Source organism: Phoca vitulina, unplaced genomic scaffold, assembly GCF_004348235.1.
Source record: "Phoca vitulina isolate PV1807 unplaced genomic scaffold, GSC_HSeal_1.0 scaffold47, whole genome shotgun sequence".
NCBI lineage: Eukaryota > Metazoa > Chordata > Mammalia > Carnivora > Phocidae > Phoca > Phoca vitulina.
The window spans coordinates 10,563,193-10,633,551 of NW_022589750.1; the positions used below are offsets into that span (position 1 = coordinate 10,563,193).

The 70,359-nt window shown below is 48.7% G+C and overlaps 2 protein-coding genes and 1 pseudogene across 3 annotated transcripts; 2 read left to right on the top strand and 1 right to left on the bottom strand.

Annotated features, from left to right (window-relative positions):
• Positions 1-12,022: 12,022 nt before the first annotated feature.
• LOC116649157 lies at positions 12,023-12,559 on the top strand (annotated as a pseudogene).
• An 18,524-nt stretch (positions 12,560-31,083) lies between these two features.
• Positions 31,084-37,071, bottom strand: RNF112 (ring finger protein 112). Of its 2 annotated transcripts, none has more exons than XM_032432071.1 (14): positions 36,899-37,071; positions 36,663-36,703; positions 35,624-35,909; positions 35,234-35,440; positions 34,997-35,125; positions 34,658-34,762; positions 34,155-34,205; positions 33,780-33,836; positions 33,625-33,699; positions 33,366-33,483; positions 33,043-33,203; positions 32,904-32,957; positions 32,716-32,790; positions 31,084-32,634 (listed from the first exon to the last, which is right to left on the bottom strand). In XM_032432071.1, the coding sequence occupies exons 1-14, from the start codon at positions 36,950-36,952 to the stop codon at positions 32,164-32,166; spliced, it is 1,884 nt and encodes a 627-aa protein (XP_032287962.1). In that variant the 5' UTR covers positions 36,953-37,071; the 3' UTR covers positions 31,084-32,163. The 2 variants fall into 2 exon arrangements, with proteins under 2 accessions (XP_032287962.1, XP_032287961.1); XM_032432070.1 differs by having other exon boundaries at positions 33,043-33,209.
• Positions 37,072-67,133: 30,062 nt separating this feature from the next.
• Positions 67,134-70,267, top strand: MFAP4 (microfibril associated protein 4). The gene is made up of 6 exons (XM_032432102.1): positions 67,134-67,188; positions 67,462-67,540; positions 67,802-67,956; positions 68,428-68,524; positions 68,612-68,794; positions 69,185-70,267. The coding sequence occupies exons 1-6, from the start codon at positions 67,183-67,185 to the stop codon at positions 69,430-69,432; spliced, it is 768 nt and encodes a 255-aa protein (XP_032287993.1). The 5' UTR covers positions 67,134-67,182; the 3' UTR covers positions 69,433-70,267.
• The last annotated feature ends 92 nt before the right edge of the window (positions 70,268-70,359 follow it).

Here is a 70,359-nt window from a genome sequence, read left to right on the forward strand (position 1 = left end):
AGAAAGTACTATGAACAATTATACACCAACAAATTGGACAACCTACAAGAAATAGACATATCCATAGAAATGCATAACCTTTCTATTTCATGAAGAAATAGAAAATCTGAAGAGATCTGTAACTAGTAAAAAGACTGATTGAGTAATCAAAAACCTCCCAACAAAGAAAAGCACAGGACAAGATGGTTCACTGGTGAGTTCTGCCAAACATTTATTTTTTAAAATTAATTAATTTTAAAAAAAGATTTTATTTATTTGACAGAGAGAGAGACAGCGAGAGCAGGAACACAAGCAGGGGGAGTGGGAGAGGGAGAAGCAGGCTCCCTGACGAGCAGGGAGCCCAATGTGGGGCTCGATCCCAGGTCCCCGGGATCATGACCTGAGCCAAAGGCAGACGCTTAACGACTGAGCCACCAAGGCGCCCCTATTTTTTTATGTAAATTCAATGAATTAACATATAGTGTATTATTAGTTTCAGAGGTAGAGTTCAATGATTCATCAGTTGTATATAACACCAAGTGCCCACTACATCATGTGCCCTCCTGATTAAGAGTCTCTTATGGTTTGTCTCTCTCTCTGGTTTTGTCTTGTTTTATTTTTTCCTCTCTTCCCCTATGATCCTCTCTTTTTTTCTTTAATTCCACATATGAGTGAAATCATATGATAATTGTCTTTCTCTGATTGACTTATTTCGCTTAGCATAATACTATCTAGTTCCAGCCATGTCGTTGCAAATGGTAAGATTTCTTTTTTTGATGGCTGAATAATATTCCATTGTGTATATATACCACATCTTCTTTTTTTTAAATTAACATATAATGTATTATTTATTTGAGTGGTCGAGGTCTGTGATTCATCAATCTTACACAATTCACAGCACTCACCATAGCACATACCCTCCCTAATGTCCATCACCCAGCCACCCCCTTCCACTCCAGCAACCCTCAGTTTGTTTCCTGAGATTAAGAGTCTCTTATGGTTTGTCTCCCTCTCTGGTTTCATCTTGTTTCATTTTTCCCTCCCTTCCCCCATGATCCTCTGTCTTGTTTCTCAAATTCCTCATATCAGTGAGATCATATAATAACTGTCTTTCTCTGATTGACTTATTCCACTTAGCATAATCCCCTCTAGTTCCATCCACCTCATTGCAAATGGCAGGATTTCATTTTTTGGATGGCTGCATAATATTCCATTGTGTATATATACCACATCTTCTTTATTTATTTATTTATTTATTTATTTATTTATTTATTTATTTGACAGAGAGAGACACAGCAAGAGAGGGAACACAAGCAGGGGGAGTGGGAGAGGGAGAAGCAGGCTTCCCGCCGAGCAGGAGCCCAATGCGGGGCTCGATCCCAGGACCCTGGGATCATGACCTGAGCCGAAGGCAGACGCTTAATGACTGAGCCACCCAGGCGCCCCTACCACATCTTCTTTATCCATTCATCTGTTGATGGACATCTGGGTTCTTTCCATAGTTTGACTATTGTGGACATTGCTGGTATAAACATTGGGCTACAGTTGCCCCTTCGGATCACTACATTTGTACCTTTCGGGTAAATATCTAGTAATGCCATTGCTGGGTCATAGGGTAGCTCTATTTTTAACTTTTTGAGGACCCACCATACTGTTTTCCAGAGTGGCTGCACCAGCTTGCATTCTCACCAACAGTGTAAGAGGGTTCCCCTTTCTCCACATCTTCACCAACATCTGTCGTTTCCTGCCTTGTTAATTTTAGCCATTCTGATTGGTGTGAGGTGGTTTCTCATTGTGGTTTTGATTTGGATTTCCCTGATGCCAAGTGAGGTTGAACACTTTTTCATGTGTCTGTTGTCCATTTGGATGTCTTCTTTGGAAAAATATCGTTCATGTCTTCTGCCCATTTCTTGACTGAATTATTTGTTCTTTGGATGTTGAGTTTGATAAGTTTCTTTAGAGATTTTGGATAATAGCCCTTAATCTGATAAGACATTTGCAAATATCTTCTTCCATTCTGTAGGTTGTCTTTTGGTTTCATCAACTGTTTCCTTTGCTGTACAAAAGCTTTTTAGTTTGATGAAGTCCCAATAGTTCGTTTTTGCCTTTGTTACCCTTGCCTTTGGAGACGTGTCTAGCAAGAAGTTGCTGCAGCCAAGGTCGAAGAGGTTGCTGCCTGTGTTCTCCTCTAAGGTTTTGATGGATTCCTGCCTCACATTTAGGTCTTTCATCCATTTAGAGTCTATTTTTGTGTATGGTGTAAGGAAATGGTCCAGTTTCATTCTTCTGCATGTGGCTGTCCAATTTTCCCAACACCATTTGTTGAAGAGACTGTCTTTTTTCCATTGGATATTCTTTCCTGCTTTGTCAAAGATTAGTTAACCATAGAATTGAGGCTCCATTTCTGGGTTTTCTGTTCTGTTCCATTGATCTATGTGTCTGTTTTTGTGCCAGTACCATGCTGTCTTGATGATTTCAGCTTTTTTTTTTTTAAAGATTTTATTTATTTATTTGACAGCGAGAGAAGGAACACAAGCAGGGGGAGTGGGAGAAGGAGAAGCAGGCCTCCTGCGGAGTAAGGAGCCCAGGACCCTGGGATCGTGACCTGAGCCGAAGGCAGACACTCAACTACTGAGCCACCCAGGTGCCCCTACAGCTTTGTAATAGAGCTTGAAGTCCAGAATTGTGCCACCAGGATTGGTTTTCTTTTTCAACATTCCTTTGGCTATTCGGGGTCTTTTCTGGTTCCATGCAAATTTGGAGATTATTTGTTCCAGCTCTGTGAAAAATGTTGATGGTATTTTGATAGGGATTGCATTGAACGTATAGATTGCTCTAGGTATCATAGACAATTAACAATATTTTTTCTTCCAATCCATGAATTCTGCCAAACATTTATTTATTTAGGATTTTATTTATTTATTTGACAGAGAGATAGCAAGAGCAGGAACACAAGCAGGGGGAGTGGGAGAGGGAGAAGCAGGCTTCCCGCCTGAGCAGGGAGCCTGATATGGGGCTTGATCCCAGGACTCTGGGACCATGACCTGAGCTGAAGGCAGACGCTTAACGAGTGAGCCACCCAAGTGCCCCTCTGCCAAACATTTAAACAAGAATTAATACCCAATCCTCAAACTCTTCCAAAAGCTGAAGAGGAGGAAATACTCCCTAACTCATTTTTGAGGCCAGTATTATTCTGATACCAATGACAGAGAAAGAAACTATAAGAAAATGAAACTACAGACCAATATCCTTGATGAATATTGATGTAAAAATCCTCAACAAATACTAGTGAATGGAATCCAACAGCATATTAAAAGGATGATACATCATGACCAAATGGGATTTATTTCTGGAATGCAAGGAAGATTCAACATATAGAAATTATTCAATGTAATACATCACATTAATGGAATGAAGGAAAAAATATATGACCATCAAAATGAGGCAGAAAATGTATTTGACAAGATTCAGCACCCATTCATGATAAAAATACTCAACATACTAGGAATAGAAGGATAATTTCTCAAGTAACTAAAGCCATATATTCAATGGTGAAAACTTGAAAGTCTTTTACTTAAGGTTGGGAATAAGACAAGGATGCCTAATTTCACCACTTCTATTCGACATAGTATCAGAAGTGCTAGTCAGAGTGATTAGGTAATTTTAAAAAATGAAAAGCACCAAATTGGAAAGGAAGAAATATAATGATTTCTGTTCTCAGATGATATGGTCTTATATGTTTAAAAAAAAAAACAAAAAACGCTGACTTTTCTAAAGATAAAAAAAAGACACTGTTAGAATTAATACACAAAGTCAACAAAATTGAGGACACAAAATAACACATAAAATCAGTTGCATTTCTGCACACTGACAGTGAACAATCTGAAATGGGAATTAAGAAAACAATTTCATTTACAATAGCATAAAGAAGAATAACATACTTAGGAATAAACTTAACAAAAGAAGAAAAAGAGTTGTATACTGAAAACTACAAAAAAAAAAAAAAAAACAAACCTGCTAAAAGATACCAAGAAGACAAAAATAAATGGAAAGACATCCTATGTTCATGGATTGCAAGAGTTAATATAAAGATGTCAATACTACCCAAAGCAATCTACAGATTCAGTGCAATCACTATCAAAATCTGAATGATATTTTTTGTGAAAATATAAAAAGCCATCCTAAAATTTATATGGGAATCTCAAGGAACCCCAAATAAGCAAAATAATATTGAAAGAAAAGAACAAAGTTGGAGACTCACACTTCTTGATTTCAAAACTTACTTCAAAGCTACAGGAACTAAACAGCATGACACTGCATAAAGACATATACACAAATAGAATAGAATAGAAAGCCCGGAAACAAACTTTCATCAGTCAAATTGATTTTCAGTCAAATTGATTTTCAGTCAAATTGATTTTGAACAAGGGTGCCAGGACGAGTCAATGGGGAATGGGCAATGTTTTCAACAAATGGTGGGACAACTGCATATCCACATGCACAAGAATGAAGTTGAATATTTATACTATATAGAAAAATTAACTCAAAATGGGTCAAAAACCTAAATATAATAACAAAATCATAAAACGCTTAGAAGAAAATATAAAGAGAAAACTTCACAACATTGGATTTGGCAATAATTTATTGGATTTAATACCAAAACACAAGCAACAAAAGAAAAAAAAGTAAGTTTGATTTCATCAAAATGTAAAGCTTTTGTGCATCAAAGGACACCATCAACAGAGTGAAAAATCAACCCACAGAATGGGAAAAAAATATTTGCAAATCATATATCTGATAAGAGGCTAATAGCCAGAATAAATAAAGAACTACTAAAATTCAACAACAAAAAACAAAATTTAAAAATGAGCAAAAAATTTTGAATAGATATTTCTCCAGAGAAGATGTACAAAATAGCCAATAAGCTTGTGAAAAGATACTCAACCTCATTAACTATTAGGGAAATTCAAATCAAAACCACTTCATATCCACTAGGATGGCTATTATAAAAACAAAACTAAAACTAAAACAAAGAAATGAAAAGCCATTCCATGCTCATGGATTGGGAGAACAAATATTGTTAAAATGTCTATACTACCCAAAGCAAACTACCCATTTAAAGCAATCCCTATCAAAATACCAATAGCATTTTTCACAGAACTGGAACAAACAATCCTAAAATTTGTATGGAACCACAAAAGACCCCAAATAGCTAAAGCAGTCTTGTAAAAGAAAAACAAAACTGGAGGTATCACAATTCCAAACTTCAAGTTATACTACAAAGCTGTAGGAATCAAGCCAGCATGGTACTGGCGCAAAAATATACACATATGTCAATGGAACAAAATAGAAAACCCAGAAATAAAACCACAATTATATGGTCAATTAATCTTTGACAAAGGAGGAAAGAATATGCAATGGGAAAAATAGAGTCTCTTCAACAAATGGTGTTGGGAAAACTGGACAGCAACATGCAGAAGAGTGAAACTGGGCCACTTTTTTACAGCATACACAAAAATAAATTAGAAATGGATTAAAGACCTAAATTTGGGACCTGAAATCATAAAAATCCTAGAAGAGAGCACAGGCAGTAATTTCTATGACATGGACCCTAGCAAATAAAATAAAAGCAAAGCAAAGCAAAGCAAAGCAAAAATAAACTATAGGACCACATCAAATTAGAAAGCTTCTGCACAGTGAAGGAAACAATCAATAAACCTTAAAGGCAATCTACTTTTGCAAATGACATATCCAATATAGTGCTAGTACCCAAAATATATAAAGAACTGATACAACTCAACACCCAAAAAATAAATAATCCAATTAAAAATGGACAGAAGACATGAACAGACATTTCTCCAAAGACATCCAGATGGCCAACAGACACATGAAAAGATGCTCAACATCACTCATCATTAGGGAAATGCAAATTAAAACTACAATGAGATATCACCTCACATCTGTCAAATGGCTAAAATCAACAACACAAGAAACAACAAATGTTGGCAAAGATATGGAGAAAAAGGGACCCTCTTGCATTGTTGGAGGGAATGCAAACTGGTGTGGCCACTCTGGAAAACAGTATGGAGGTTCCTCAAAAAGTTAAAAATAGAACTACCCTACGATCCATTAATCACACTACTATTTACCCCCAAAATACAAAAACACTAATTCAAAGGGATACATGCACCCCTATGTTTATTGCAGCATTATTTACAATAGCCAAATTATGCAAGCATCCCAAGTATCCATTGATAGCTGAATGGATAAAGAAAAGGTGGTATGTATATATATATACGCACACACACAATGGAATGTTATTTGGCCATAAAAAATAATGAAATGTTGACATTTACAGCAACATGAATGGAGCTAGAGAGTATTATGCTAAGCAAAATAAGTCAGTCAGAGAAAGACAAATACCATGTGATCTCACTCATCTGTGGAACTTAAGAAACAAAGCAAAGGAGCAAAAAGGAAAAAAAAAGAGACAAACCATAAAACAGACTCTTAACTATAGAGAACAAACTGATGGTTACTAGAGGGGAGGTGGGTGGGAGGATGGGGGGAAATAGGTGATGGGGAATAAAGAATACTCTTGTGGTGATGAGCCCTGTGATGTATGGAAGTGTTGAATTACTGTATTGTACACCTGAAACTAATATAACACTGTATATTAATTATACTGGAATTAAAATAAAAACTTTAAAAAAATAACAAGTGTTGGTAAGGATGTGGAAAAATTAAAACCCTTATGCATTGCTGCTGGAGTGTAAAATAGTGTATCTGATGTGGAAAACAGTATAGCAGTTCCTTGAAAATTTAAACATAGGATTACCATATGATCAGCTGTTCCATCTCTAAGTATGTATCCCAAAGAATTGAAAGCAGGAGCTTGAACAGATATTTGTAGACCAGCTTTCCTTCTTTTTTTTTTAAAGATTTTTATTTATTTATTTAACAGAGATAGAGAGAGAGCACAAGTAGGCAGAGCGGCAGACAGAGGGAGAGGTAGAAGCAGGCTCCCTGCCGAGCAGGGAGCCCGATGTGGGGCTCGATCCCAGGACCCTGGGATCATGACCTGAGCCGAAGGCAGATGCTTAATGACTGAGCCACCCAGGCGCCCCGTAGACCAGCTTTCCTAACAGCATTATTCACAATAGCCAAAATGTGGAAACAACCCAAATGTCTATGGACAAATGAATGGATAAACAAAATGAGGTATATATCCACAATGGAATATTAATCAGCTTTAAAAAGGAATAAAATTTTCATACATGCTACAATATGAATGAATGTTGAAAATGTTATGCTAAGTGAAAAGGACCAATACTGTATGACTCCACTTACATGAGGTAAATAGAATAGACAAATTCATATAAACAGAAAATGCAATTATTTTTACCAGGGACAGGGGGAAGGTGCGATAGGAAGTTATTATTTACAGAGGAGAGAGTTTTAGTTTGGGATGATGAAACGTTCTGGAGATGGGTGGTGAGGATGATTGTACAACAATGTGAATGTACTTAATGCCATTGAAATGTATACTAAACAATAGTTAAAATGGAAAATTTTATGTTATGTATATTCTACCACAATAAAAAAAGAAAATCCTCTAGGGGCGCCTGGGTGGCTCAGCTGGTTAAGCGACTGCCTTCAGCTCAGGTCATGATCTCAGGGTCCTGGGATCGAGCCCCGCATCGGGCTCCCTGTTCGGCGGGAAGCCTGCTTCTCCCTCTCCCACTCCCCTTGCTTGTGTTCCCTCTCTCGCTGTGTCTCTCTCTGTCAAATAAATAAATAAATAAAATCTTAAAAAAAAAAAAAAAGAAAGAAAATCCCCTAGAATTCAGAGCAAACAACAAGAGTCTGTGGCATATGAGCCGCAAATGGTTTCTTCTCCTTTCCCCTTCATATCTTACCTTGATCAAAATTCCGCTCCAGGTATGTGGCCAAGAACACAGGGCTTCCTCTCTCCTCAGCTCCTAATCAAGGGTTATTTTATCTCACCAGGAGTGTTCGGCCACAAGTATTGCTCATCTCTCTAACTTCAAACTGAAGTGGCTAAATTCCTGATGAGTATGATCAAGAAGTCAGGGGTTCTTTTCCACCCAGTCCTCGCCAACAGGATGAAGGCTCTAACCCAGGCACAGCAAGCCAAGAGAACTAGGGTCCTGATCAGCTCTGTCCAGCTTGCTTATAGCGCAAAGGTTCCACACTGAGAGAGGCAAACAGAGAACACAATAACCTACCACCTACCCAAAATCCAGAGTAGTAATTCAGAGACCTTTTTCTTTTTTAAAGATTTTTTATTTATTTATTTGAGAGAGAGAGCACAAACGGGGGAGGGACAGAGGGAGAGGGAGAAGCAGACTCCCAACATGGGGCTGGATCCCAGGTCCCTGGGATCATGACCTGAGCCAAAGGCAGACGCTTAACCAACTGAGTCACCCAGGTGTCCCTAATCCAGAGACCTTACCCAAGGGAAGAGGCAGATCATAAGAAAAGAGAGTTCCAGAGCTAACTCCTAAAGGAATTGACTTTATTTGAAATAGAGTATGGGAAAGTGCAATCATAAAACACTCTCAAAAACAATAGCTCCGGGGCACCTGGGTGGCTCAGTCGTTAAGCGTCTGTCTGCCTTTGGCTCAGGTCATGATCCTAGGGTCCTGGGATTGAGCCCCGCATGGGGCTCCCTGCTCAGCGGGGAGTCTGCTTCTCCCTCTCCCACTCCCCTGGCTTGTGTTCCCTCTCTCGCTGTGTCTCTCTCTGACAAATAAATAAATAAATAAAACCTTCAAAAACAAACAAGCAAACAAAAAACCAAAACAATAGCTCCTCTTCATTTAGGGCAACAATCTAAACCCATAGACCAGCTGGTTAACCAGAGAGAACTATGTAAAGAAACAACTATGAAGAGCCCTCCTGGGGTCAGAACAAGCCTTAGAGACCAACCTCAGAAACTATCCCACCAGAATTTTATTAGATCGGACTGCTGAGCAATTTGTGCGCCACGACATTGTCAAAAACAATAGAGCAATCACCTGATAATTAGTGCAGCCTAAGGGCTGGGTATAATACAAAATGAGTCACATAGATAAACAGAAAGATCAAGGACATAGATAATGACCAAGAGCACAGCCATTCCAGGGTGATTACATAGACCCTCAACACTGAGCCTTCTGAGGAGTGACACGAAAAGCTATGCACTGCAGGGGCAGGAGGGAGGGAATAGACTTCATTAAAATAGACTAGCCAAGTCACAAAACAAATAAACAAGCAAAAAATAAAAAGAAGCCCTGGAGAAGACGGAGGGTAATCAGCATGCAGAATTAATACAATGTATTACCTTAAATGTCCAATTTTCTTTCTTTTTCTTTTTTTAAAAAAGATTTTATTTATTTATTTGACAGAGAGAGGACAAGCAGGGGAGTGGCAGGCAGAGGGAGAGGGAGAAGCAGGCTCCCTGCTGAGCAGGGAGCCCTACGTGGGGCTCCATCCCAGCACCCTGGGATCACGATCTGAACCAAAGGCAGACACCCAACAGACTGAGCCACCCAGGCACCCCTTAAATGTCTAATTTTCATTAAATTTGTTTTATTAACAAGATATGCAAATAAGAAAGTGACATCCTTACATAGAAAAAAAGGCAGGCAACAGAAATGGTCTGTGAAAGGGACCAGATATCATATTAAGCAAACAAGACTTAAAAGTAGCCATTACAAATATTTTTAATAGAAACCATACTTAAAGAAGTAAAGGGAAGGGGTCCCTGGGTGGCTCAGTTGGTTAAGCATCTGCCTTCAGCTTGTGCCCTCTCACTCTCTCTGTCAAATAAATAAATAAAATCTTAAAAAAAAAAAAAAAAAGAAGCATAGGGAAGATCAACTTCTGGCATGAGAGAATGACCCACTCCCCAGTGAAATTGGTGAAAATTATTTAACAATAAAAAACCAACAATTCAGGGGCGTCTGGGTGGCTCAGTCGTTAGGCGTCTGCCTTCAGCTCAGGTCATGATCCCAGGGTCCTGGGATTGGGTTCCGCATCAGGCTCCCTCCTCGGTGGGAAGCCTGCTTCTCCCTCTCCCACTCCCCCTGCTTGTGTTCCTGCTCTTGCTATCTCTCTCTGTGTCAAATAAATAAATAAAATCTTAAAAAAAAAACAACAAAAACCAACAATTCAAAGCCTATGAAAATGATCCTAAGGGCAAATGGCAAATGAAGAAATACATATTCAAGAAAATCTATGAACATATGGTAAGAAATGTGATTCTGTGGTGTTTGAACCAAGACCACACCCTTTCTTTCCCTCCCAGCTCACTCTATCACAGACAGATGCAGCCAAGAATACAGGGCTCTTTCCCCTTGGACCAAGAACACAGGGTCCCTCTACCCCTAACTCCCAGCTAGCGGGCCCTCTTCCCAAGGGGTGCAAGACTTCAGTTTTTCTCATCCTGCCCCCAGCTACCTGTTCCTGATGCTAAGTCTCATGTGAATGTAGTCAAGGGTTGGAGGCTCCCTTCTTCTGCCCAGATTCTGCCCATAGAATGAAGGCTCTACCTTGGGCATAGTATGTTGAAAATAATGGAGCCCTAAACACCCTATTCTCAGCTCATGAAGCAGTGGTTTCATTTCAGGAGAGGGAAACTAAAAGGATTTAAGTTTCTTGCCCTCCCAAACAGCTCCTCGAGTGGGAGTGTCTCTCAGAGAGAAAGGTACCATTGTGCCTACCCTTACTTCCAGAGCCCTAGTCAACAGATTTGGGAGGGCAGATCATAAAACTGATAGCTCCTATTCTACTCTCAAATGAGCTTGAGACAGGGAAACTAAAGGGACCCCATGAAAGACTACTTTTTTTTTTTTGCTCCTTTTCCTTTGCTTCTATTCTTGCTAGGATACACCTCCACCCCTGCCTTACACATGTCTTCTAGAACAGATAATGTATGTCCTCCTTGTAAAATTCAAGGAGTTAATGATTTCTTTGGAGTCTTCCAGCACAATAGATAACATCTAAGTAGTGATGAATGGTTCATCATGAATGTTTTCTAAGACCACTGATTCAACAAAACCCCTGGTTCCAGGATATAAGTGACTTACGGAGGACACCTAAACACTCCTCTTTGTTCCTAAATGCCTGAGAAGACACGTGTACTGGACCACAATCCTCAAAAATAACAAAACAAAACAAAACAAAAAACCCAGACTCTATGCAAAGGCAAGACTCATCCTTCTTTCCTTTCCAAGTCTCCCAGACGTTCTGTCTGTATCTGCACTCTCTCTATGTCTTCAATAAACTCTGCTCTCACTTCTCAGCTCGACTTTGATTTCTATCCTGTGTGAAGCCAAGGATCCTCTTGACTAGTCCTGTGGGACCCTCTTTGGGTCCTTGAACCCAGCCAGCTTGCATCAATCTGACTTCATTTGCAACAAAGCATAGAGAAGTTCAAGCCTAAGCATGCTCTCAAGAACAGTGGAAGTTGTGAGGGAAGACAATTGGATGGAGGTTCATGAATTTAATGAAGATTCAGGCTAAACTGTAGGCTAGCTAGTTTGTAAGCAAGAACTGGGGAATAGTCCATGTAGGAGGATCCCTCCCAAGGTCAGAACAAATATCAAACACTGACATAGGAAACGATTCTTTCAGTGGAGCCCAGATTTGATTGAATTAGTTTGTAGAACAATGTATGCCCCAAGATATTGTTGAAAACAATAGAGCAATCAGCCAAAAATTAATAAATTTAACAGCTGGATGTGATTGGAAAAAGAAGGGAAGAGAGCCCTACCTATTCCACTGTTATCCCAGGGTGATTGTGAGCTCATACAAAGCTGCATCTTTCTGAGGAGCAAGAGAAGAGGCTTAACACTGTGTGTGGTGAGGAGGACACAATACACTTTTGTAAAATAATCCAGCTAGTAACTAAAAAATAAACAAGCATATGATAAGAACAAGCCTTAGAGGAGGGGAGAGTCATACCTGGAATTGTTCCAATATATTATCTAAAATTTCTAGCTTCCAACAAAAACATTATGAGCCAAGGAAACAAAGTATGACCCAAGCAGCAGAAAAAGAAAGCAAGAAAAACTGCTGGTGAGAGTGACAAGATGCTGGATTTAACAGGAAAAGACTTCAAAGTAATCATTATAAATATGTTCATAGGGCCATGGTGGCCTCTATTCAGTCCCCCCAACAGGCAGCTCTTTGTCTGTACCCAGGAGCTACACACCCTCAAGGTGACCAGCCAGGAGATGGTCACCCAGATCAAGGCTCATGTAACCTTGCTCAAGAGCATCGCTCCAGAAGATCAAATCACGCTCCTGGCAGGAATGCCCCTAGTGGACAAGACTACCTTAGGTCAGTGTGGAGTGGAGGCTCTGACCACCCTGGAAGTAGCCAACTGTGTGCTTGGAGGTAAAGTCCATGGTTCCCTGGCCTATGCTGGGAAAGTAAGAGGGTAGACTCCCAAGGTAGCCAAACAGGAGAAAATGGAGACAGGCTGAGCCAGGTGGGAATGCAGTACAACCAGTACTTTGTCAATGTTGTGCCCACCTTTGGCAAGAAGAAGCGCCCCAATGCCAACTCTTAAGTCCATTGTAATCTTGGCTTTCTGAAATAAAGCCACTTAGTTCAGTAAAAAGGAAAAAAAAATGTGTTCATAGAACTAAAAAATTAATGATTAAAGAAGTAAAGGAAGGAACGATGACAATGTTGCATCAAATAAAAAATATCAGTGAAGAGAGAAATTTCAAAAAAATTCTTGCTCTCAATAATTTCTACTTTTAGTGATTTTTTCCAGTTTTATTGAGATATAATTGATAAGTTTAAGGTGTACAGCAGAATGGCCTGACTGCCACATCCAAATGGCCAACAGACACATGAAAAAGTGCTCAACATCGCTCAGCATCAGGGAAATCCAAATCAAAACCTCAATGAGATACCACCTCACACCAGTCAGAATGGCTAAAATTAACAAGTCAGGAAATGACAGATGTTGGCGGGCATGCGGAGAAAGGGGAACCCTCCTACACTGTTGGTGGGAATGCAAGCTGGTGCAGCCACTCTGGAAAACAGTATGGAGGTTCCTCAAAAAGTTGAAAATAGAGCTACCATACGATCCAGCAATTGCACTACTGGGTATTTACCCCAAAGATACAAATGTAGGGATCCGAAGGGGTACGTGCACCCCGATGTTTACAGCAGCAATGTCCACAATAGCCAAACTGTGGAAAGAGCCAAGATGTCCATCGACAGATGAATGGATAAAGAAGAAGTGGTATATATATACAATGGAATATTATGCAGCCATCAAAAGGAATGAGATCTTGCCATTTGCAACAACGTAGATGGAACTGGAGGGTATTATGCTGAGCGAAATAAGTCAAACAGAGAAAGACATGTATCATATGACCTCACTGATATGAGGAATTCTTAATCTCAGGAAACAAACTGAGGGTTGCTGGAGTGGGGGGTGGGGTGGGAGGGATGGGGTGACTGGGTGATAGACACTGGGGAGGGTATGTGCTCTGGTAAGCACTGTGAATTGTGCAAGACTGTTGAATCTCAGATCTGTACCTCTGAAACAAATAATGTAATATATGTTAAGAAAAAAAAAAAAAGAAGATAGCAGGAGGGGAAGAATGAAGGGGGGAAATCGGAGGGGGAGACAAACCATGAGAGACGATGGACTCTGAAAAACAAACTGAGGGATCTAGAGGGGAGGGGGGTGGGAGGATGGGTTAGCTTGGTGACAGGTATTAAAGAGGGCACGTTCTGCATGGAGCACTGGGTGTTATGCACAAACAATGAATCATGGAACACTACATCTAAAACTAATGATGTAATGTATGGTGATTAACATAACAATAAAAAATTTTAAAAAAAGAAGAAGAAGAAAAAAAAAAAAAAGAATGGCCTGACTTCCATATATTGTGAAATGATTAAGATAGAAATCATTTTCAAAGAACCAAATAGAGATTCTAGAGTTGAAAATACAATAAGTGAAATTAAAGGGTGCGAGTGCCTCAGTTAGTTAAGTGTCCAACTCTTGATTTTGGCTCAGATCATGATCTCAGGGTTGTGAGATCGAGCCCCATGTTGGGCTCCACACTGGGCATGAAGCATGCTTAAGATTCTCTCTTCCTCCTCCTCTGCCCCTCCCCACTGCTCGTGCTCTCTCTCTAAAGAAAAAAAAATTCACTTAGATGGACTCAACAGTATATTTGAACCCATATAAGAAAGAGTTAATGATCTTGAGGATAGATTGAGAGAAATTTGGAAGCTGAAGAAAAGAGAGAAAAAAAGAATGAAAAAAGATGAACAAAACCTCAAAGAACTTTGGAACAACATGAAATGCAGAGTTGAGAAAGGAGCAAAAAAATATTTGAAAAAATAGTGGCCGAAAACTTCCAAAAGTTTTGAAAAAAACAATGAACTGACTTCCAGGAAGCTCAAAGAAGTAAAGAAAGATATGGAGAAGTGGCTCATCGAATAGAAAATAATAGTAAAGAGACAGAAATTATATATATGAATCAAATGGGAAATTCTGGAGTTAAAAAGCACAATGAGAGGGGTGCCTGGGTGGCACAGTCAGTTGAGCGGCTGACTCTTGGTTTTGGCTCGGGTCATGATCTCAGGGCCCTGGGATTGAGCCCCACATCCAGCTCCGTGCTCAGCGTGGCGTCTGCTTTGGGATTCTTTCTCTCCCTCTGCCCCTCCTCCACGAGCTCGTGCACTCTCTCTCTCTAAAATAAATAAATAAATCTTTAAAAAAAAGTACGATGAACAAGATGAAAATTTGATTAGAGGGGCTCAACAGCTGATATGAACTAGCAGAAGAAAGAACCAGCAAGCTTGAAGATAGAGCAATAGAGATTATGCAACTGAAGAACAGAGAAAAAATAGAATGGATTGAAATAAAAAGAACCTCCAAGAAGTATGAGCTATTTTTAAGTATACCAACATACATATAATGGGAGTGCCAGAGGAGAGGAGAAAGAGAAAGGAACAGAAAAAATAATGACTAAAAAAAATGTCCCTAATTTGCAGGAAAGCATTAATCTACATGTCTAAGAAGCTCAATGAACTCCAAATAAGATAAATACAAAGAGCTCCACACCCAGACACACCAGTAAAAATGCTGAAAGACCAAGAGAAAACCTGGAAAAACAGTCAGAGAATGACTCATCACATACAAGGGAACCTTATATGATTTCTCATCAGAAATAATGGAGGCCAGAAGCCAGTGAGATGACATATTCAAAATGCTGAAAGAAAAAAAAGAATTGTCAACCAAGATCCTTATATCCAGAAAAATTAAAAGCTATCTTTCTTTTTTTTTTAAAGGTTTATTTATTTTAGAGTGAGAGTGCACACTAGTGGGGGGAGGGGCAGAGGGAGAGAGAGAGAATCTTAAGCCCAGCGTGGAGCCTGACTTGGGGCTCAATCTTATGACCCTGAGATCATGAGCTGAGCTGAAATCAAAGTTGGACATCCAACTGACTGAGCCACCCAGGTGCCCCTAAAAACTATCTTTCAAGAAGGAAGACAAAGTAAAGATACTCCCAGAAATTTAAAAAAAATTAAGAATCATTACTAAAAGACCCACCTTAAAGACATACTAAAGAGTGTTCTTCTTGCCATCCATCACTGGGTCACGGGTAAAGGATATGGGGCTGGGTTGGAAGGAGACATCTGGTGCACCCCCCTCTCTTCTGCTGAGGGAAGATGGGTTGCAGACAGGGTTCAGCCCCTGGTAGAAGGTGGGGTCTGCCCACCTGTTCCTTTAAACAAAGTTGTCCCCTTGTAGAATTAGAGGATAATCTGTAGATCCCAGAAGGAGTTGATCATATAGACATTAAAGCTAATGACAATACTTTCATCCATGGTAGGTGTGAGGGGCAAGATAGGCGGGCTGACTGAGTTCCATAGGAGATGGAGAGGGAATGGGTCTGTGAGCCCCTCTCCTACACCTGGCAGGTGCCTGAGCTAACCTGGCCCACTTAGGTGGCCTAAGGAGCCCCAGTTGTGGCTGTGGCACATGGGGCCCTGCCTGGCAAGGAGCTGTGCCTACACCCTTAAGGGCTGTGGCCAGCACAGCCTGCCCTATGCCCACTGCCTGGACCGAGCTGCCAACTGACCCACTCTACCCAGCTCATGCCAGGGAAGAAGTAGTAAGGACCAGAGGCAGTGGGCGGGGCTGAGTGCAGACAGTGGTGCTCCTGGCCAGCCACAGTCCCCTTACAGGGCTTGAATTAATTTGGTCCCCTGGGAAGATTTGCATTTCTGGAGCCCAAATCTTGAGTTGTGGTTGGGATGATTTATGATAGTAAGGAGTAAGAATGGTAACAATCACTGTGTGTTATCTGGTTATTTTTCAGCCTCTTTTCATCACTCTTCATACCAGCCCCCTTTGAAACAGAATGCTCCTGTTTTGCATATGGGGAAACTGAGACGTGGGGAGCAACAGTGTACAGAACAAGGGTGCACAGCAGGTAAGTGGCACAGCCAGAACCCTGGCCAAGTCCACTCCACAGCCCCTGTGCTCATGGCTACATTCAATTTCTCAGTGCCCTTCAGCCAGCTTACGAGGAACATATGTGTAATATGTGTAATTGACCAAGTTGGGTTTTTTAACTGGATAGAGGGAAGGAGAATGCACATCATGGGAACCTATTAGGGGATTTGGGCACTAGGTGGGTGATTTGGTGAAGGGTCCAATCCAAGGAAGCCAGGGATTTGCTCCACATCCAATGCTATTAGAAAGCAGGGAACAATCTTACAATTGGGCACTTTGTGGATGGCACAGTGACCTTATTTGAATCTGTTCTTAGATGAAATTATGAAGCAGCTTTTTTTCATTTTACCCTGGTCTCAGAGTAACCTCTGAGGTTGATAGTCTATGAAGGTTCGTATGTCCAACAGAACAAAATGGCCTGGCTGTGAGCCTCAGACAGCGTCATGATCACACTGAGATCTAGCTATGAATATTAGATCAATTCCAGATGTCAGGGGCTGCTTTTTTTCCCTCTCAGTTTCTCTTTGGCCAAGGACAGATGACGTCAGGCTGCGGGACATTAATTCATGATGTCTAGATTTTTACTCTCGTTAAGATGTTGTTAAGAACAGAAGCACCTGCATTACACGTACTCTGTAGCTGACCCAAGTTAATCTCTGCTTTTCTTTCTGTTGTAGTTTGAGTTGTGGGATCACCTGATGTGACAATGACTGCAGTAGCTTTTAAAACTCTGGACCAGATATATAAATCAACCGTGAAATAGGCAAGTAACACAAACAAAATGACTATCGATGCTTGTGATAGGTCTCCAAACTAATAGGTCCCACAGTCTAGTGGGTCTGTTTTGGAGAGTCAGGTCCTTCTTCTTTAGCTTAGTCACAGACTGTTCCATATGCCCTGTAGCACTTATGTATGTGTAACAAGATGTGCTATAGCATTAGGACCCCTCCCTCCTTGGCTGGCTAAGAGCAAGTCAAAGGCTATATGATTGCCATGACTACTTTAGCTAATACATTTAGATTAGTTTTGGGGCCTTCAGAATAGAAGTATCATCTCTGACGACTTTTTTGAAGGTTAGGGAAAAGTTTGAACACCTTTTCTAGTTGTTTGATTCCCTTTGTGGGAGATGTATTTTGTGGAGTATGAATGAAAAGGGAACCAATTATCCCTTCTGGAAGTTTTTAAGAGTAATCTGTGTTTCGTTTGTTTTACGAGCTTCTGGATGTCTTTTTTTTAAAAAAAAGATTTTATTTAGAGAGTGTATGAGCAGGGGGAGGAGCAGAGGGGCAGAGAGAGGGAGAGGAAAGAATTTCAAGCACTGAGTGCAGAGCCCCACGTGTGGCTTGATCTCATGACCCTGAGATCATGACCTGAGCTGAAACCAAGAGTTGGACACTTAACTGATTGAGCCTCCCAGGCACCCCTGGATGTCCTTTTTAAGACACATGATTGACTGGAGTGGTGGTAGTTTTAAATATCTGAATAACTCTAACAATTATTCAGGTTACACAGGATAAGTTAGAATACGGTAGACAAGTACAATCCTGATATCTATATGAGGAGTAATATCTTAGTGAAGTCTACATTATATTGGGAGCAAAAATATCATTTATTATAATAAGAATGAGTGAATTTGTGTTTCTTTTTTTTAAGATTGTATTTATTTATTTGAGAGAGAGAGAGAGAGAGACAGCGAGAGAGAGAACACAAGCAGGGGGGAGCTGGAGAGGGAGAAGCAGGCTCCCCAGTGAGCAGGGAGCCCGACGCGGGGCTTGATCCCAGGATGCTGGGATCATGACCTGAGCTGAAGGCAGATGCTTAATGACTGAGCCACCCAGGCGCCCCTAGACTGTGTTTCTTGAGTCTTCACTGATACCAATACAGTATTTCAAGTTGGCCTTTGCTTAGTGCACCTAAGGAGGTTTTGTGGGGTTTTTTTAACCCAAAAATCTGATTTGGAATTTGTAGACTGAACAATTACTGGCACTCATGCAGGGCTGGGAAGAGATCCAGCATGGAAAGGGCTTATAATACATGGGACTAGACATTGTCTTCCTTGAAAGGCTGTTGTACTTTGTTCTGGAGCATGGCTAAGCTACTGGGGATCCATTTGATCCTTTCAAGCTGTTTGTCAGCAGAAAATCCCACACTCTTTAAAGGAATTCAACAACATTTGGGACCCGACAATGTAAAAGTCACAATGTCTAGCATTCAATTAAAAATCAGTAAGCCATGGGTGCCTGGATGGCTCAGTTGATTAAGTGCCTGACTTTGGCTTGGGTTGTGATCTCAGGGTCCTGGGATCGAGCCTGGTGTCAGGCTCCATGCTCAGCAGGGAGTCTGTCCCTCTCCCCTCAACCCACACCCTGCTTGTGCTCTCTCTCTCTCTCTCAAATAAATAAATAAAAATCTTTAAAAAAAATCAGTAGGCTTGACTCAAAAAGGGGAAAAATCCTGTCACAGGCTACAACGTAGATAAACCTTACAGATGTTATGCTAAATGAAATAAGCATGCTACAAGAGGACAAATATTGTATGATTCCGCTCATATGAGGTCCCCAGAGTAGTCAAATTCATAGAGACAGAAAGTAGAGTGGTGGTTTCCAGGGCTGGGAGGGGAGTTGTTTTTTAAGGGGGACAGAGTTTCAGCTTTGCAAGTATGGAGTTTGAATGGTGGTGATGGTTACACAATAATGTGAATGTATTCAATGCCACTGAACTGCACACTTAGAAAATGGTTACAATGGCAAATTTTGTGTTATATATATTTTCCCAGTAATTTTTTTTCAGAAAAAATCAAAAGGCATGTAAAGAAGCAGGAAGATATTACCCATAATCAAGGGGAAATCTATCAGTAGAATCAGATCTCTAAGTGACAGAGATGATGGAATTAATAGACAAAGACATAGAAACAGTTATCATAAATATGCTCTGTGTGCTCAGGAATGCAGAGGATCAGGAGCGAAATAGAAGATATTTAAAAAAGAAAGACCAGATGGAATTTACAGCAGAGTAGATATTAGAGAGTAAAGATAAGAGAGGAAAATACAGAGAAAGAATGAAAAGAGGAGGGAAAATAGAATATCAGGGACTTGTGGGACAATATCAAATAGTCCACCGTACATGTCATTGAGGTTCTAGAATGATAAGAGGCAGAAAAAACTGTAAAGAATAATGTCCTGAAATTTTCCAAATTTGATGGAAACCAACAGATGCAGGTTCAATAAACCCTAAGCGCAAGAAACATAAAGAAAACCACACCAAGGCACATCTTATTAATAATTACTTTATTTTTTTTAAGATTTTATTTATTTATTTCAGAGAGAGAGCACGCACGCGTGCTAACAGGAGGAGGGGCAGAGGGAAAGAAACTCAAGCAGATTTTGTGCGGAGTGTGGAGCCCTCTGCAGGGCTCCATCTCATGACCTGAGATCATGACCTGAGCTGAAACCAAGAGTCGGATGCCCAACGGACTGAGCCACCCAGGCACCTCATATTAATAATTACTTTAAATGTAAATGGCCTAAATAATGCAAACAAAAGACAGATATTATCAGATTGGGTAGAAAAGCAAGATCCAAAATATGCTCTCTATAAGAAACACAATTTAAATATAAAGACACAGCTGGTTAAAAGTGAAAGAATGAAAAAGATATACTAGGCAAGCACTAAATAAAACACACCTGGAGTAGCTGTATCAGTATCAGACAAAGCAGACTACAAAAGGACTTTTACCAGGGTGATAGAGAAACCTTTCATAACACTGCATTCAAGGGAAGACATGACATTCTTGAATGTGCCTACACCTAAATAACAGGACTTCAAAATACATGAAGCAAAAACTGATCGAACTTCTGGAAGAAATAGACCACCACTTATATATATATCATATCTATATTTATAAATAGTCCACCATTACCGTTAAAGATTTCAACATTCCTCTCTCAGTAGTTGATAACCAAGTAGATAAAATCAGTTCAGACACAGAAGGCTTAGCAATGCTGGAAACCATGTTGACCTAATTATCATTTTTTAAAAAGACTCCACCCAATAACAAAAGAGTTCTTTTCAACCGTTCCTCTTTCTCTGTGGTTCCCTCCCTGACTGAGGAACAGGAGTTCTTACTTTCTCCTGATTCCCCTGTAAATCCACAGGGGAGATGCCCACTCTGCTGGTGGAGACCTACCATATTCTGTGCTCTGATGGAGTGTTTATGGAGCTCCCTGGACAAAAAGCTGACTTGGTTACCCTGTGCCTCCTGAAAGAGAGAGGGAATGACAGACTGGCAGCCTTACACCGTGCTGGAAAAGCACCCGGGCTGAAACAGATCCCGGCACCACTCTGGGGCCTTGAGAATTAGGATACTGGTTTCTTTGGAGATGTAGAACTGATAAAAATAGCTTACCAAAAGGATAAGCCATGGCCATGTGTAAAACAATATCTTTTTCAAGGGCTCTATTAGAGGAAATCAAACCAGTTATTTTAAAAATTAGACAACAGGGCCGCCTGGGTGGCTCAGTCGTTAAGCGTCTGCCTTCGGCTCAGGTCATGATTCCGGGGTCCTGGGATGGAGCCCCGCATCGGGCTCCCTGCTTGGCGGGAGGCCTGCTTCTCCCTCTCCCACTCCCCCTGCTTGGGTTCCCTCTCTCGCTGTGTCTCTCTCTGTCAAATAAATAAATAAAATCTTAAAAAAAAAAATTAGACAACAAACCATCATTTTTTAAAAAGGGACACTCACCCTTTTATATTCCCATACCTCCAGCAAGCAAGGAAGGTGAATTTGAGATAAAACGTTGGCCCCTGTGGGGATTTGTACCAGATCTTAGGGAGGCGAATGAGTTTGTCCTTTCATTGAGCCCTGTGGTCTCTACACCTGCAACTTTTCTGACTTTGATTCTGTTGCTTGCAAAGTTTTTCTCTACATTCTGCTGTTTTCTTTTTTCTTTTTTTCTGTCCCTCTCACTAATGAGCTCAAATTCCCATTTGCTTTTACCTTTGAAGGAGTCCAATGTGTTTTTAGCAAAGGATTCCTCAGGAGTTTGGGGACTCCTACTATTTGTCTAGCTGTCTTCGGGAAACCTGTCTCACTGAGTGATCTATAATTATTTGGTATGTGGATGATTTGCTGGTAGCTTCAGAAACTAAAGAGTAATGCAAAACTGATACTTTGGCTTCTGACAATTCCTCACCACGCAGGGACGTAAGACCTCCCTAGACAAACTGCAGTATTGCCAAACTGGGGTCAAATATTTCGGGCATTGGTCGTGGAAGGCCACAAAGTGTTAGAATGTAGGAGTTGGCCAATTTTGCAGATGAAATAGCCTACAACAACAATGAAGCTACTTAGACAATTTGGGGGACTAGTAGGATATTTTCCACAGTGGATTCCAGCTTTTGCAGAGCAGGCAAATCCTCTGATAGACCAACTGGTTGATAATACTCTAGGCCCTTGTGTTTGATCCCTAGAATCTGGAGGAAGCTTTTCAACAACTGAAATTGGCTGTGGTCTCTCCCCAGGCAGTGAGGATTCCAAGTTTTGAAAAATCTTTCCATATGATTTGCCATGGAAACACAGGCACTGACTGCTAGCAGAATTTAACTCAAGAGTTGGCATCTGACTCTAGACCAATAGCATTATTTCTCAGCTCTTCTGGATGCCTCCAAGCTGTGGTGGTAGCAGTCACCCTTATTGAAAGGGCCAAGCCTTTCTTGGGGTCATTTGACTTCTTGGCCCATGGTCATGGGCCATCTTTCAATTGCAGAAGACCCAGCATTGCAGGTGCGCCATCAGACCAGTTCTGACCAAGCGGTATAACCCAACCCCCATGCTGTGCTTGGGAGACATGACCTCCTAAACCATGCTACTCTGTTACCTGATCAGATAGATGGCTGGGACTGTATGATGGCAACAGAGTTAGACATTAGGCCCCGATTGGATTTATCTGTCATTCCATTTCAAAATTCAGATTTGATCATGTTTCCTGCTGGGTCACGCTCAGGGACAAAATGGCCAAGACAAGACTTCCTGCACTGTGGTGGCTGCTCATCAAACCTCGGAAGCTTAAGTTTTGCCTGAAATTAAATCAGCACAAGTGGAGTTAACTGCTAGCAGTTACTAGGACCATGATTCTCAGTTGAGGACTTAGAGCAAATCTACATACTGATAGTAAATATCTGTTCAGGGTCTATCGAGCAACAGGGCAAACTTGGAAAAATAGGAGACTCTTGACCAAGATGGGAACTAAAATATCTCACGGAAAATTAAGAGCTGAGCTGTCAGAGGCTTTGCAGCTCATGTATCAGCAATCAGTTATAGACTCACGTCGGGCAAAATGTCGGCTTCTAAAGGAGCTGATTTTGCTGACAGAGCTGCTGGAGCCCCTGTTAAAACGTGGACCCCAACCTTAGATGTTCCATTTTTAATGCAAGTAATTTCTGCTCATTTTCAAAAACATGCTTCATGAAAGGAAATGGACAAATGTGTTGAGAAAGGGGCCAAAAGTAATTCGATTGGACTCTGGGAATCCACTAACAAAATCATCCCTGTACCATACTTCCCATCTGCTTGGTTAGTAATGTGCCATCAACAAAATCATCTGAGTCAATCATCTGAGAGGGATTTTAAAGGCACTAGACTCTTACCATGACTACCAAGCAGCTGACATTATCCGAAATGTATCTGAGATGCACCGTGCTGTCAGGAGAATTCTTTCCAGGCCACTGCCAAGGCAGGCATAGGAGGCACCTGGGGGCAGCTCAATTCCATAGAATCGACACCTGTGGAAGGTAAGAGATTTTTTGTGTCGTTATGGTTTGCGGGATGTGTGGTGACCTGACATCCATTGCCACTTAGGGGTCATGCAAATCATGCTGGGATACTTCCTGTCCTCTCAGCCCTTTGGACAAATAGAATGGATGAATCCAACTCTGAAAGCTTCATTCAGGAGTCTACCAAGTGAAAATGGCCTAGGGCTTTACCACCAGCCTTATTAAAAATGAGAGTGATCCATGTCTCTTGCTTTGAACTTAAGAACTTATGTTTGACAGGCCTATGAATTTGGTCTGAGACCATATTCTGTGCCCAGTTTAGCTGAATCCTCTCATAAACATGTTCAATACTTAAAAGGGCTTCTCTCCCTAGAAACTGTGAGACATAACATCATAAGGAGCTGGAAGGACCAATTGGAAGAGGTCTACCACCCCTCTCCGCTGGGGGATTTCATGTACATAAAGGTGTTCCAGTGGACAGATGCCTGTCACCACACTGGGAGGGACACTTTCAAGTGTTCTGATACAGCTATCAAAGTGAAAGAAAAATCCAATTGGACTCATGCTTCTAATGTGAAGTCAGCATCTCAGAAGGAAGGGACTGAGGTTCCCACAAGGACTTGAAACAAGTTTTCGAGAATCACTGATATTGGTACTGAGCTCAATAAAAAAGAGCTTTTTTTTTTTCTTTTTCTTTCTTTCTTTCTTTTTTTTTTTAGAAAAGAGCTTTTCTAGTGAAATTATTATTATCATAAACAGCCCTGCTGGCTTATTCACAGTAGTGATTATCTCAATTACTTTAAGACTCACAATTTGTTAGAAACAAACATGTTATTTGGAACTTTGTTACTTCCTTTGAAATGGTTCCCACAATTACATTTTTCTGGGTTTTTTTTAAAGATTATATTTATTGGGCGCCTGGGTGGCTCAGTTGGTTAAGCGACTGCCTTCGGCTCAGGTCATGATCCTGGAGTCCCAGGATCGAGTCCCGCATCGGGTTCCCTGCTCTGCAGGGAGTCTGCTTCTCCCTCTGACCCTCCCCCCTCTCATGTGCTCTCTCTCTCTCTCATTCTATCTCTCAAATAAATAAATAAAATCTTTAAAAAAAAAAAAAAGTTTGTTTAAAAAAAAAAGATATTTATTTATTTGAGAGATAGAGAGCGTGTGAGAGAGAGAGAGCACAAGGTGGGTGAGGGGCAGAGGGAGAAGAGGACTCCCCGCTGAGCAGGGAGCCCGATGCGGGGCTCAATCCTGGGACTCTGGGGTCATGACTGACTGAGCCAACCAAGAGCCTCCACAATTATGTTTCTGATCAGCTCCATATTGTACTCCCAGGAGAGACACGGTCTGGACGTACAAGTCCAACTACCTATTATTGGCAAAGTGAGGTTGGGACCATCTTCATGAGTAATTTTTGATAATGCTAAAGTAAAGGGAACTAATATGCATCTTGATACCATTCAAGAAAAAATTGTTCATGACACTTAGAGAACCATAAAGCAGACTTTATTCAGGACCATGGGATAGGTGTAGGGACCTCTGCAAAGGGGGTCTTGTAATGGGGGAAGAGATTGGGCTCAACTCCAAACACAACAAGGAACAGTGGAAATTTATAGCCAAGGAGTAGGGTGGGGGTGGAAAATCACCAAGAGGAAACATCAGGGTTCGGGGGGGATTCTGACTAAACTGACCTAATAGGAGTCGTGCTGAAGGCAAGCCAAGGTGATCAGACATCACCTGGGAGTGGTGGGGTGAAGAACCCCATCAGATATCCAAGCTGACCAGATATCAAGGGTGGGTAATTCTGGCTAAACTGACTTAGCAGGATGCTTGCTAAAAGCGAACACAAGGATAAACATGGAAGCCCAAAAGTCAGGGCCTAGGTAAGAAGCAAGTCCAGAAGATCTGGCACAGAGTTTGGTCAAGGAGAGAATTTTTGTCAATACTCAAACCCAAAATTTGACACCAAGTGTCTGAGGCTGTCTTTACAACTAGAATTGTACTCCCTGGGTCCCCTTCTTTATGGAATTTGCTTATTAAGGCGGCCATCCAAGGACAAAAAGAGACCTAATAGATACAATCCTTGGAGGAATAAAACAGGCAAGGTCTAGCTAATGCTTTTTGATATTAATACTTTGACCAATAAACTCAGTGCTTCAGGACAATTATGAAAACATGTAATATGATTGCAGTGGAAATGGGGGACACTTGGAATTGGACTGTTGGGACTAATTTAATGCTGGAGGAAAAACTCACCACAAAGTTCTCAGAGGTGCTCAGTGACAAAGCAGCTTAATGGTTAGCTACCAAGCAGCTCTGAAATATCACCGCTAGCTCAGCATGACAGACCTGCTATCATAATATATTATTGACTTGGACTGATGCCAACAATAGCCTACTGGTATTAGACTTAGAACACCTAGAGCCATGGACAGTACACCTGGCAAACTGAGTCTGTACTATTCCCAGGGTCCCTCACAAGAAGCCTTTGCTACTAGATCATGGCCATGGGCATCTTGATGTCTTGCCTCAAGAAATATTGTTTAGGATGATAGAAAAATTACTGAAGGACCTAAATTATCATGTAAGTGTGAGTTTACTCATGCAATTGATGGGAACTCAGGACAAAGGTATTGGCCTTACGAGAAAAACTCTTAAAATGTTAGATTGTCAGGCTCTGGAGTTATGCTATTCCTTCCACTAAGATGAGGTAAGACTTTATGAGCAACTACAAAATAATACTCAAATAGTTAATCCCGTGAGAGGGTAAACAATAAAATCAACACACAGTTTGTAAAATTAATGTATGTTGAAGGAGAATTTTTGCACATTGCTTATCAACGGGACTTGAGACACACTTCTCCCCCACCCCACCCCACACCCTGCAAAATGGCAGCTTGGCATATAGAGGATTTTGAAGCTCAAGGAATTTGAGAAGTGGCAGGTTCAGGAAAGGCTTTCTGACCTTCCCCTAAAACAGGTCATGAAACTCTCATGTGAGAGGCACCCTCCTTATACCCAGAGGAAAGGAGCACCCTTATCTCTGAAGATGAAGGGAGGGGGAGAGGAATTGGAATGAACAGGCCTTGCTTAGTTTCTCCTTCTATCATACTTTTCCACAACTTTCCACTCTTCATCAAACCTAGCATAAAAGCACTCAGGCATAACCACTTCCTCAGGTCTTCATTTCCTTGTGAAGACTCTCATGCAGCATGAAACTTACATTAAATAAATTTGTATGCTTTTCTCTTATTAATCTGTCTTTTGCTATAGGGGCCCTAGGTAAGAATTTAGAAGAGTATTTTTTTTTTTTAAAAAAGTCAACTGAGTAAATGTTTCAGATCTTATTGGCTTTATTCAATGACTCATAAATTGAGCAGCATCCAATCTAGCAGACAGAAAGGAGCTCCAAGGAGCCGTATGAAACGCAAGACTTTTATAAGCAGAAGGGAAGAGGAACAAGGAAGTTATACTAGGCAGAAAAGCAGGTTGCTTATTGCAAGGTCATTTTCCTTTAGGGGATTGCTAAGGGTCTATCAGGCAGATGGCCTAACTAGTTACTGATCAAGTAATTCCTGAATGGTTTAAGGTTCAATTTCTGGAAGAGCTGAAATTCTAATTAAGTCTCAGTTTGATAACATGGGCTTAGCACAAGCAACTCCATTTTGCACCTGTTGTCTTGTTTTTAATGTTTTTTTTGTTGTTGTTACTGTTTTTGTTTTTAGAGAGAGGGAGAGGGAGCATGTGCGAGTGGGGCGGGGGAAGGGCAGGCAGAGAGAGAGAGAGAGAGAATCTTAAGCAGACTCCACACTTACAGTGGAGCCCAATGTGGGGCTCGATCTCACGACCCTGAGATCATGACGTAAGTCAAAATCAAGAGTCAGACGCTTAACCAACTGAGCCACCCAGGTGCCCCTGTTGTCTTGTTTTTAACAAGTAAAAAGGAAAAGATATTTTTTCCTCCCTTACATAATCAAGAATTTGCTTTAAGTAAATATGTCTATTGTTGGTATACACATTTGAAGACTTTTCCGCAAGTCCATATCATACTAAATTTTCTAATTCATCCCAGTGTGATTCTGATAATTACTTGGCTTTGCATTTTACCACAGAATCGCTGAATATTTCAATGACTGCAAAATGCCGAGAGAAAGGTAGAAACAGCAATGGAGATCATTAGAAGTTATAATGTTACATTAAAATAGTGACAAAAGGGGAAAATTGCAAGGGTAAATTAAAATAAGATTGAATTTCCTTTCCAAAAGGAAAGAGATCTTTTCTCCCCCACCTTTTCTTGGAACTTTCCTTGAGAAAACTTGTATTTGTAAAGAATTCCTCTGTCCTAACCATGAGAGAGGATGGACTCTGAAAAACAAACTGAGGGTTCTAGAGGGGAGGGGGGTGGGAGGATGGGTTAGCCTGGTGATGGGTATTAAAGAGGGCACGTTCTGCATGGAGCACTGGGTGTTATATACAAACAATGAATCATGGAACACTACATCAAAAACGAATGATGTAATGTATGGTGATTAACATAACAATAAACATTAAAAAAAAAAAAGAATTCCTCTGTCCTTTTGGTATGCATGCAAATTTTATTAAAGGTTAAATAAGCCTCTTACCAGAATTAAAACCCAGGAAGATTTTTCAGCAGGGCCTGGGAGCCATATCTTTTCAATGTCAACATCAAGGAAGACAGCGCCCCATCTCCCTGTTATCGTGGGAATCCAGCTGAGGCATCTCAACTACCTGCTCATCATAGAGGTACAAGAATTTTCATTTTTCCTTCAGAAAGAGGTCATTAACTAGCACAGACGGCCACCCCAGTGACCACAGAGTGATCATTCAACCCAATGAATGCAGAGTGAATTTGAAAGCACGTATGGCGAGTGGGACTGTTGAGTCCTCTTGCCTGACAAGTGTTCATACCTGAGAATATGCACATAGGGTCATATCTGCTTGTCTACATGGAAGTAGTGGGATTTCTTTTCTGTCTTAATAATTTTATGTCTTAACTAGCAGATGACCTGTGACACAGCCCAGTCTGAGTTAATGCTTACTCAGTAATAGAACTATTCCTTTTCGACATTATTAGTAGGGAGGGTTTTCTGGGTGGGCAGATTTTATTTTTCAAGATGTTTTCCTTGGGACACCTGGGTGGCTCAGTCAGTTAAGCAGCTGCCTTTGGCTCAGGTCATGATCCCAGAGTCCTGGGATCGAGTCCTGCATCGGGCTCTCTGCTCGGCGGGGAGTCTGCTTCTCCCTCTCACTCTCCCTCTGTGCTCTCTCTCTCTCTTTCTCAAATAAATAAATAAAATCTTAAAAAAAAAAATTGTTTTCCTCAACAGGGCAAGAATCTGCCTTCCATGTTACTGTAGGAGACAGTTTTACCAAATGTTTTATCATGACATAAAATGGATCCAGCAGTGTGTTTCCTCACTGCCCACCAGCCAGCCAGGTTTTCACCCCATTTCAAGGAGCACATTTTCACGTTAGTTAGGGTTCGGATAGGCTATGATGCAGTAATAAATAAACCTATACATCTCATCCACTTAATGCAAGTGAAGTTTCCTCCTTGCTCAGGGCATGGTTTAGTGAATGAATGGTTTAAGGGGAGGTAGGGGGCTCCTGTTCCATGCAGTCAAGACGCTGCTACAACAAAATACCACAGACTGGGTAGCTTACAAACAACAAATATTTATTTCTCACAGTTCTGGAGGTTCAGAAGTTCAACATCATGATGCCAGCAGAGTTGGTGTGGCGGCTGGTGAGAGCCTACTTCCTGGTTCATAGATGGCTGTGCCCTCACCTGGTGCCAAGGCACTAGCGATCTCTCTGGGATTCTTCTCTAAGGGCACTAATCCCATTTATGAGGGTGCCACCCTCATGACCGGATCACCTCCCAAACGTCCCTCCTCCTAATACCATCACTTGGTGGATTAGGATTTCAGCATATGAATAGGGTTGGGGGTGGGGTTCAGTCCACGGCAGGACTTAAGGAGGCAGGTTCTTTCGTGTGGTGGTTCTGCCATCTCCAACATGAGGACTGGCCTCAGAAGCAGGAACCACAAGCCAAATCCCCAGATCTCTAACCCAGAAACTTGTTACCTGAGAATCGTGCAGTTGGTGACCTTCAACAGGTCATAGAAGAGAAATCAGTCAGGCTTCAGCATCCCGCTGGGACCTTGAGCACAGAGTCATGTGAGCTCTTGTGAATTCCAGAACTGATGCTGGAAACCCAGAAGCCCCCTAATTGGGTTTGGGACCCAGCGGCCTGGTCATGGAGTCTGGAGAGACTTGTGGGGTGAGGGCTCACCTAAGCCAGGAACCTGACATCAGAAACCTTGGGTTCAAGTCTTTTTTTTTTTTTAAAGATTTTATTTATTTGACAGAGAGAGACACAGCGAGAGCAGGAACACAAGCAGGGGGAGTGGGAGAGGGAGAAGCAGGCTTCCCGCTGAGCAGGGAGCCCGATGTGGGACTCGATCCCGGGACCCCGGGATCATGACCTGAGCCGAAGGCAGACGCCTAACGACTGAGCCACCTAGGCACCCGGGTTCAAGTCTTGGCTTACGTCTGACTAGCCATGTCTCTGAGCTTCCGTAGAAATGGGTACCCTACGGGCTGCATGAGATGGTTTCAAGACTTAAGGAAGGTGATGTTTGGGAAGATGCTTTGAAACTAAAAGGCACAAGACAAATAACTACTTAATATGACTCATCTGGCTTTTGCGGAGCCCTTCCCCTGCGTGGCCGACAACTCACTTCCATTCAAAGATCAGGGTGAAGTAGCCCACAGCAGCGCCTTCCAGAGCTGTTAGGTGGGATTTTAGCTAGACAAAACCCTCCTTCAGGGACTCTTTGGAACCCCCCCCAAAGTTCTAAGGCTGACAGTCCCAAAGTCTGGGAGGTTTTGTAGCTCATGGGTCCACCACATGATGATGGAAGGGCCCAAAAGATGCTTCCAGGAAGTCATTCTCGGCAAACACCGGACAAAGTCTGGACCCTACCCCCACCTCTGGCCCAGTCTCCAAACATTAGAGTCACCCTCAGCCCTCTGTCTTCACCCCACCAGTCCCCAACCCGGGCTTTGGGATTTCTCTGCGTCATTATTTTGTCCCCGGCTTGCTAACTGAAGCTTCTACTGTTGGGCCATGTGTCCCAGACCACGTCCTTCTGCCTCAGTCCCCCCAGCACTGTTGCCCGGAGCTGAATGGGAAGAGGGAAGAAATCACCAAAGAGGAGCATCTTGATTTCAGCATATCTGACCTTAAAAAATCTCTCTTCTGACATCTGTGGGGGAACCCCAGCTGGGGAGCGTTAGCTGAGACTTCCCCTCTCTGTAAAAGGCAGGCTTTGGACACGGTGGCCCCTGATCTAACTCTGCGATGGGGAGATGAGGTGGAGAGGAGAAGCAGCAGGTGAACGCAGGCTGGCTGACCCCCACGGAGGTGGGCCTGGGTCCTCCTTCCTCCGAGGCTTTAGCAAGGACTCCCCAGCTCTGCCTCCCCTCTCTCCTTCTGCCAGGACAGATGCCAGATGACAATCTGCTCGCAGGGTCATCAGAGGCAGGAGAGACTAGGGGAGCAGGACCCCAAGTCCTACTGGAAGGTGGCTGTGCCCTTGGCCTTTGGCCTGAGCCCTCCTGCAACCCCCGTGTGGGACCTCGGACACTCAGCTCCCAGATCTCTTGAATTTCAGCCTCCCTCTCCCTGTCCACAGGTCCCCACGATGGAGTGCCTTCGTTCACCTCCCCCCACCCCTCTGCCCCAAAGCCCTCTGGGGGCTGAATTCAAGTCCTGTTTCAAAAATTTACTGGGAAGCTGAGGCTCAAGCACACGTATTTTATTTTTTTAATATAACGAGCCCACGAGTACTTTACAGGGTAAATAGCCTAGAAGTCTTCCAGCAGGACTTCCTTGTCCCGTGGCAGGGCGCTGGGACCTCTGGGTTCCCGTGGAGGGCTGCACCCAGGTCTCCTGCAGACACGGGTTCGGGAAAGAGGGCGTGCTCGTGTCCAGTGTGGAAAGTGTTCCCTTTGCTGTCCCTTGCAGGGCTTCCATAGACTTAGGAGCGCTGCCTGGTTTAGCTCCGAATGCAATTACTGGTGTTTTTCTTTGGCATCTAACCCATCGTGGGGACAGCTTTCCAGAAAGAACTTGGGCACTCTGCTGTCCGAGCAGCCTCGACAAAGGGCACCACCATGAAGGAACAGCTGCAGGGACCCCCATTCAAAGTGCCCATGTGGCCTCCCTGGGGCTGCAGAGGGCAGGGGAGGCCACCATTATCATCCTGGGGCAGCCTGGGGAAGAGTGGTCAAAGCAAATGGCTCCACTCCGGGGTTCAGGCCACTGTCCACCATACCTGGACTCTTTGGTTTTGCCCGGTGGCCCCTCCTTTTCTCTCCCCCCCCCCAGCCCCTCCTTTGTGCTCCCTGCCCCTGAGCACCAAGGTCACTCAACCTGGGACTTCTCCTCCCATCTGTGAAGGGATGGATCCTCTCTACCCAAGGGAGACTTCCAGAATGGTGCCTGCTCAGCCTTCCTACAATCCGGGGTCATCAGGGGAAAGAAGCCAGGGTGGGGAGGGTGGAGCCTCACTCTTGGTGGGAGACACTGGGGCCAAGTGGACCTGGGAACCATGGCAGGTCAGCAACGGTCCGCCACCAGAAACAGGCCCTATACTCTATTCGCTGCCCCCGGACACGGCCTCCTGGCCCCCGACGGCCTCTCTGGAGGATCCTGGAGCCACCTCGATTGTCCAGCTCAGTCAGCCACCCAGACGCTGGGCATTCCACCGCGGCAGCGCGGCACACCGGGGTGGGGGGCGGGGGGGGCCCTCGGCACCACCCCCAACCCCTCCCCTCCCGCACCTCCTTCCCTCCCACCTGGCATCTCTTCCCCCCTTTGGTCACTCTTCCTGCAGCAGGGGCTCTCGGTCCCCTTCCTGCACCCTGTCGTCCTCCTCCTTCTCCATGCAGCCCACGGTGGCGGCCAGGCCCGCGCCCACGCCGCCCCCGACCACCGCGGCCCCCGTGGCCCCCACCGCAGCGCCAGCCGCCACCATCCCGGCCTCGGCAGCCAGCGCGGCGGCGGCCATGCCCGCGCCCACCACGCCGCCCGCCAGGCCCATGAGCCCGGCCCCGACGGCGCCCCCCACGGCGGCCAGGTGGCCACAGAAGCGCATGGTGTACGAGTCCATGAAGACCTTGGCCTCGGCCTGCAGCTCGGCCTCCAGAGCCTCCAGGGTCTGCTCTCTGCCCTTGCACAGCAGGGCCGCCCCGTGGCGGGCCAGGACGGCGTCCTTCTGGGCGCACAGCAGGTTGCGCATGGTGTCGGGCAGCACCCGCAGCGCCGAGAAGATGCGCTTGGTGGCCGCGTCCTGCGGCGGGGAGGAAGGGAGGCCGCTGAGCGCCCGCCCGGAGCCCGAGGCCTGGGGCTCCCGCGCGGGGCCGCCGCTCACCTGCTGCCGCACGTACTCCTCGAACTCCTTCTTGGCAGCCTCCACCGTCCTCAGGTCGTGCAGCTGGGCGGCCATCTGTCCACGGCAAAGCCAGGCTGCCTCCCTCCTCCCGCTCCCGCCCTCGGCTGCCTCCCAGGGCCCACGCACCCGGCCCCCCAGACCCTCCAGAGGGTTGGGGGGGGACGTACCTCGTCCGCGGAGGCAAACCCGGGCCCGGTCCTCCCCATCCAGCCCGAGAGGTTCTGCGGAGACATCAGGGGAGGGGTCAGGGCGGGCAGGGGGCGGGGGGCTCTCCGGGGCCTGGGGGCGGGCGGGAGGGGGGCGCACCTTGATTTCCTGAGCTAACTGCTGCCCCGTGAGCAGGCGTCTGTCCCCCCTGGCCACGGGGCGGCCCTCGCTCCAGTACCCCGGGCAGCGGCTCTTGGCGTGCTGGGGGGCTGCGCTCAGCACGTCCGCCACGTAGGCACAGAGGTGGCCGACATCGTCATCTGTGTCTGAGGAAGAGATTCCTCATGCTGAGGAGACCGGGGGCTGAGCAGGGCCGGGCTTTGGGAGGAGAAAGGGTGTCAGAGGCAGGGAGAAGCTCGCTGGGGCCAGGGGGTCGCCGGAGGAGGGCAAGCTGGGGAGGCCTTGTCCCCGGGGACGCTCACCGCAGGGGCTTCCGTGGCCTTTGCTTGCCCACCGACGCCCCGGGGCGGGCAGGAGGTAACAGCGGGCTCTCCTCCCTTGGAGCAGCTCCTGAACCTTGGGGTATTTGCCGAAGGATTTCTGAGAGACGGATGGGGAGACCTCTGAGCTAGGGACCAGGCTCCTGTTCTTGGCTCCACCGCAGGCCCCCTCGGGCCTCCCCTCCCCTTCTGCCCAGTGCCCCCCCAACCCCCTTGCATCCCCTCCTTCGGCACCCCTCACCTGGATGATGTCACCCACGCGGCCCAGCCCTGCCTTGTTGGAGTAGGATGAGTCACGAACTAAGAGATCTAGGTGCTGGAAGAGAAGGGGTCCTGACACCAGCAGCCTGGGGGTGTTAGGGTCTGGGGTGATGGGTCCAGAAATGGGTGTCTCACCTGGATTGGCACCATCCCATAATGCCTGCCCATCACCTCGGCCACGTGGACAAACATCTGGGGGTGAGGCACCAGGGGTCATGGCTGGATCACGCCAAGGACTGTGGCTTCCTCCCCTCTGGGCCCACTGGGGGACCCCCCACCCTCACCCCCATACTCTCCCCATCCCGCACACTCCCAGCTCTGGGATTCTGCTGCCTCTCCCAACCCGGCATCTCGTGCTCCACCCTCTGCCCTCAAACCCACCAGCCCAGCTCCAGGTCATGAACTCCTAGGCCAGAACTGGAAGGCACCCCATTACGGCTGGTCCAGTCCCCTGGACTTATGGCCAGGGCAGGAATAGGGTGGCACCCCAGGACCAAATTTTCTCCTCACCTCCAGATATTCCAGGTCTGTATCCTTCAGCTCCGGGGAGGTGTTGAGGATCTGGAACCAAGGAGAACAAGATGGAAGAGGGTCTGCAAAGGCAAAGAGATACTGGGAAGACCCCGGTGAGGAAGGAGCTCGCAGGCCGACAGTGGGGCCAGGACCCGGGAGACACCTGCCTGGGGGCCTCCGCAGCCTGCAGGGCCTGGGCTGGCCATGAGGGACCGAAGGCAGGCCTGAGAATGGTCCTGCGGGCCTTCAGCGGCTCCCGGGGACCTTTGACTTCCCTTTTGAACAAACCATGTTCCCACCTTCACCGACTGCAGGCATCCCTCCCTTGCAGGGGCATCCCCAGAACCTTTGGGGGGACCCCAGACACAGGCGTCTGTGAGATCAGGGTAAGCATCCCGAGCACTCCCAGGGCCAGCCCCGGGCTGAGATGTCCCCGTCCTGGAGAAAGCTGAGCGGGAGCTGGGCCGATGGGGCGGGGCACCGGATCACAGCGCCCTCACCTGGTAGGAGCTCAGCATCGTGGTGAGGGCACAGAGCTTGGTCCTGGTTTCTCTGCTCAGCTCGGGGCTCATGGCGTCCCCTGTGTCCACCAGGAACACGGCCACCTGTACAGGGGGCGGGGGAGGCGGGGAGATGAACCGAGGGGTCAGGCCTGCCTCACTCCACCATGTGCTCCCCCAACCCTCCCTCGTCCACCGCATCTTCCTGTACCTGCCCCCAAAGCTTGCTTTCTCCATTCCCCTCCCCTTTGTCAATGATCTCCCCATCCCCCCAAACCTCTTCACCCTCTCCTCCCCCGCCCCGCAATCTTCACCTCCTGTGCCCTTCATGCCCCTCACCTTCCTCCCCTCCTTCCCCAGCAGGAAAGGGTGGCTCCACATCCATATGCCCCTGGTAAGGCTGTTGGCACCCCACCTGAACCCCTGCAGGGACCCTCCTCCTCTTGGCCAGCCGCCTCCCCCTGACTCCTGCAAGGCAGAAAAAGAGAGCATCCGTTGGTCCATCCAGCCCCCATTCCCCTCCCAATTCCAGGCTGGGACCCCTAAACTGCCCCCCTGCCCCAGCCCTTCCCTCACCAGGCTTGGCAGGCCCCGGAGCAGGTGGTTGAGGAGGAAGGTCTTCCCTGAGTGCTGCTCCCCCAGGACAGCCAGGAGGCAGACAGGGGTGTCCCTGGCCAGGGGGTGCTTCAGACAGCGGTTGATGGCCCCCATCCTCAGGATCAGGCCTCCAGAGGTGTTGATTCGCACCAGCAGCAGCGGCTCAGCCCTCACAGCACAGGTCTCCTGCGTCGGGAGAAGGAAGGTTCCCTGAGCCGCCAAGTGCGGCGCGCATCCGACCCCAGACTCTGTTCCCCACCCCGACATCCCAGAATAGAGCCAGAGCTGCTGGGCCCCTCGGGGATCGGACCCAGGTCCCTCCAGCTCCCCCCGCCCCAGCGGCCCCAGCGCCGAGGCCCGGGCCCCGACCTGCAGCACGGCGGGCAGAGGCCTCTGCGGCAGGAGCTTCATCTTCTCCCCCAGACTCCGGAGGCCCTTCTTCTGCTTGCAGATCTTCCGGCACTCGGGGCAGCAGGCTGGTTGGCAGCCGGGGACACGGTGCGTGCTGAAGCACCGCGTGCAGAAGTCATGGCCGCAGTCCAGTGAGATGGGTTCCCGCAGCCTCTCCAGGCAGATGGAGCAGGCAGGAAGCTCCCGGGGCGCCGCGGGCCGGGACCCCAGGCCCAGCTCTAACTTGGGGAATGGCGTGTGGGACCTGGGGTGGAGGGGGTGGGGGGCGGCAGAGCAGGCTGTTGGGAGCAGCATGGGGGGTGGCGTGCAGGGAGTACGGCGGGCTGGGAGTTTGGGGGGCAGGATGCTCCCAGAGAGGCCAGCTCACTGACTTGCACCCCAGTGCCGGGGACGGCAGAGCCGTGGGGACAGTGCTCCCAGCAGGGAGGCGCCCGGATGGAGTCCTAACCCTGCCCCATCGCCACCGCCACCGCCACCCCGGGCAGCCACGGGCAGGCTCCTGCACGGACTGATCTGGGCCCCCCGTTTCCTAACCGGCCAAGAGGAGAGGTTAGCAGCCCTGGGCTCATGGGGCCATTAGGGCACCCTGCCCAGTGCCTGGCACAAACCTTCTGGAAACCTCTCTCCCACAGCCTTCCACTGCAAGGGCTCCCACTGGGAGTTACCAGCTTCGGCCGGACCTCCCCCCCCCCCCCCCAGGAGTGACACTTGCATACACACACCGTGGGGCCACAAGGAGAGGGTGGGAGCCTCCCGGTGGTGGGACAGATGGCTCTGGTTCTTAGAAGATGCCTCCCGCGCTCCCTCTCGGAGCTGGATTCGGTCTCCAAGCAGTACCCACCGGATTCTCCCTGTCCCTCCCCCCACAGCAGATCCAGCTTCGGGCCCTCCCCTGGGACAGCCCGCAGGACGCCGGGGGCCACAGGGCCCAGGTTCCTGGACCCACAGAGAGCAAGCAGGCCTTGAAGCAGTCCTGCTGGCAGGCCCTGCCACTTACCAACTGTTGCGACTGCTTCCCACGAAGCTCCGTTTTCTCTCCTTGGAGACAAAAATGGGGGGCAGGGGGTGGGAATAAAACGTTATCTAGAAGAGAATCCAGGTTTCTGTCTTCCTCCTGGGTCTCAGTGGCCTCCATCCCCCTTCTGCAGACCCATCCCTCGTCCCCAGGTGGCCCTTTCCCACCCCCACCCATTCTGCCCCCCTCCCCCCCAGATGTCAGGACCCAGGACTTGCCTGTTTGCCCAGCCAGTGACAAAAGGAGATGATTGACAAGGCGGACCTCGGCATGGGGGGCGCTGGGAGTGGGGAGAGGTCTGCAAGCAGAGAGCGGAGGCCCGAGACAGAGACCCGGTCGGCTGCAACAAGGATGGCTTTCCTCCTGGAAGGGCCGAGCTGTGGCAGGTGGAGGGTGGGTGGGTGGGGGATGGTCTCCCCAGAGGAGCCGACCCGGACTCGTCAGAGCTGGAAAATAGATGTGACAGTCAGGAAAGAGGAGGCTGCCTCTGGACTCACCCCAGGGGGAGGAGACAGGACTGCGGGAACCAGGGCTCCGAAGGAGGGAGGGACGGAGCCGGGCCCAGAATCCCTGGCAGAGGCTGGGATGCAGGCGAGAGCCGAGGTGGTGAGTCGCCATGGAGACGGAAGGGAAAGATAAGGACAGGGAGGGGGGAGGAGGGATGGAGAGAGAGAAGCCATATGGGTGCATGGCAGAGATGGAGCTGTGGGCAGGCACGGCCCCTACTGGTCCAGCCAGGGTTCTTTCGGGGCCACCTAGCACGAGCACGGTGTGCAAAAGGAGGGGTGTGGGAAACGGGGACAGCACCGCCCCAGCTGACCTGGAGAGGGACAGGGAGCTTCCCTTCCGTCACTGGAGGAACATTTTACTGAGCACCCGCTCTATGCGGGGCCCCAGGATGCCGGCCTATTGCATGTTGTCCTGCGCCTTCCCTCCTAGAGCCGAGTCCCCAGCCCCCCTGGCATCTCTGACATTGGCTGTGTGACCCCTGGTGTCTCCCCCTTCCCATGGCTTTCACGTGGCTTCAAGCTCGTGACCGTCCCCTCTGGACCTTCTGACTGCCTCTTGACTGGCCTCCTCCCATCTGCTGCCCAGTGCACAGCCGGCGTTCCCCCCCCCCCCCCCGCCCCAGCACAGCTGCTCCATGCTGTTCCATGCTGCTCCAACACTGGCCATAGCTCCCTACAACCATCAGATCAAAATCCAAACAACCTGGCCTGCACCTGCGGGCCCGAAACTTCCTCTCCGGGCTTTGCCCTGTCTCCCCCTTCCCTGCTTCTGCACCTTGGCTCTGGGTTCCCCCTGCCTGCATAAGGGGCCCCCCCTCCTCCCTCCGGAGAGACCCTCGCAGGCCCAGCTCAGATGCCATCCCCCCCTCCGGGGACTGCCTGCCTCCCCTTTCCTGACTGGACGTGATCTGGCCGTCAGGTGGCTCGTGGTCAGGTACCTGGTTGTGATAGGTTCCGAGCGGCCAAGGCTCTGGAGCCAGACTGCTCTGGGCTTGCTTCCCAGCTGACCTGTATGAGCCAGGGGCCCTGGGGGTTTGCTTTCACTCCTCTGAGCTCTGAGGGGGTCACAAGTACGTACAGAAAGCCACTTGCCCAGGGGAAGTTATTCTTAAGCCCCAGGTGCTAGGATGCAGAGGGGCAGGGGGATGGATTCACCCGGAGAAGTCCATCCAGTAGAGACCTTCCCTAGCAGGCGGGGCTGGATATTGCTCACGGCTCACTCTGGTCTTTCACACTTGGAAACGGGATGGCACTGGTCACGCACCCAAGAAACTGGCCCTGGTCACTCTGGCTTGCTGTGTGGATGACAGATCAGAAGGACGGGGCTGGAGGTGGGCGGGGAGGCCGGCTACAAAGGCTAGGGCCCCCACCCAGGCCAGGCACCGAGGGAGCTGCTTGCTGTGAGCTACTGTGGGAACCGGCCCCGCAGAGCGACAGGCCTGGGGAAACTTGTTGCATCCTGGGGCTGAGAGCCTCCCGCTCCTGGAGAAATTCCAGGCCTCCGTCCCTTTGCTCTTAGAGGACCCTGCTGGTATCTGGGGCTCTGAGGGGCACCCCTCGCCCAGGGAGACCGATTGTGGGGGTTAGGTGTGGATGGCCCCATTCTATCCACGAGGCTCTGTAGGCCTGTGCATGTTTCTACCGTCTCCGAGATGGATTGAAACCTGATGGGAGCATGAGAATCTCCAAACTACAAGAAGAAAATGTCAAATCAAACATAATACCTGCTGAGTTTGGCACCTGCTACCCTCTACGTGATGTCAACGGGTGAAATCCACTCAGCTTATCCTCTTGAGGTCAGAATCAAATCACGAGTGCCACTGAGCCAAGAAATGGTTCCCGAGCACCTGCTGAGTGCTGAGCACCGAGCTGGATTCTGGGATAGTCGTCACGTGGGCCTACACACGAACAAGTAATTTGTTCTTACCAAATCCAACGCTGTAAAGATTATACAAATCCTCTTTCAAAAATTCAGGGCAGGGGCGCCTGGGTGGCTCAGTCGGTTCAGCGTCTGCCTTCGGCTCAGGCCATGATCTCAGGGTCCTGGGATCGAGCCCATCACTGGGCACCCGGCTCAGCGGGGAGTCAGCTTCTCCCTCTCCCTCTACCCCTCCCCCCTGCTCTCTCTCTCAAATAAATAAATAAAATCTTTAAAATAAATAAATAAAATTAAAAATTCAGGGCAAAAAAATGTCTGTTCCACGTGGGCTATGGGCAACACTTATTTGGGCGTGTCTGCTCTGATGTGGAGAGAGAGTTCCCCAAGGTCAAAGTTCCTGAGCACTGCAGTTAAGCCCTGCCCAGCAGGGGGAGGGGACACTAGCAGGTGGCCCGCTGCACCTGTGCAGGGACCACAGTGTGTGGAAAGGAAAGGAAGAAACTCTGCTCTGCCTCGCCCCTTGGTTTCTAGCGGGTGAGGATCCCATGTGGGTCCCCCACAGTGCCCCCAGCCCACCCCAGGGACTCCTAGGGTCAGGAAAGGTCACACTGAGCCAGGCCTGGCCCTACAAGGTAGACAGGCCTCCGGGGGTGCTCCTGGGAGCTGAGTGGTGACTTCAGAGAGAGCAGAGCCCACACGGAGGGGCTGGGGCAAGAGGGTGGTCCTGGGTTTCAGGAGCTTGAGCGGTGGAGAGGGAGTGAGTTTGTTCATTCATTCACCCAACAAACATGGTGGCTCCTCCCTGTCTTTGGGACCAGCTCCCAGTGGCCCAGCTCTGACCTCCTGACCTCTGGTTTCAGCTTCTGGCCTGGGGAGAGGGGAGGGCAGAGAGTCGCTTACAGAAAAACCAGGAGCCAAAAATATAGTCTCCTAGACTGCGCCCCTGTTTGGGAAGGCTTCTGGGTCCCCTAATGCAGGCAGGAGCTGCTACATACACACACACACACACACACACACACACACACACACACACACACTCATTCACCTAATCACCCCCTCTCATGCCCTTCCGTGCAAATTCACACACATACACGGTCAACATAGTCCCACTTACCCACACCGTGCACACCGCCCCTTGTCTGTATAGATTCCCCAGCACTCATGGGTGTATACTTAGACTCACAACCACACATGCACATCCACACACTCATACACTCGCTCCTTAACACACTCACACACAAACACACTTGCATGCATGCCAGGGCCCTCCTACTTGTGCACACTCACACATGAGTTCACACTTACTCCCATGTGCACGCACACAAGCCACAGACTCCTACTCCTGGACGTTGTCCCACACACCCTACGTGCATGAACTTACCCTGCGTAACACAACCTACAAGGGAGGTACTACATTACTCCCATTTTACAGAGGAAGAAACAGACCAGAGAGGTTAAGTCACTTGTCCAAGGTCACACAGCCATTCATGGCAGAGCTGGAATCCAAACCCAGTCAGTCAGGCTCCTGTGCCCAAACTCTTGACTACTACATTCTATGGTTTTCTGGGTGGCAGAAATTATGTCCGCTATCATCAGCCTGGAAAGCAGTTTGTGGTCTTGCTGTGTCTCCCTATGCAGTCACTCACTTCCGAGAAGGAAAGAAAAACTGGACAAGGCCTGGTCTAGGTGGATATTGGAATTAGGAATCAGGCAACTTCGTTGTGGATGGTTCTGACCCCAGCTTGCTGTGTGACCTTGGGCAAGTCACTGATCTTCTCTGGGCCTCAGTTTCCTGCTGTGTAAGTGGAAGGGGGCTCAATGAGGCCAGAGCGCCCTTCTACTGGAGAGTCCTGCTCCTCTCCTGCCTCCCTGGCCTGGAGCTTCCCAAGGGCACGGGGCAGGCCGGCACTCCCCAGGAAGCCTGGTCTAGCAGACACTGGTGAGCACTGGGTCCCTCTTTGTCCAGCCTCGCCACCTGGACAGCTCTCTCTTGTAGGAACCTGGATGCCCCCAGCACTGCCAGCGACTTGCAGGCCATGAGGGGGATCGTCACACCCTCCCTCACGGTCGCTGTGCTACTGGGGCAGATGTCGGGGATGTGCCTTCTCTGGGAAGATCCAGCCCTTTCCATCCCCTGGCCTCCACCCAGCTGCCCAACGGCACTTCCCGCTGGGTGACCGGCTGGGAGAAATTGAAGGAAACGAGCCCACCTCTGGGGCTGAGGGGACATCCCTCCACCCATCCCCACCCTGAACCCAGGTACGCTCTTCCCCACTCCTCCCCAAGCCCTTCCCAGCCCCCCGCCCCCCCCCCCCCCCCCCCCCCAGCCTGAGCCTCAGCTTCCCTCACCAGCCCTGCATCCCTGTCCATGGTACCTCTCCCTGAATGCAAACAGCTCTCTCTGGTTGTGGCCAAGGCAAGAATCTGCCACTCTTTGTCTTCCATTTCTCCCACAGCTTCTTCCTCCTCCCCAGTCTCTCCAGCAGACTCATGTGCCACTCCTGGACCAGGAAGTCTGTGAAGGTCTCTACTGCAGGTAGATCCCAGACACCCTGATCATTGAGCACAATGTACTGTGTGTAGAGACCCCACCCAATGTGTCCCAGAGGCCTGTCAGGTGAGTGAGTAGTCCACTCACCCACCCATCCATGTATCCTTCCATCCACCCATCCATCCATCCATCCATCCATCCATCCATCCATCCATCCATTCTCCATTCCTCCAAACATCCATTATGCATGCACTGATTATCTACCCATTCGTTATCCACTTATTTACCCACCTACCCAGTCAACCACGCACTCATGCATTATCCATCATTAATTCTTCCATGTATGCACAATTCATTTCCTATATTCTTTTATCCATCTATTCCCCAGATATTCATTGATACATCTTCCCATGCATGCATATATGCATGACTTCTTCCAACCACTTTCCCATTCACCCATCCACTCCTGCACCCACCTGCCCCTTCCTCCATCCTTTCCCCCACCCACTACCCCCATCCATCCACCCACCCACCCATGCATCCAGCCACCCACCCATCCATCCATCCATCCACCCATCCACCCACCTGTCCCCCATCCATCCACCTACCCACCTATCCACCCATCCACCCATCCCCTCTCCCACCTGCCCCCCATCCATCCACCCACCTGCCCCCACCCATCCACCCATCCACCTGCCCCCATCCACCCACCCACACATGCATCCGTCCTTTCAGCCATCACTCAACCTTTTGTCTGTCCATCCAATCATCCATTCTTACACCTATCCATCCATATTGCAAAAATATATCGAGCACTATATGCCAGGCATCATGCTGGCCCTGGGAGTATACTGATGAACTTTCATGGTGCTTCCAGTCTGGTGGGTGAGGCAGAAAAATCATTAGACAAGTCCTGGATGATAAACTCTCTGATGAGTGTGAGTGAGGGCTGAGGCAGGAGGACCACACAAAGGCAGCTCACGCAGATCTGGACATCTGGGAAGGCATCTTCTACAAGGCAATGCCCAATATAAGCCCGAAGGATGAAGGCAAGCTGGCCAGCAAGGCTGTTGGTGTGGGATGACAACATTTCTGGCAGGGACACAAGCATGTGCAAAGACCCTGAGGTGCAAGATAAAGAGCCTCGCTTATGTAGCTTGGGAAGCAAGGAGAGGCAAGGGGAACAGGGGCCAAGGCACCCAGGGGCACGTAGCCCTCCCAGCTTCCGGCATCATCCCTCATGCTCGGCCCCACACAGCTCTCTTGCGGGGCTCAGGAGCCCACTATCCTGTCAAGCCAACAGCCCCTGGGTGCTGTCAGGTGTGGTGAGCTGGGCAGGGCAGGTGCTGTGGAAGGCCCAGCTGCCTGGGCGCCCAAGCTGACACGGCTGCCTCCATGCCAGGCCCCCTTGTGTGAGCATCAGAGGCCCGGCCCATGCAGCTGGGCCCAGGGGACAGGCCTCCTTCAGCTGAAGGACAGCAGTGGGACCAGGGCCAGACCAGAGATAGCAGAGCTGGAAGGAGGTGCGGGCCCCCCCCAGCAGCTACCGCACACGGCCAGCATCTTTTAGTTTTGAATAAAGATCAAGATAAGGCCAAGCACAGTGCGGGAGTCCTGCTTTTGTGGAGAGAAAACAAGGTATCCACGAAATGGACAGCCACTGCCAGGGTCCATCAGCCCCCTTTCAGCACAGGTGGCCCCAGCCCTGCCCGGACACCTCCCCTTGGATTGCAAGGCCCGTTCCAGGCCACAGCCCAGATGCCCAAAACCCTGATGACACGGGGGGAGGGTGCTGCCAGGTCCGTCAGGAGGCCACAAGTCCCCCCTTCCCACAGATGGCCATGGTTACAAGTGGCATCTAGCTTCGACCTCTGTGTTCAGAGCTGGGAGGGGGGACAGTCGGCAGGGTGGGACACAAAGGCCGGTCCCTGAACTCTACAGCTGGGCAGGAGACAGTCCAGATGTCCTGGCCGCACCCCTCTTCTGCTTGCCAGCTTCTGGAACCTTCTGTCAGCAGCTAGAGGAAAGTCTGAGCTCCCCAGCCTCCTTCGCAAAGCCCCCATCATCAATTTGATCCCAAGCTTCCTGAAATGCTTCTCATAATAATAATTTAAAAAAATGATCCAACATTTGCTTAGCAGTTTAGGATCCACAGCATGCTGCCACGCGAACTGCCTCCGTTGATTCGCATTGCAACACAGTGATTGTTCACACTGAACGGGGAAACTGAGGTTCAGAAAGCTGAGGGGACCTTCCAGTGCCAGGCCTGGCAGGAGGAACTGGGCTCCTTGACTCCCAGGCCTGTGTCACCCCTTCAACCCGTCCCCCCAAGGTTCTGTGCGCTTTAGGGTGTCCAGAGGGTCTCGCCACTCCCCTGCCTGGGACACACTCGCCATTCTCACCTAGGTCCAGGTTGGCTTTCCCCATCCTTCCCTGTCTTCCCCCTTGCTTTTCAAAGTTAGAAAAGGCCTCCTGTGTACCAAACAAGCATGGGGTTGGATGCAGGGGCTACACGTAACAAATGGGGTCCCTGCCCCCAAGGAGCTCAAACCAGGAGACAGAGAGCTGCCCCTCTGCGGGGCCAGGGCTGGGACAGAAGCCTAGGGAACTGTGGGACACAGAGCACAGATTGTAGAGGGACATGGAGATGCCCTACCTGCATGACAATGGGAACCATAAAGGATTTGCAGCGGGTGGCATGCGATCAGATCTGTGTCCCCGAACTGTTACTTGGCCTACTTTGTCTCCTGGAGGAGACCGCTTACGGTTCTGGATAGCCACGTCTCTTGAGCACCTTTGGGGATTTAACTAGTCCTCCACCCAGTCCCCTAGTGACAGAGCTCAAGAGCATATCGTGAACGTTTTGCTGTCACATGCAGTGCTGTAATGAACGTTCCTGTTCTTTTTTCAACTTTTTTTTTTTTTTTTTTTTGACAGAGAGAGACACAGTGAGAGAGGGGACACAAGCAGGGGGAGTGGGAGAGGGAGAAGCAGGCTTCCCGCGAAGCAGGGAGCCCGATGTAGGACTCGATCCCAGGACCCTGGGATCATGACCTGAGCCGAAAGCAGACACTTAACGACTGAGCCACCCAGGTGCCCCGAACGTTCCTGTTCTGACACCACTTCCCACCTGGATCATCTGGCCTCGGGATGTCCTGACCAACGCGGCGGCTCATCACACATTTTGATCTTTGCCAACTGCAGCTACATATGTTGAAAGATGCTTCTTGTGGTCTACACGGCATTTCTAGTTCGCTCCAGGGTTTTGAGGTTATCCATCTGCCTTGTTGACACACACAGGGTTGTTTTGTTTTGTTTTGTTTTCCTTTTAAAGGGGAAGATTTAAAGCCTCCTAAATATCCAGTTATAAATAGATAGTTGATGATTATATAACTAAACATAACCCAGGGTTACTTAGGCGAAGCTGTTGTTGATTGCTGGGCACCCAGAGGCCTGTCCCTTGGACTGAGTCCATTACTGATTAGGATCCAAGCTCTTAATGGGGTGCCAGGGTGGCTCAGTCGGTGAAGCATCCGACTCTTGATTTTGGCACAGGTCACGATCTCAGGGTCGTGAGATTGAGCCCCACGTCCCGGCTCTGCACTGGGCATGGAGCCTACTTGAGATTCTCTCTCTCCCTCTCAGCCCCTCATACACACACACACACACACACACACACACACCACATTTGGAATTTCTTTCTCTCTCAAAAAAGAAAAGAAAAGAAAAAATAAAAAGAAATAAAAAGAATCCAAGCAGGGGCGCCTGGGTGGCTCAGTTGGTTAAGTGTCTGTCTTTGGCTCAGGTCACGATCTCAGGGTCCTGGGATCGAGCCCCACATCGGGCTCCTTACTCAGCGAGGAGTCTGCTTGTCCCTCTCCCTCTGCCCCTCACCCCCACTTGTGATTTCTCTCTCTCTCTCAAATAAATAAATAAAAATCTTAAAAAAAAAAAAAAAAGAATCCAAGCTGCTGCTGATTTTCTCATATGAGAGATAGGAGGGGAATGTGGCACCTGCCAGAGGCCAGCCACTGGCCCTCGCCTGCAGTAGACGGAGCCCGGCCCCAGGGGCTCCCCCGGCCCCCCATCAGCACATCTGGGAGCAACTCCTGAGGCCCCTGCTGTGTGGGCGGTGGGCAGGGAAGGACCCGCAAGGAGCAGCACTTCCCGTGGACCTCAGGAGAAGAGAAGACCAGCTGAGAAGGGACAGGGGCGCCCCAGGCAGAGGGAAGAAACCCACAAAGATCGGGAGGCCCCTGCCACTTTCCAGTTGGAGAGGTTTCTGGCATATGAATGAATGGCCTCATGCCAATACAGGGTTATGAAAGCTGAGGCATATTTTTAAAATTTACAAGGGATGCCTTGAACAACAAAGAAGTCATTCGGTCTAAATGGGAGGCCCCCAGTAACGGGCCTGTGATAGGTCCTGTATGAATCGGATGGGGCTGCCATGACAAAGGACCACAGAAAGGGGGTGGGGATTAAACAACGGAACTTAATTTTCTGACAACTCTGCAGGCTAGAAGTCCAAGATCAAGGTATCAGCGGAGTTGGTTTCTTCTGAGGCCTCTCTCCTTGACCTGTAGATGGCCGCCTTCTCCCCAGGTCCTCACGTGGCTGCCCCCATGAGTGTCTGTGTCCCAGTCTCCTCTTCTCGTAAGGACACCAGTCATTGGATTAGGGCTCACCCCAATGACTCCATTTTACCTTACTTACCTATTTAAAGGCTCTGTCTCTGGGGCACCTGGCTGGCTCAGTTGGAAGAGCACGCAACTCTTGGTCTCGAGGTCATGAGTTCGAGCCCCACCTTGGGTGTAGAGATTACTTAAGTAAATAAACTTAAAAAAAAAAAAAAGTAAAAAGGTCATTAGAGTTCAAAAAAAAAAAAGATTGAAAATTATTTAAAAAAAACGTAAAAATAAAAAAGGTTCCATCTCCAAATAGAGTCACATTCTGAGACCCGGGGGGTTAAGACATCAACATATGAATTTTGAGGGAACACGATTCAGCTCATAAGAGGCTCCATGTGGATAACTAGCATGTGAAGGTGAAGAGGGTGAGGAAAGAAGCTTGCAGGGGCTGGCAGGAGCTGTAAAGGCCCTGGCTATCAGGCTAAGAAAACTAGACTCTGTCCCCTAAAAATAAAACTGGGAACCAGAGTGGTTTTCAGTAAAGCATTTGGCAGTTGGCGTGGAAGATCAGAAGGGGAGAGAAGCTGGGGGCCAGTGTGTGGGTGGTAGGAGGACGGGCAGGAGGCACCCAGAGATTTGTTAACCCTCGCAACGCCCTGACATGAGAATCAACCCTTCCCCCATTGTACAGATGAGGGAACTGAGGCTTGGAGGGGTTAAATGAGTTCCTCAGCCTTCTCATCCGTTCCTTCACTGAAGCTTCAGCAGCTGAAACAGTCCGGCCTGGGGTGGCCCAACAGACATCTCCTGCGTGTAATGAAAGAGTAGAGAAGCCAAGATTCAAATATTAAGAGATAGGAAGGTGTGCTGCAAAGGCAGGTTCAAGCAGGATGTACAGGCTGGGGAGCATCGATTGATGTGGGGGGGGCAGCAGGAGAGGAAGTAGGAGGCTTACTGGTGATAGTGGTGATCACTGGGGCTTCTGGGAGCCCCACAAGCACCTTTCTGGAGGTTCACGTTGGCTGGCAGGAGTCCTGGGCTTCTGGCAGCTGACCCACCCTCATGCATCATCATCCCCCCCAAATCAGATCCTAGACATGGCTCCAGACCCCACGCCCCGCTCCCCTGCAGCACCCCCTTTCCAACTCCCATGCCGCCTACCCAGGTCTGGAGCATCCAGGCAGTCAGCCAAGGAGCTGAGAGTTGTAGCCAGCTGGCCCCTGAGAAGCAAACTTCCCATCACAGACTCTGCCCAGCTGAACCCACGTCCCCCAGGGCCTTGCAGCTGGAGGTAGGCAGACAGCCAGACCGAGCAGAGCCGGGGGCCGGCTGCGGTCCAGACCTCTGCGTATAGACTCCCTGGCCAGGTGGCCTAAACCTTCCTTCAGCTGGACCAGCCCAGCAAGGTTGTGGGGGACGCTGGGTAGCACCCAGGCTTTGGCATCAAACCAGCCTCAGTTCAAATGCGGGTTCCACCCAGCTCCCTGGGCCAAGTCACTCCCCTCACTCAAGCTCAGTTTCCCGGCAGTAAAACTGAAGATACTAATTGTTCCTGTGCAGGGTTATTGCAGAGAGCCGGACATGCTGTTGGTGCTCAATAAATGCTAGCTGTTAATCGGCCTTGGAAGCAAGCCTGGGGGCTCACCTTGCTGCGCCCACATCTCCCCAGGTGCCATCCTCCCCTGCTTTTGGACAATGAGTCTGGGGGCAAAAGGGCAGGAGTTCTCTGCCCTGATCAGACAACCCAGGCCGCTCCATCCCAACTGATGTCCCCGCGCTAGAGAGGAGGGACGCTGTCAGCTGAGAGGCCTGAGCAGATCCGGGAGCGATCCACAGAGCCCAGGCCACAGGCCACCCACAGTGGCCACTGGGAACAGATGACTGGCTGAGAAGCCCCCTCCCTCCCTGCCTCTCACCAATCCACCCTCCACCCCAGCCAGCCCAGGGTATATAAAGAATGGAAATCAAAATTTAGTTCTTCCCAGGACCAGGGAGACTGCTGGGCTGCTAGAAATGTGCAGGAAGATCAGTAGATATGCTTCTTCCTATTCCTGTGCAAAATACAAGAAACCGTGGACATCAGCGACTGTTAAAGAACAAAAATTCAGGGCGCCTGGGTGGCTCAGTCGTTAAGCGTCTGCCTTCGGCTCAGGTCATGATCCCAGGGTCCTGGGATCGAGTCCCACATCGGGCTCCCTGCTCGGCAGGAAGCCTGCTTCTCCCTCTCCCACTCCCCTGCTTGTGTTCCTGCTCTCTCTGTCAAATAAATAAATAAAATCTTAAAAAAAAAAAAAAAAGAACAAAAATTCAACTAAGTAGATTGAAATATCTAACTGGCTTTATTCAACAATTCCCTCATAACAAATAGAAGGGTAGTCCAAGGAGTTGCACAAAATGGAAGGCTTTTTATAGGTGGTAATGGGTGGGACAGGATGTTATTAGCAAAAGATTGTTTCAGGCAAGATCACCTTCTCTTAGGGGAAGGCAGGTTTTTTTTTTTTAAAATTAATTAATTAATTTATTTGACAGAGAGAGACACAGCAAGAGAGGGAATACAAGCAGGGGGAGTGGCAGAGAGAGAAGCAGGCTTCCCGCCGAGCAGGGAGCCTGATTTGGGGCTCGATCCCAGGACCCTGGGATCACGACCTGAGCCGAAGGCAGATGCTTAACGACTGAGCCACCCAGGCACCCCAGGCAGGGGATCTTCTCAAGCAGATTACCTCACTAGTGCTGACCAGAAAATTCCAGACGGATTGGTTTAAAATTCTACTCTTGGGAGAGGCGGAAACTGCAATTAGGTTAGGTATTCTTGGTGGGGCTTAACACAGTGACGCCATTTCGGCTCTGTGGATTCTTTTTAACAATATACAAAAGAGACTCTGAAAGGTAGAGAAAAGAAAACAGTCTGGGAACCTCGGAACCCAAGGAATGACACAGAGGTGCATGCTCTGGGTTTTCCTTTTGTCTCATTGTCACAGACTGGGGGGCTGGAGGAGCGGGTGATCTAGAAATGGCAGTGGGTGCAAGCAAAAAAAAAAAAGACCCCCCAAAACTCTGTCTCTCTAGCCAAAGCCCCAAGAAAGGTACAGCCTGGCAAGACAGAAAACTTTTAAATTCTTTTTTTTTTTCTTTTAAGATTTTATGTATTTATTTAAGAGAGAGAGAGTGAAAGAGAGCACAACACGGGGAAGGGGCAGAGGGAGAAGCAGACTCCCTGCTGAGCAGGGAGCCCGCCACGGGACTCAGTCCTGGGATTCTGAGATCATGACTTGAGCCGAAGGCAGACACTTAACCAACTGAACCCCCAGGCACCTCAAGACAGGAAACTTTTAGACAATAAATACTACAGCCAGACAACACAGAAAAGATGCAGCCCCATGCCCCACTTACACCAGCAGTGGCTGGGTGGGGACCCCAGACATCCCACCTCACCTGGTTGGTGTCAGAGAAGGCCAAGTAGGGAGGCTTGATTTTCCTCCCAGCGAGGAACAAGTGCTCCCCCTGACCACAAAGTGTTAGTAGAGGCCACATGGGGAGCCAAACCTCTGACCCACCAAGCAGTCACAGGGAACCCCTGCTGGGGTGTCAACGAAGCAGAAAGAGAAACCTGGACTTCTACCTTCACCTGGTATACTGAGGCAGCGGCCCTCTTGCCCTGCCAGAGGGGTGTCAGAGAAAGCTAGCTAAGATAGGTTTAAATAGGACCCAGTGTCTCATAACATAATCAGAAAATTTCCAGGTTTCATTTGAAAATCACTCATCATACTGATGCAGACTGGCTGGGTCTAGGGACCCAGAGGGGGTCTGCAGGACCAGCCAAGAGGGTCCTTGGCTTTGCACAGGCTAGAAATCGAACATAAGCCAAGAGAAAATGAGAACAGAGTCTATTAAAGTTGTAGAGAGAGTGTAGATACAGACAGAGCATCTGGGAGACTCAGAAAGGAAAGAAGAGTGAGTCTTTCTATTGAGGATGTCTGGGGCACGTGTCCTCTCAGTCAGTAATCCAGGAACAAAGATAAGTTTTTAGGCGTTCTCCATAAGCCACCTCTTGATGAGTCCGTTGTCTTGGAAAACCTTCATGACAACTTTGCCCGGGAACTCCTTTGATGTTATCTATTGTGTTGTAAGTCTCCAAAGAAATCATTAATTCCTTGACCTTTACAAGGAGGACATACATTACCTGTTCTGTAAGGCCTCTATAAGGTGGGGGTGCAGGTCTTAGCGAGAATAGGAGCAGGAAAAGGAGCAAAATTAAAAACAACTTTTTTTTTTTAATGGGGTCCCTTCAGTTTCTCTGTCTCAATACCAAGAGCCAGGAAGATCTCATGGTGAATGAAAAGACCAATCAATAGACCAACAGCAAAATGACAGAGATATTAGAACGACCCAAAAAAGATTTTAAAGCAGCCATGACAAAATGCTTCAACAAGCAATTACAAACACACTTGAAACAAATGAAAACATAGAAAGCTTCAACAAAATAAGCAAATAAATAAATAAAAGCTATAAAGAAGAATCAGATGGAAATCTTAGAACTGAAAAATACAATAACTGAAATATAAAGCTCAGTGGACAGGCTCCACAGCAGAATGGAGTGGACAGGGGAGAGAACCAGTGAACTGGAAGATAAAACAACAGAAATTACCCAATCTGACAACTCAAAGGAAAAAAAAAGATGGGGAAAAAAAAATGAACAGAATCAGGGACCTGTGTAACTATAACAAAAGGTCTAATGTTTGTGTCACAGGAGTCCTAGGAGAGCAGAAGGAAGGAAGGGCAGTAAAGGTACTCAAAGAAATAATGGCTGAAAACTGCCCAAACTGGACAAGAAACAGAAACCTACAGATTAAAGAAGATGAGCAAACCCCAAACAAGATAAACCCCCCCAAAAAATTCAAGGCAAGATACTTCATCATTAAACTTCTGAAAACTAAGGAAAAAGAAAAGTATTTAAAGCAGTCAGAGAAAAACAACACATATCTATAGGGAAAAACAATTCAAATGGCAGCAAATTTCTCTTCAAAAGCCATGCAGGCAGAAGGAGGCAGCACAGTATTTTTCAGGAAGGAAAAGATCTCCAGGCCCATGTGGTTTCCCTAGAGAATTCTACCACACACACACACACACACACACACACACACACACACACACACACACAAAAAGAGAGAGAGAGAATTCTACCACACACTTTTAAAGAAGAATTAACATGAATTTTATACAACGTCTCCCAGAAAAATGGAAGGAGGAGGAACTGTTTCCCAGTTCATTTATAAAGCTAGTCGTGCTTGGAATGCCTGAGTGGCTCAGTTGGTTAAGCGTCTGCCTTCAGCTCAGGTCATGATCCCAGGGTCCTGGGATGAGCAGGGAGCCTGCTTCTCCCTCTGCCTGCCACTCCCCCTGCTTGTGCTCTCTCTCTCTCTGAAAAATGAATAAAATCTTAAAAATAAAATAAAATAAAGCTAGTAATGTTCTATACCAAAACCAAAAACAGTTCTAAAAAAATAAGTATCCAGACCAATATGCCTCATGAACAGATGCAAAATCCATTAACAAAATATTAGCAAATACAATTCAGCAATATATAAAAAGAATTATTCACCATAACAAAGTGGAATTTATTCTAGGGATGAAAGATCAGTTCAGTATTGGAAAACCAATCAATATAATCCATCATATGAACAGTCATATAATCATATTAATTGGTGCAGAAAAAAGCATTTGACAAAATTCAACACCCAGTGAAAGTCTGGGTTAAAAAAAAAAATAGGCATGCAGGGACAATCCCTCCACTTGATAAAGAGTATCTACAAAAATCCTACAGCTAAAATGATACATAATGGTGAAAGATTGAATGCTTTCCCCCTAAGATCAAAAACTAGGCAAGAATGTCTGCTCTCGGGCGCCTGGGTGGCTCAGTTGGTTAAGCGACTGCCTTCGGCTCAGGTCATGATCCTGGAGACCCAGGATCGAGTCCCGCATCGGGCTCCCTCCTCAGCAGGGAGTCTGCTTCTCCCTCTGACCCTCCCCCCTCTCATGTGCTCTCTCTCTCTCTCAAATAAATAAATAAAATCTTTAAAAAAAAAAAAAAAAAAGAATGTCTGCTCTCACTACTCTCACTCAACATAGTACTGGAAGTTCTAGCCAGTGCAACAAGGCAAGAAAAGGAAATTTAAAGGCATACAGTTAGGAAAAGACAAAATAAACCTGTCCCTATTTGCAGATGATATGATTGTATATGTAGAAAATCCCAAGGGATCCACCAAAAAAAAAAGCCAAAACCTCCTAGAAGGAATAAGTGAGTTCAGCAAGGTCAAAGGATGTAAGAAAAACATACAAAAATCAATTCTATTTCTATAGAATTAGCAATGAACACATGAAAATTAAAAATACAATATTTTTAGGGCGCCTGGGTGGCTCAGTTGGTTAAGCAACTGCCTTTGGCTCAGGTCATGATCCTGGAGTCCTGGGATCGAGTCCCACATCAGGCTCCCTGCTCAGCGGGGAGTCTGCTTCTCCCTCTGACCCTCCCCCCTCTCATGCTCTCTCTATCTCATTCTCTCTCTCAAATAAATAAACAAAATCTTTAAAAAAAAAACACAATATTTTTACAGTATTTGAATATTTACAATCACTTAAAAAAGTACTTAAGTGTAAATCTAACAAACCACACGCAGGATTTGTATGCTGAAAACTACACAACTCCAACAAAAGAAATCAAAGATCTAAATAAATGGAGAGACACACCATGTTTGTGGATTGGAAGACTCAACATAGTAAAGATGTTGATCAGTTCTCCCCAAATTAACATCTAGGTTTAATGCAATTCCTATAAAAATCCCAGCAAGACATTTTTGTACATACAGATAAGATTATTCTAAAATTCATATGGAAAGGCAGAGGGATTGCAATAGTGAAAACAATTTTTGAAAAGGAAAAAATAAAGATAAATTAGTTTACCCAATTTTATTTATTTTTTTAATATTTTATTTATTTATTTTGAAAGAGAGACAGCAAGAGCGAGAGATGGAACAAGCAGGGGGAGAGGGAGAAGCAGACTCCCAGCTGAGCAGGGAGCCTGATGCGAGGCTTGATCCCAGAACCCTGAGACCATGACCTGAGCCAAAGGCAGATGCTTAATGACTGAGCCACCCAGGCGCCCAGTTTACCCAATTTTAAGACTTACTGTATAGCCACAGTAATCAAGACTGTTGTATGGGCAGAGGAACAGACATAGAGATCAATAGAACAAACTAGAAAGCCTAGAAATAGACCCATACAAACCCAACTGATTTTTCATAAAGTGATAAAAATAATACAATGGAGGAAAGATAGTCTTTTCAATAAATGATGCTGGTGCGATCGGATATCTATAGGCAAAAAAAAAAAAAAAAAAAAAAGAACTTTAAGTTAAACATCACACCTGATACAAAAATTAACTCAAAATGTATCATCAACCTAAATGTAAAATTATAAAACTTCTAGAAAAAAAATAGGAGAAAATCTTTGGGACCCAGAACCAGGCAAAATGTTGTGAGACATGACACCAAAAGCATTATCCATAAAAGGAAAATTTGATAAATTCAATTTAATCAAAGTGTAAAGTGTTCATTCTATGAAAGACTGACTCTGTTAAGAGGATGAAAAGACCAGTGACTGAGTTGGGAGAAGATATTTGCAAGTCACATATCTGACAAAGGACTATCATCTAGAATAGATGAGGATTTCTCAAAACTTGGCAGTGAAAAAGCGAACCACCCAATTACAACATGGGCAAAAGACATGAACAAACATTTCACTGGAAAGGACAGACAGATGGCAAAGAAGCACATGAAAAGATCAACATTATTAACCACCAGGGAAATACAATTTAAAATCCCAATGAGATATGGTTATATATCTATCAGAATGGTTAAGATAAAAGGTAATGGTGATATCAAATGCTGGCAAGGATGTGGAGAAACTGGATCACTCACATGTTTGCTTTGCTGGTAGGAATGTAAAATGATACAGCCGTTCTGGAAACCAGTTTGAGCTTCTTAAAAAACTAAACATGCAACTACCATATTACCCCAGCAACTGTGTTCCTGGGCTTTTATCCCGGAGAAATAAAGAATTATGTTCTGGGCACCTGGGTAGCTCAGTCGGTTAAGCATCTGACTCTTGATTTCAGCTCAGGTCATGATCTCAGGGTCATGAGCTTGAGTCCTGCGTAGGGCTCTGAGCTCCAGCAGGGAGATTCTCTCTCTCCCTCTTCCTCTGCCCCTCCCCCCGCTTGTGCTCTCTCTCTCTCTCAAATAAATAAATCTTTAAAAAAAAAATCATGTTCACCCAAAGACCTGTACACAGATGTTTATAGCAGCTCTACTCATAATAACCCCAAACTGGAAACAACTCAGATGGCCTTCAACAGCCAAATGATTACATGAAGTGGTAGACCCAGGCCACAGAATACTACTTATGCCTAAAAGGGAATGAAATATTGATACATGGAATGACCCAGATGGATGTTACATGTTGAATGAAAAAAGCCAAATCCAACAGGTGATGTGTTGTATGATTCCATTTATATGACATTCTTGAAGTGACAAAATTACAGAAACAAAGAACACTTGGTGGTTGCCCAGGGGCTTAAGGAGACAGTGGCGGAGGAAAGAAGTGGGTGTCACTACAAGAGGGCAACAGGAGGGATCCCGCAATGGTGGAAATGCCCTGCATCTTGACTGCATCCATGTCAATATCCTGGTTGTGATATTGAACTATAATCTGACAAGATGTTATCATTGGGGGAAACTAGGTACAAAAATACATGAGAGCTCTCTGTATTATTTCATACAACTGCCTGTGAATCTACAATTATCTCAAAATAAAAAATCTAACTTAAAAATAAAATAAAGAAATAAAATAAAATACAAATTTTAAATAAAGGTGTCCTGCTTAAAATTTCTCCAACAGCTTTATGTTGCCCTCAGGATAGTCTGAATGCCTTGCTGTCCACGGCTGCCACAGCCCTACGTGGCCTGCCCAAACCACAGTTTTCTCCCTGCCATCCCCTCCTCCACTCCCCCCGCTCACTCCACTCCAGGCACCCACGCCTCCTCCATGCCTCTCAACCACAGCAAGCTCAGTCCAGGCCTCCGAGAGGCTCCCTCACCCTGGAATGCCACTCCCCTCCTCTGTCTTGGCCACTCTTCCTCATCCTTCAAGTCCCTGCTTAGATTTCCCTCATGTTCCTCAACCTCCAGATGGAGTGGGTCCATTTCTCTCCCAGCACGCAGCCCCTTGGGGGCCACACGCTAGACTTTACCTTCTCACACCACTTGTGATGATTCGGAGCCTGCGTGTAGGGCTGGCCACAGTGTCCATGTTGGTGTGACACCAGGACAATGTCCCAGAAGGAGCCACTGTATATTGGGGTGCCTTCATTTGGGGCACCAGACCATGCGCTGAATTAGTTAGTAAGCCAGATTAAGCCCAGGCTGACTCTCCCGCAGCACCACTGGGGGTGTGAGCTGGTACAACCACTGTGGAGAGTGTGGTTCCCAAAGCTAAACACCTGCTACCTGTGGTCCAGCCTCCGCACCAGGGCAAATATCCAAGGAGAGCAAGGGCTTGTGTCCACAGGAGACCGAGACACAGAAATTCACGGCAGCATTATTCGTGATAACCCAAGCTGGAAACAACCCAAAGACCCACCAACAGGAGAACAGGTCAATAAATTAGGACATATTCATGCAGTGAAATACTATAAAGCAGCAGGTTCTCCAACATGTTGGTCTCAGGACCCCTTTGCACGCATAGTAATTATCGAGGACCACACAGAGCTTTCATTTCTGGGGGTTACAGCCACTGACATTGACCAGGTTAGAAATTAAAACTGACAGGGGCGCCTGGGTGGCTCAGTCATTAAGCATCTGCCTTTGGCTCAGGTCCTGATCTCAGGGTCCTGGGATCGAGCCCCGCATTGGGCTCCCTGCTCAGCGGGAAGCCTACTTCTCCCTCTCCACTCCCCCTGCTTGTGTTCCCTCTTTCACTGTCTCTTTCTCTGTCAAAAAATAAATAAAATCTTTAAAAAAAAAGAAATTAAAACTAACTTTAAAAAAATACATTTTTCAACTAGTTGAAAATAATAACATATCCGTCATGTATTTACATCAATAACGTATTTTTATAAAAAAATAACCGTATTTCCCGACACATACACACACACACACAAAATAATTAGTGACAAGAACGCCATGGCTGCTTAATCTGCAGATAGATCTGCTTAATTTGCATATCCGCAAATCTCTGTTATCTGCTTAATCAAAAGCACTTCTTCATTCAGTCCACTGAGATACCATACAGGTACCACTGTGCATCCCCTGGAAAACTCTGCCGTAAGCTCCTGAGAAAACCAGAGTGAAAGAGCAAATGACATTTTAGATTTATTTATTTATTTGAGAGAGAGAGGGACAGAGTGTGAGAGCTGGTCAGGAAGGTAGGCGGGGAGAGGGAATCCCAAGCAGACTCCGCACTGAGCGTGGAGCCCAACATGGGGCTCGATCTCATGACCCTGAGATCATGACCTGAACAGAAACCAAGAGTCAGACGCTTAACCGACGCCACCCAGGCGCCCTGCAAATGACATTTTAGTATTATTGTGAAAATCTTTTTGATCTCCCAGATGTCCTGAAAGGGTCTCGGAGACCCCCAGGGGGGCCCCAGATGACACTTTGAGAACCACTACATATACCCACAACAACAACAGGACTCCCCTGTGTTGAGGCGTCTGGGTGGCTCAGTCGGTTGGGGCCTGCCTTCAGCTCAAGTCATGATCCCAGGGTCCTGGGATCGAGTCCCGCATCAGGCTCCCTGCTCAGGGGCCAGTCTGCTTCTCCCTCTCCCTTTTCCTCTCCCCCCCCACCACCACTTGTGCTCTCTCTTTCAAATAAATAAATAAAATCTTTTTTAAAAACAATCTCCTGTGTGGAGCAGAAGAAACCAGACACCAAAGAATATATACTGAATTATTCCATCTACAGTAAGTTCAAGAAGGAGCAAAACTAAGGTAAGGTGAGAGGAGGTAGAATAGAGGCTAGCTCAGGTTGGGGTGGGCATGCAGACTTGGAGGGGCAGGGGGGAGCCTCCTGGGGGCTGGAAATATTCTCTCTCTTGACCTAGGGGTGGTGACGCCACTGTTTACCCATGTAAGGATTCATCAAGCTGCACGCTTAAATTGGTGCTTCCTGCCCCCTTTCCTGTAAATTGTTATATGTCAGTAGAAAGGAAAAACGATGACATCAGGCCAATACACCTTGAACTTGGCTTCAGCTGTATTAGAAATGCCAGGATGTGGGGCCCCTGGGTGACTCAGTTGTTAAGCGTCTGCCTTCGGCTCAGGTCATGATCCCGGGGTCCTGGGATCGAGCCCCCCATCAGGCTCCCTGCTCAGCGGGAAGCCTGCTTCTCCTTCTCCCACTCCCCCTGCTTGTGTTCCCTCTCCCGCAGTCTCTGTCAAATAAATAAATAAAATCTTAAAAAAAAAAAAAAAAGAAAGAAAGAAATGCCCGGATGTGACTGCCCTTCAGCTTGTAAGAGCCAAGATCACCCTCATCCAGCCAGGGCAGACCTGGGAGGTCTCAAGACACCCAGCTGTCAACGCCACCATTGCATTAGGGAGCCCCAGCCCCTGGAGGGCACACAGGTGGCCTGGAAGACACACATCCCTTCCCCCCCACTCTCAGCCTGGCCCTGGGCAGGGGTGCCCGCCGTGTCGGGACGGTGGGGGAGGGCATTTGGTTTTTTCTCATCCTGGTGAGTCTCTTGGGACCTAGAGTCTTCCTTCCTTATACTCCTCTCCACCCAGCCAGCTATGCAAGCCACCTATGTGTTGTGTCTATTGTCTGTCCCCCCAGCGGAGGTCTTGTCCCTTGGGGTACCCCCATTGCTACCAGATTGGCATTTTGTCAGGGCTCCGTAGTGTGAACGAAGGAGGATGTGGATGTGCAGGACTGTTCGTTTTGTTTCGGTCTCCCGAAACTCTCAGCATTGTAAGCACCAGGGTGGGGCCTGTACCTTTCGGGGCTGTAACCTGCGGTCCTGCACAGTGACTGCCACGCAACGTGTGCTCCACAAAGACCCGAGCACGGGAGGAATGAAAGGATAAACGTGCAAAAGATCTCCAGGAAGAGGCTCTCGAATGTGTATAGGGCACTTCCCAGTTTACGAAGCAACATCACTTTGGTCCCAGCCCTGCAGCCCTCCTATGCCATGAGCTGACCCCCGGCCTCATCTCTCCTTCTTTCCCACTCCCCTCTGCCAGGCCCCTGGACTCCCCATCCCTTCCCTGACACCCCCTCCAGGGCTCTGCTTCTTCCTTCTCCTGGAGATCCCAGAACCCAGGCTTCTTTCCTTTGAAAGGTGCTGGCATCTGGACAGAGCACTGCCCCCACCCCCACCATCAGCACCTCAAGGTGGCTCCCTGGTGTTTGCCAGGTGCCAGGGGACAGCAGGGCCAGCTCCTGTCCTTGGGGAGCTGACGGGCAGGCAGGCACAGGAAGCAAGGCCACAGAAGCCAGGACCTGGCTGACCAGCTATCAGGGAGGGGCACCACGGGGTGGGCACCACAGAAAATGCCGTGTGTCGTGCCAGCCACCTGCTCCCCTAAGAAGCCTCCCTCACCCTCCATGGGCTATGAGTCCTTGTCCTCCTTTCTACCTGGATCTCCCTCTGTCGCATGTGGGCTGCTCTGCTCCCGCATGTGTCCCAAGAACCTGAGGTTCTCCTGTCCCGTGGGGTCACAGGTCCCTTGGAGCTCCCAGGAACCTGGGAAAAGAACAAGCTTCAGGTTCTAACCCCGGTCCTGCTATCTCTCTGAGCTTCAGTTTCTTCATTTATAAAAGAGAGAAAACTGTGCCTACAATAAAATATTATTTAAAAGATGAATTGTGTCAATAATCCAGGAGGTTCAACTGGGTGGGTTTATGTCTCACATGTATTTCCTCTTCTTTCAAAATCCGCTGAAAATACAGTAAGGAAATGAAAAAAGTTACAATACTCAAAGTAGCCCTGCTCTGCCCATTTCTGTATTTTGTTTGTTTGTTGTGTAAAAACAAAAACAAATTATCTCCAACTGGGGTGCCTGGGTGGTTCAGTTGGTTAAGCGTCTGCCTTCGGCTCGGGTCACGATCCCAGGGTCCTGGGATCGAGCCCCACATCGGGCTCCCTGCTCAGCAGGGAGTCTGCTTCTTACTCTCTTGCTCCCCCTGCTTGTGAGCTCTCTCTCTCTCTGACAAATAAATAAATAAAATCTTTTAAAAAATTAAAAAAAAAATTGATCTCCAACAGGTTGTGCTAGTCGGGTTCTCCGTTCTGTGGAGCAGGACACACTTCTGACCCATTGACCACAGCAGGACCCAGCCCCACCTGGGTCCACAAAGCTCCTTAACAGGTTCCAGAGCCTTCTCCCAAATTGGAATAAACTGGAATCAATCAGCAGCAGGTGTTTGAAGAAAGCCACAAACTCATGAGACAGTGACCAAATCAAACAAACAAATGGAGAAAATAGAGACAGTGCAGGAAACAGAAGAAAACTTCACAGTTATAATTTGTAGCCTCAGAAGTAAGAGAAGATATGAATTCATAAAACAAAACAAAATGAAAACAAAACCACTTCAGGCTATAAAAAAGGCTATCGACTGGACAATAAGAAAACAAACAACTTGATTTATAAACGGGCAAAAGGTCTGAACAGACGCCTCACCAAAGAAGACATGCAGGCAGCAAATAAGCATATGAGGAGATGCTCCACGTCCTATGTCATCGGGGAATTGCAAATTAAAACAACACTACACACCTACTAGAGGGCAAAAGTCCAAAACACTGACACCATCAAATGCTGGCAAGGATGTAGAGCAACAGGAACTCTCATTCATCGCTGGTGGGAGTGCAAGGGGGTGCAACCACTTGGAAAGACAGTTCATCAGTTTCTTACATAACTAAGCATACTCTTATCATGTGATCCAGCAATCACACCCCTTGGTATTTGCCCAAATATAGCAGCTTTATTCACAGTTGCCAAAACTTGGATGCAACCGAGATGTCCTTCAGCAGGTGAATGGATAAACTGGGGTACCTCCAGATAATGGGCTATTATTCAGTGCTAAAAAGGAATGAGCTATCAAGCCATAAAAGACATGGAGAAACCTTAAATGCATATCACTAAGTGAAAGAAGCTCCTCTGGGAAGGCTACATACTGTATGATTCCAATTATATGATATTATGGAAAAGGGAAAACTATGGAGACAACAGAAAGATCTGTGGTTGCCGGGGCGGGGGGCAGGCTACGAATCAGTAGAGCACAGAGGATGAGGATTCTTAGGGCAGTAAACTATTTTACATGATACTGTAATGGGGGGATGCCGTTATACATCCATCCAAACGCACAGAATGTACAACACCGACAGGGCGCCTGGGTGGCTCAGTCGGTTGGGCAGCCGAATCTTGGTTTTGGCTGGGGTCATGATCTCGGGGTCCTGGGATCAAGCCTGGTGTCAGTCGGGCTCCATGCTGGGCAGGGAGTCTGCTTGAGGATACTCTCTCTCCCTCTCCCTGTGCCCCTCCCTCCACTGATGTGCAGTCTCTCTCTCTCAAATAAATAAATAAATCTTAAAAAAAAAAAAAAAGAATGTACAACACCGAGAGGGAATCCTAATGTAAACTATGGACTTTTGGTGATGATGATGTGTCAATGTAGGTCTATCCATTGTCATAAATGTCCCACTCTGCTAGGGGATGTTGATTGCAGGGGAGGGGGAATATAGGAAACCTCTGTATCTTCCTCTCAGTTTTGCTGTGAGCTTAAAAGTCCTCTAAAAAAACAAAGACTAGGGGCATCTGGGTGGCTCCGTCAGTCAAGCATCAGCCTTTGGCTCGGGTCATGATCTCAGGGTCCTGGGATTGAGCCCCGCATCATGATCAGGGCCCCTGGGATGGAGCAGGGAGCCTGCTTCTCCCTCTCCCTCTGCCCCTCTCCCTGCTTGTGCTCTCTCTGTCAAATAAATAAATAAATAAATAAATAAATAAATAAAATCTTTGAAAAAATAAAAATTAAAAAAATAATAAAAAATAAAGGCTATTTTTTTAAAGGCACAATTGTTGAACCGTACACTTACAATGGGTAGATTTTATGATATGTAACTTATACCTCCCAATAAACCCTTAAAACAAGAAGGAACTGGAAAATAAAAATAACATGAAAGCTAATTTTTTAGTCAATAGGAATGTTGGACCTGAAGGGTGTGTTCCAGAAATCAGAATTAAAAACACAGAGATGGAAAATGTCAGGCAAAAAATAAGAACAAATAAGGATTGATTTGGGAGATCCAGCATCCAACTAATAAAATTATCAGAAAGAGAACAGAGGGGTGCCTGACTGGCTCAGTCCGTGGAGCATGAGACTTTTGATCTCAGGGTCATAAGTATATGTATAATGTTGCGTGTAGAGACTGGTTAAAAATAAAATCTTTAAAGCTTAAAAAAAAAGAGAGAGAGAGAACAGAGAAAATGGAGAAGAAGAAAGCAGTTAAAGAAGGGGTAATAGGGCCGCACATTCTCAGAATGAGGACACAGCCTCCAGTGTGGAAGGGCCCCCAAGTGGCCACACAATGAACCGGAAAAGACCCACCCCCAGAAACACCAGGGTGGGGACTGCTGTTTTGCAATAAAGGACTTTTCAGCGCTCTTTTTTTCCAACTCTGTGCATGCATTCATTTATTTTAAAAAACAAAAAAACCAACCTTTTATCTGTATGCTTTGCCTGTTTGCCTGGGATGCGGCATGCACATCTCTCACACATTAAAATAAAATCAAGTACCCAAGTTACATAAATCCCAGGTGGTAAACAGGAGACAGAAGATCGAGTCTCAACATACCCTAACTCCAAAGGCCTCAGGGTCAGCTTCAAACTTCAATACCCTCCCCCTCTCCAACCTGCTGAGCTCCATCCACTGAACTTGCCCCAAACTACCCAAAAAAGTGAGGACAGACACAAAATCCCTCCTCATTTCGCCCTTTACAAAGAAGGAAAATATGGGGAGTGAGAGACGTGTCCCCCACCGCGAAAGCTCATGCTGGATCGTGGACCCCGAGCCAGCCACCACCTCTTCTCACCATGACCTTCTTCTCTGCCCCCACCCCCCTTTCTTTGTCACTACTTGTCATCATTTCACTTGTCACTATTTTCCCTCTCTAGCTCCAGGAGAGTTGAAGGTGTGTCTGCTCCCTGCTGCCTATAGAGGGGTTAAAGGGTGCTGGATGTGTCCTAGTAGGTGCTCAAGGGACACATCCTGGTCCGGCCGGTAGCCCCGAGGGCCCCGTCCTCTTCCCAACAGCCCCCACCCCCCACCCCCACCCCCGCCTCCTGCTAACAGCAGCCTGTTTCAGCCAGTGTCTCTCCTAGCAAACAGCTTCATCCTTCTGGGAGCCCCCTCACTTGGGTTGGGGGCCACCCCTTCTCCCCTCCTTGAGTTCCCTTTGAAAACTCTCCTCCTCAGCGGTTTCTGGCTCAGCTGAAGGCGGGGTGAGGAGCAGAGGGGCAGTTAGGAAAGGTCAATGGGGGGCGCCTGGGTGGCTCAGATGGTCAAGCATCTGCCTTCAGCTCGGGTCATGATCCCAGGGTCCTGGGATCGAGCCCCACATCCGGCTCCTGGCTCAGCGGGGAGGCTGCTTCTCCCTCTGCCTCTCCCCCTGCTCGTGCTCTCTCTCTCTCTCTCTGTATCTCTGTGTCTCCAATGGGGAGATGATGCTGGCCCAGCACCTGCAGAGACAGCGGGGAGGTCTTGTCTTCAGCTGTTGTCTAAGACATTCCACGGGCTGCTGGGCTTTTAGGACGAAACCAAAGTAAGAGCTTGGGGCAATCAGGGTCCTGGCAAGAAACAAAGGCAGTCTCGGCTGTTTTGTCTTGTTAGTAAGGAATTTAATGAGGGGACTACTTACTTGGGTGTGGGCATTAAGGAAGCCAGCATGGGATGCTGGAGCACCCTGGGAAGAGCAATGGGGGAGGGGGGCTTACCATCCCAGGCTGCAGGGGTAAGGGGAGGAAATGGAGGTATAGGGGTCAGTGAAGGGGGTTAGGGCAGCAGCTGTAATTGGAGGCGGGCACAGCCATTGCTGAAACTGCAGTCCTGGGAATGATAGGAGCCAGGGAGAGACACCCCACCCTCTCTCTTCCTGCTGGTGCCTCCCATCGGCCAAATCCAGCCAGAAGCCAGGGGCCATGGGAACGCGCATCGCCACAAGAGCAGGACAGAGAAAGATGGGGTAGAGAGGCAAATGCCAAGTGGGCAGGCAAGTGACCCAAGCCAAGGCCAGTGGGACGGGTGCTCCCCACCTCCGGGAACCTGGCTCTCAAGCAAAGACATGGCCTGTCCAGTGAGCAGCATCACCCTGACAGACTGTCCCCACTACGAGACCACCACGGAGGACCTGCCTCCCAGAGGCTCGGGGCAGCCTCCGCTCCCGCCCGCCCCCCCAGTCAAGCTAGTTCTCCACAGCTCCCAGGCCCTGCAAGCCTCCCAACAGAGTTGGTCAGAGTTGGCATCTGCTGGCAGTGAAAAGGCCCTAATACAAACATCTTCACCCCTGAGAGGGGGGATCTTTTTCAAACAGATCACGGGCAGAGAAAAGCAATTGCCCAGAGTGCAGATCCAAGCTGAGGGTTTTGCAGCCCGAGCCCGAGCCAATAGGACTCAGCACTGTGCTTGCAAAGTCACCACCAACCAGCCAGAGAACCTAGAAGCCAGACGCCTCTGGGGTCACCACCACCCCAAGAGTGAGTTCTGCATTCTCCTGCCTCTTATATTGGTTATCTCCCAAAAATGAAGCCCAGGGTAATGCATTGGATTGGCTACTCCAAGGTCACGTGTCTTCAACAGACCTGCAAGCAAGCCTGGGAGAGCAAGCACCTGCCTTCCAGTTGAGGGGGGGAACCCCAAACACGGGAAGTTTCCCACCACGGGCAGCCAATAAATATGTCCACTGACTAATCCATGTAGTTTTTCAGTATGTCAGAGTATTTCCTTCAGACAGCATCTTCAAGGAGGTGTTCCTGACTCTTGGGCTGTGTTACCAAACCTCTTTCTTTCCCTAAAGAGTTAAACCAAATCTCGAGAACACCCAGCGAACAGACTGCTTGCTTTGCCACACCTACATACGTTCCTGTGTAGTTAGAGAAAAAAAAAAAACAACTGATAGGCAAAATCTGATTGATCCCTCATTGCTTCATTCTCTCTTCTGTTCCTACATTTGTTTATTAGTTGTATTCTACACGTTTTATTATTTGTTTTGATGACTGATTCTTTTTTTCGTCATTTTCCTATTCGTAGCCAGTGCTAAAATTAGCAGGCATTTGCTGAAAGGAGAGATGTATTAGGATTAGATTCAGCTGTGTGGAACAGGGGACAACCAACAGAGGCTTAAGCTAGATAAAAGTTTCTCTCTCTTCCACGTAAGTGAGGCCTAGGGAAGGGCAGTCCAGAGCTTGGCCTTGGACTCACTCCATGAGGTCCTGAGGGACTCAGATCCTCCCTGAGCACCCTCCGCTATCCTTTTTTCTTTGAGTAATCTCTACCCCCAATGTGGAGCTCGAACTCACGACCCCGAGATCAAGAGTCAGATGCTCTACCAACTGAGCCAGCCAGGCGCACCCACCTTCTACCATCTCTTGATGGGGCCTCATCCTCACTCTACAAGGTGGCGGCTGGAGCTCCAGCCATCATGCCCAGCAACCGGACAACCCAGCAGGAAGAAGGCAGAATAGCTCCCCACCTTTACAAAACTTACCGTTTGCAGCTTCTTGGCCAAAATTCAGACATGTGGGCCCACCGATGGAGGCTAGACAATCAGCCGCACCACTTAGGACCCCAGGAAATCGGGTATCGCGATGCCAGCAACTATCTCTTCCACAGACGAGGATAAAAATCACACGGAAGACAATCCATTCGTGTAAGGAGCAATCGCGAGGTTTCTGATGATGAGATGGCTCGTATTTATCAGTTACTGATCGTAGGCATAGTTGTGTGCTGTAGGTTATGTAGTCCTTCATCCTTACCCCAGCCCTTTGGAGGAGATACTGTGACTATCCACATTTTACAGAGGGGGAAACTGAGGCACGGAGAGGAGAGAGAACTTGTCTGAGGTCCCCCAGCTAGCGGGCGGCACAGCCTGGATTTGAACGCTGGCAACTGGGCTCCAGAATCCCCAGGACATGCCACAACTATGGAGGCAGACAACTGTTACCGGCAATTACAGAACCAAGTCACGAAAGCTGCCTGGGCTCATGCGAGGGGCTTATTGACTTAGAAGTGACGTGAGCCAGAGCCACTTTCTTTCTTTGTGCCTCTGGATACTTCGTTTGCTCATCCATTCCACAGAGGTGCTAGCACAATGTTACGTTTGCAACCAAGTGTCTAATGCCTGTGTTTGCCACTCCTCAGGGGCGGAAACTGGATCCCCCGCAGCCAGCACAAAGTAGGTGCTCAAAAGACATTTGATCTGTGAATCAGTGCGCGTGCCAGGCTCCGGGATGTGCGCGAAGTGTGCAGGAATGACGCTGACCCTGCCCATTTGCGCTCACAGCCAAGCAGAGATGACCAATAGGTGGGCCCCCCGGGGAACAACTGAGCAGGCAAAGGCGGGGGCGGGGGGGGGTGCTCCACGGCGAGAAATCTGGTGTGGCTAGATTGTACTTTATGAGTCACAAGCAGTCTGGGATAAGGTCCCTACGGCAGGCCTAAGCCAGACTTAAAATTCCTCTCAAGTCCAAGGTGAGAAGCTGAGCCTCAGCCCCGAGGCCGCGGAGAGCCACCAGAGACTTTAAGCAGGTGATTGACGGAGCAGCCGTCTAGAAAGATTGTTCTGGCAGCCTGTGCAGAGGATGGATGGAGGGGAAGAAAAAAGAAGCAGGGACGTCCACGAAGGGGTTGGGGACAATGAGCACCCTGAGAGGGTTCTAAGGAGGCCTGGAAGCTAAGTGAGGAGAGGAGCAGACGGGCCTCAGGGCAGGTTGGGAGGTGGACAGGAGGGCACCCTGGCTCGGTGGGGGCAGGAGGCAAGAGGTGGGCTTTCAGGGCTGAGAAAATGGGACACTACTTAAGAGGGGTCTAGTGGGGAGTCTGAGGGGCAGGTTGAGAGAAGGAAAGGGGGTGGGGTGAGGTGAAGAGAAGGGAGAGAGGCCCCCAGCTCGCAGCTATGCGAGCCAGACACATCACCGGGGGAACTCTGCGGGAGGGGAAAGGAGGGGGCCTGAGGGGCCAGAGCAAGGGGGGCTGGAGAGGGGCCCTGGCTTGAGCTGGGGCAGACAGCAGTTGGACGCCTGCAGGCTGTGCTCACGCCTCAGAAATGTCCCAGCCCTGCCAGGAGCCTGCCTGGCCCCCGCTGCCCCTATCCCCCTCCAGCCCCAGACAGGCTCCCACATCAGGAGCTCTGAGGCGGCCTCCCCAGCCTTCTGCTCCCCCAGAATGGGCCTCCCCCTCCCCAGAACCCAGGCATACCCACGCCCTCCCCACCACTCCTTAGCCTTCCCCCAAAGGCTGATGAAACACAGGCCAGGGGAGGAGAAAATAAAGACATCGTGGGGGGGAGGGAGGGGGGCATGAGGAAGCAGAGGACGGGCTGGGGGTGCCAGGGCATCCACAGGTCCAGGGGGCGGGTGGTAGAGGGGCTCCAGGGAGTCGTGTGACTCAGCAGGGAGTGAACGTCCCCAGTGCTCTGCCCCTGACAGGCCTAATGAGACGCAGGTGGTCCCCTGGCCCGGGCCCCACCTCCCCCCGGCCCCCCTAACTTGTGGAAGCAGATACCAGTTCAGTGCCGTGGGAGGGGAGAGGGGGGCTCTGCAGCGACAGGGGGCGGGGCCAGGGCGGCTGGCCAGGGCCCAGCACATAACTCTGGGCGGGTGCAGTCTGGGGCTCCGTCTGGGGTAGCAGACACCCTGCCGCTGTGAGCTCAACTGGCAGCATGAAGGTACCGGGCCTGGGGCTGGGGGACTCGCGGCACCGGGGACCCTTACCGGAGGGGGGGGCTGTGAACTCCCAAACTATGAGGGCCCCGAGCCTGTCCCGGACAGTGGGGTTTCTCAGACATGGAAAGAGGGGCCGGAGGGCAGAGAAGGGGTGCCCGGCAGGGGGTGGTTTGCACCAGGGACAAGTGCAGCGAACGCAAGGGGTCTGGGGCTCTGGGGCTGGCCGGGGGCGCGGGGGGGCGGTGCAGTGAGGTGACCCTGTTGTCCTGTCCCAGGCCCTCCTGGCCCTGCCGCTGCTGCTGCTTCTCTCCACGCCCCCCTGCGCCCCCCAGGTCTCCGGGATCCGGGGAGATGGTAAGCCTGGCCGACAGGCTGGGGGAAGAGAGGTTCCTCCGAGCCCTCGTTTCTGGGAGGCAGGCTTCAGGGCTGAGCCCCTGCAGGATGCCATCCCCGCCTCCTCTCTACCACGGGGCAGGTGGCAACGAAGCTGGAGCATCCCCCCTGGAGGAAATCTCGAGTTCTTGGGACCCCAGGGAGGGAGGCAAACGGCAGGGCGCTGAGGGGCCGGTCGCGCCTCGGTCCCCGTCTCCTCACCGTCCCTGCCCCCGCCCCCAGCTCTGGAGAAGTCTTGCCTTCAGCAGCCCCTGGACTGCGACGACATCTACGCCCAGGGCTACCAGGCGGACGGCGTGTACCTCATCTACCCCTCAGGCCCCAGCGTGCCCGTGCCTGTCTTCTGTGACATGAGCACCGAGGGCGGGAAGTGGACGGTGAGTGGGCGGAGGGAATGGAGGCCCGGTTCTGGTCCCCGCTGTGGGACCAAGCTCCACCTCCGTGCACTTCAGTTTCTCCATCTCTAAACCGGGGCTCACGACACCCACAGCAGAGTTTGGGAGTTGAGACCATGGCTGCACTCTAGGTGCCTGAGGCAGGTCAGCGCCTGCACCCTCACAGTAATCCTGGGGGACACGTATGCTTTCCGGAGGACCCGAAACCCAGGGAGGTGAAGTAATTCGCCCAAGGTCACACAGCCCACCCCGGTACTCTAGAACCACCATCCCCCTCACCTTTCCCTGGCGCCCAGGAGCTGCTCGCTGAGGGGCCTGGGGCCGGCGTGGGCCTTGTTTTAGGCGCCAGCTCAGTCTTTCAACAAAACCCCCTCAGCATCACAGGGTCCATGCCTGGGTGAGGCTTCCGCCCCCTGGACTCTTGATCACCCAGGCCTATCCTCTCTGCTCCAGGTCTTCCAGAAGAGATTCAATGGCTCAGTGAGTTTCTTCCGGGGCTGGAACGACTACAAGCTGGGCTTTGGCCGCGCCGACGGGGAGTACTGGCTGGGTAAGGTGGGGCCGGGGGCGGCCCTTGGGCCGGGGGCTGCCCCGAGCCAGGGCTCTGCTGACCAGCTGCCCCTCCCCCGCCCCCCAGGGCTGCAGAACCTGCACCTCCTGACGCTGAAACAGAAGTACGAGCTGCGAGTGGACCTGGAGGACTTTGAGAACAACACGGCCGCGGCCAAGTACGCTGAATTCTCCATCTCGCCCAACGCGGTCAGTGCGGAGGAGGACGGCTACACCCTCTACGTGGCAGGCTTTGAGGACGGCGGGGCAGGTATCCCCGGCTGCGGGCCTAACGAGGGGCCGTCGGGGGAGAAGGCAGGGCTGGCACTGCCCGCTGGGCCCCCCCTCCCCCGCCGGCCCCCTCCAGGCCCCTCCCTCCCCCTCGCGGCCTGGAGGGGCCGTGCTGGCTCCCACCCAGCTCGGGCCTGGGCCCCCGGAGAAGCTGCGTCCGCTCACTCCGGGCAGCCCTGTGAGGAGCGGCTGCTTCTCTTCATGCACAAGCACAGCTACCCGACGGCCGGCTCGGGGAGGGTGCCCCATCCCGCCAGGCTGCCACGTGACATTGCTCATGGCATCACTCCTGCCTGTCACCCCCATCCCTGCCAGCTTGGGGGCCCAGCTCCCCGCCTCAGCAGCCCCATCCCTCCTCCCCTCTTGCCAGGTGACTCCCTGTCCTACCACAGCGGCCAGAAGTTCTCCACCTTCGACCGGGACCAGGACCTCTTTGTGCAGAACTGCGCAGCCCTCTCGTCGGGAGCCTTCTGGTTCCGCAGCTGCCACTTCGCCAACCTCAACGGCTTCTACCTGGGTGGCTCCCACCTCTCCTACGCGAATGGCATCAACTGGGCCCAGTGGAAGGGCTTCTACTACTCCCTCAAGCGCACCGAGATGAAAATCCGCCGGGCCTGAGGGGCTGGCCCCCATCAGGCCCCAAGCCGCCCCTGGCCGCTCCGGGTCTCCACGAGTGCTCCCTCTGCACCCCGGCCCCACCCGCCCCTGCCCGCTGCTCTCTAAGCACCTGCTTCCCGCAGGGGGGCCTTGTGGCTCTAGCCCCAGTGGGTCCTGTCACACCCAGCGTGTCCACCTCAAAGCCAGGCCTCTGTTGCCCTCACCCACGGCTATGCGGCCTGCAGCTTTCCCAGCCTCCCCTGAAAGGCGCAGCTGTCCGGCCTGGACCTGACTGGGCTCCACGAGACTCTTCCTTGCCTCTGCCCTCCCCCCAAGGCGGAGAGCCGGGAGCCGCTCTCCGAGGCTGTGGGCTCGTGATCCACCTCAGCCAGCTTCCTTGCTGTGGACTCCTCCGTCTGGAACCCCCCTAGCGTGCTAGACTGGGCTGGCATAGTCTGACCAATACCCATGGCGTGTGCCAGGCCACAGGCCAGTAACCCCCCTGCCACGTCCTCAGCTTCCCTCCCATCAACTCATTCCCCAGTGGTGAGCACAATGGACCCCCAGCCCCACCTCACGGTCCTCCTCCGCTGCCCCCTCCCGCCTGCCCCAGGCCCCCAAAGCTCAATGCCAAAACCGTATTTCACACAGCTACTGCACGCTACTCTAAAACAGCTCCAACCGAGGTAGGCATAGCTACGCGGTCCCCCCACTCACCCCAGGGCTGACGTCTGACCATGTGGGGGGACAGAGGACAACCTCTGTGGGGCTGGAAGGAGGTGGGGAGTGAAGAGCTCAATAAAACCTCAGGATCTGAACGAACTGCTTTGGCTGTTGTGCGTGCAAATGTGTTTGCTTGACCCCCAAATGTGAGGACCCGGCTCCTCCTTGCTCCCCTTATGACAACACCCTGCCCTCAACTCCAAAAACACAACTAGAGTTAGGCAC

Excerpts from the sequence above, each read along its gene's own strand:
- MFAP4 (XM_032432102.1), top strand. Across the intron at positions 67,957-68,427 it reads CCGAGGGCGGGAAGTGGACG|GTCTTCCAGAAGAGATTCAA; the intron begins GTGAGTGGGCGG and ends TCTCTGCTCCAG. Across the intron at positions 68,525-68,611 it reads CGACGGGGAGTACTGGCTGG|GGCTGCAGAACCTGCACCTC; the intron begins GTAAGGTGGGGC and ends CCCGCCCCCCAG.
- RNF112 (XM_032432070.1), bottom strand. The coding sequence starts at position 36,952 with ATGCCGAGGTCCGCCTTGTCAATCATCTCCTTTTGTCACTGGCTGGGC. Across the intron at positions 35,126-35,233 it reads TCCGGGGCCTGCCAAGCCTG|GAGTCAGGGGGAGGCGGCTG; the intron begins GTGAGGGAAGGG and ends TCTGCCTTGCAG. Across the intron at positions 34,763-34,996 it reads TGGGGAAGGAGGGGAGGAAG|GTGGCCGTGTTCCTGGTGGA; the intron begins GTGAGGGGCATG and ends CCCCCTGTACAG.